Source organism: Peromyscus eremicus, unplaced genomic scaffold (assembly GCF_949786415.1).
Source record: "Peromyscus eremicus unplaced genomic scaffold, PerEre_H2_v1 PerEre#2#unplaced_621, whole genome shotgun sequence".
Classification (NCBI taxonomy): Eukaryota; Metazoa; Chordata; class Mammalia; order Rodentia; family Cricetidae; genus Peromyscus; species Peromyscus eremicus.
The window spans coordinates 119,771-191,859 of NW_026734857.1; the positions used below are offsets into that span (position 1 = coordinate 119,771).

At 44.8% G+C, this 72,089-nt stretch overlaps 2 long non-coding RNA genes and 1 pseudogene across 2 annotated transcripts; all 3 read right to left on the minus strand.

Moving 5' to 3' along the window:
- Nucleotides 1-27,167: 27,167 nt before the first annotated feature.
- Nucleotides 27,168-36,716, minus strand: LOC131901901 (NOP protein chaperone 1-like; annotated as a pseudogene).
- Nucleotides 36,717-36,965: 249 nt separating this feature from the next.
- Nucleotides 36,966-42,714, minus strand: LOC131901903 (uncharacterized). Its single transcript, XR_009376935.1, has 2 exons — nucleotides 42,377-42,714; nucleotides 36,966-37,101 (listed from the first exon to the last, which is right to left on the minus strand). It is a non-coding gene; the product is annotated as an uncharacterized LOC131901903 (long non-coding RNA).
- Nucleotides 42,715-63,170: 20,456 nt separating this feature from the next.
- LOC131901902 (uncharacterized) lies at nucleotides 63,171-67,200 on the minus strand. The gene is made up of 3 exons (XR_009376934.1): nucleotides 66,797-67,200; nucleotides 64,673-64,814; nucleotides 63,171-63,879 (listed from the first exon to the last, which is right to left on the minus strand). It is a non-coding gene; the product is annotated as an uncharacterized LOC131901902 (long non-coding RNA).
- Nucleotides 67,201-72,089: the final 4,889 nt, after the last annotated feature.

A 72,089-nucleotide genomic window follows, 5' to 3' on the forward strand; every position in this document is an offset into this window, starting at 1 on the left:
AGCTCCATAAGCCCACCTGTGCATGTCCTCGAGAATCCTTAAAGAGCCGGACACAGACCCACGCCCCATTCTGTTCTCTTCTGTCCCCACTATCTCTCTTTCCCTCTCTTCTCTCTGCACATGCATCTTCCCCAGGCCTGGTTCTCCTGCCCTCCTAATAAAGCTCCGAGACTGGGTTTTGTCATGACTCATGACTTTTCCGCACAATAACCAGCACCTGGAACCAGCACTGCTTATCATATTTAAAACCATCATTTGGGCCAGAGCTCTCATCCGGACTGGAGGTGAGTGTCTGGGGTCATACCCAGGGAGGCCTGCCCCTAGGTCACATTCTGGGCATCAGCCGATCCTGAAAAAGACCCACCCAACTCAGCCCCAGTTGCCAGCCAGTGCAGGAAAGTTCCCCTTCTCCAAGACCCCCGAGCAGACCCTACACTCTATAGCCCTGCCCCCACACCCATCTGCCTGAGACCTCTGCCACTTCCTGAGACTTAGAGACCAGCCTCCAGCTCCCATCTGGCTCAAAGAGGTCCCATCCGGCCCAGAGAGCTCTCATTTCGGCCCAGAGAGCTCCCATCTGGCCCAGAGAGCTGCCACCCAGCCCAGAAAAACAGAGAGCTCTCATTGGACAAAGGGCCGTCATTCGACCAAGAGTAAACTAAGGAGACAGGGAATCTACCAGCCATGATTAGACCAAGAGTGGCTTTCTGAGAAGTAGAATCCACGACCTCTCATTGGACCAAGAGAGGATTCCTGAAACGACAAATCTGTCAGCTCTGACTGGACCAAGAGCCCTGATAAGACCAAGAATGAATCCACAAGGAGATGGGCAGACATCAAGGCAGAAGTACATACAACAACATAAAGAGCAATACAGCATCACCAGAACCTAGCCCTCCTCCAACAGCAAGACCTGAACATCACAAAGTGGAAGAAGCAGAAGAAAGCAACCTTAAGAATAACATCATGAAGATGCTAGAGGCCTTTAAAGAAAAAATCAAAAATGAAATTGAGGAAAAGCTAAACAAAAAAGTGGAGGAAATCAACAAAGGAAATGAAAAGTCAAACAAAAAATGGGAAGAACTTTATAAAAAACTAGAGGAAAAGACAAATAAAGCAGAAGAAAACAATAAATCCCTTAAAGAAAACCATGAGAAAGCAATGAAACAGGTGAGGGAATCAGTTCAAGACCAGAAAAGGGAAATAGAAACAATGAAGAAGACACAAACGGAGGGAATGCTGAAAATAGAAAATCTGAGTAAATAAACAGGAAACACAGATGCAAGCATAACCAACAGAATACAAGAGATGGAAGAGAGGATCTTGGTGTAGAGGATACAATAGAGGAAACAGATTCATCATTCGAAGAAAATACCAATGCCAAAAAAATTGTAACACAAAATGTCCAAAAAATCTGGGACACCATGAAAAGACCAATCCTACAAATAATAGGGATAGAGGAAAGAGAAGAATACCAACTAAAAGGCACAGAATATATATTCAAGATCAGAGGAGAACACTTTCCCAAATTAAAGAAGGAAATGCCTATGAAGATACAAGAAGCCTATAGAACACCAAACAGACTAGACCCTCAAAAAAAGGCCCCTCGCTACATAATAATTAAACAAGTAAACGTACAGAATATAGAAAGAATATTAAGAGCAGCAAAGAAAAAAAGCCAAGTGACTTATAAAGGCAAATCCTTCAGAATAACACCCAATTTCTCAATAGAGACTTTGAAAGCCAGAAGGACCTGGACAGATATAATGCAGACACTAAGAGACCATGGATGTCAGCCTAGACTAATATACCCAGCAAAACTTTCAATCATCATAGATGGAGTAAAAAAGACATTCCAAGACAAAGGCAGATTTAAACAATACTTATCCACAAACCCAGCCCTACAGAAAACACTAGAAGGAAAATTCCAACCTAAGGAAGTCAGATACACCCACGAAAACACAGGCAATAAATAATGCCACAGCAGTAAACCCCAAAGGAGAGAAGTACACACACATTACCACCAATAATTAACAGGAACAAACAATCATTGGTCATTAATATCCCTTAATATCAATGGACTTAATTTACCTATAAAAAGACACAGGCTAACAGAATGGATATGAAAGCAGGACCCATCTTTCTGCTGCATACAAGAAACACACCTCAAATTCAAAGATAGACACTACCTAAGAATAAAAGGCTGGGAAAAGTCTTTCCAATCAAATGGTCTTAAGAAGCAAGCGGGTGTAGCCATCCTAATATCCAGCAAAATAGACTTCAAACTCAAATCAATCAAAAGAGATCAAGAAGGGCCTTACATACTCATCACAGGAAAGATCCACCAAGAAGAATTTTCAATTCTGAACATGTATGCCCCAAACACAAGGGCACCCACATATGTAAAACAAACATTACTAAAACTTAAATCACATATAAAACCCCACACATTAAAATTGGGAGACTTCAACACCCCACCCTCACCACTGGACAGATCTGCCAAATCAAAACTTAACAGAGAAATAAAGGAATTAACTAATGTTATGACTCTAATGGACTTAATCAATATATACAGAACATTCCATTCTAACAAACAAAATATACCTTCTCCTCAGCACACCATGGAACCTTCTCTAAAATCAACCATATACTCGGCCACAAAGTAAATGTCAACAGATACAAAAAAATTGGAATAACCTCCTGAGTTCTATCAGACCAACATGGCTTAAAGTTAGATTTCAACAACAACAAAAACTACAGAAAGCCTACAGTCTCATGGAAACTGAATAATGCTCAACTGAATCACCAATAGGTCAAGGAAGAAATAAAGAAATTAAAGACTTTGTACAGATCAATGAAAATTAATATACCACATACCCCTTATCCAAATGAACCAAAAGACAGAGAGAGAGAGAGAGAGAGCATCCAAATTAACAAAAGCAGAAATGAAAAGGGAGACATAACAACTAACACTGAAGAAATCCAGAAAATCATCAGGTCATACTTCAAAAACCTCTACTCCACAAAACTGGAAAATCTAAAAGAAATGGATAATTTTCTGGATAGGTACCACATACCTAAGTTAAATCAAGACCAGATAAACTATTTAAATAGTCCAATAACCCCTAACGAAATAGAAACACAGTCATTAAAAGTCTCCCAACCAAAAAAAGCCCAGGACCAGATGGTTTCAGTGCAGAATTCTACCAGATCTTCAAAGAAGAGTTAATACCAATACTCTCTAAATTGTTCCACACAATAGAAACAGAAGGAACATTACCAAACTCCTTCTATGAGGCTACAATTACCCTGATTCCTAAACCAAACAAGGATACAACAAAGAAAGAGAACTACAGACCGATCTCCCTCATGAACATTGATGCAAAAATACTCAATAAAATACTGGCAAACAGACTCCAAGAACACATCAAAACAATTATCCACCATGATCAAGTAGGATTCATTCCAGGGATGCAAGGATGGTTCAACATACTAAAGTCTGTCAATGTGATACACCATATAAACAAACTCAAAGAAAAAAACCACATGATCATCTCACTAGATGCTGAAAAGGCATTTGACAAAATTCAACACCCCTTCATGATAAAGGTCTTGGAGCGATCAGGAATACAGGGAACATACCTAAACATAATTAAGGCAATTTACAGCAAGCCAACAGCCAACATCAAATTAAATGGAGAGAAACTCAAAGCAATTCCATTAAAATCAGGAACGAGGCAAGGCTGTCTGCTCTCCCCATACTTATTCAATATAGTACTTGAAGTTCTAGCCAGAGCAATAAGACAACATAAGGAGATTAAGGGGATACAAATTGGAAAGGAAGAAGTCAAGCTTTCCCTATTTGCAGATGACATGATAGTATACTTGAGCAACCCCAAAGATTCCACCAAGGAACTGATACAGCTTATAAACACCTTCAGCAACATAGCAGGATACAAGATCAACTCAAAAAAAATCAGTAGCCCTCCTATATACAATGGACAAAAAAGCGGAGAAGGAAATCAGAGATACATCACTCTTTACTATAGCCACAAATGACATAAAATACCTTGGGGTAACACTAACCAAGCAAGTGAAGGACCTATATGACAAGAACTTTAAGTCCCTGAAAAAAGAAATTGAAGAAGATGTCAGAAAATGGAAAGATCTCCCATGCTCATGGATAGGCAGAACTAACAGAGTAAAAATGGCAATCTTACCAAAAGCAATCTACAGATTTGATGCAATCCCCATCAAAATACCAACACAATTCTTCACAGACCTGGAAAGAATAATACTCAACTTCATATGGAAAAACAAAAAACCCAGGATAGCCAAAAGAATCCTGTACAATAACACAACCTCTGGAGGCATCACGATTCCTGACTTCAAGCTGTACTATAGAGCTACAGTAATAAAAACAGCTTGATACTGGCATAAAAACCGACATGTGGACCAATGGAATCGAATTGAAGACCCTGACATTAATCCACACACCTATGAACAAATAATTTTTGACAAAGAAGCCAAAAGTGCACAATGGAAAAAAGAAAGCATCTTCAACAAATGGTGCTGGCAAAACTGGATATCAACATGTAGAAGGCTGCAAATAGATCCATATCTATCACCGTGCACAAAACTTAAGTTCAAGTGGATCAAGGACCTCAACATAAATCCAGCTACTCTGAACCTGCTACAAGAGAAAGTAGGAAGTAGTCTTGAACGCATTGGCATAGGAGACCACTTTCTAAATAGAACACCAGTAGCACAGACACTGAGAGAAACAATCAATCAATGGGACCTCTTGAAACTGAGAAGCTTTTGTAGGGCAAAGGATACGGTCAACAAAGCAAAGCAACAGCCTACAGAATGGGAAATATCTTCACCAACCCCACATCTGACAGAGGGCTGATATCCAGAATATATAAGGAACTCAAGAAATTAGACATCAAAATGCCCAACAGTCCAATTAAGAAATGGGCTATAGAACTAAACAGAGAATTCTCAACAGAGGAAACTCAAATGGCTGAAAGACATTTAAGGAATTGCTCAACATCCCTAATCATTAGGGAAATGCAAATCAAAACAACTCTGAGATACCACCTTACGCCTGTCAGAATGGCTAAGATCAAAAACACTGAAGACACCTTATGCTGGAGAGGATGTGGAGCTAGGGGAACTCTCCTCCACTGCTGGTGGGAATGCAAGCTTGTACAACCACTTTGGAAATCAATATGACGCTTTCTTAGAAAATTGGGAATCCATCTCCCCCAAGATCCAGCTATACCACTCTTGGGCATATACCCAAGGAATGCTCAACCACACCACAAGAGCACTTGTTCAGCTATGTTCATATCAGCATTGTCTGTAATAGCCAGAACATGGAAACAACCTAGATGCCCCTCAACTGAAGAATGAATAAACAAAATGTGGTACATATACACAAGGGAATACTACTCAGCAGAGAAAAACAATGACATCATGAGGTTTGAAGACAAATGGATGGATCTAGAAAAAATCATCCTAAGTGAGGTATCCCAGACTCAGAAGGACAAACATGGTATGTACTCACTCATAGCAGGATACAAGATGTGGAACAAGGATGACTGGACTGCTACTCACATCACCAGGGAGGCTACCTGGAAAACAGGACCCCAAGAAAGACACAGGGATCGCCCAATGACAGAGAAATGGAATGAGATCTACATGGACAGCCTGGACATGAGTGGGGGTAGTGAAGGGCGAGGGTTGAGGGAAAGAGAGCTTGGGTGAGCGGGAGATCCCAGCTGGATCAACAACAGAGAGGGAGACCAAGGAATAGGAGACCATGGTAAATGAAGACCACATGAGAATAGGAAGAAACAAAGTGCTAGAGAGGCCCACAGAAATCCACAAAGATACCCCCACAACAGACTGCTAGCAATGGTCAAGAGACAGTCCAAACTGACCTACTCTGGTGATGGGATGGCCAAACACCCTAATTGTCGTGCTAGAAACCTCATCCAACTACTGAGGGATCTGGATGCAGAGATCCATGACTAGGCCCCAGGTGGATCTCTGGGAGTCCAATTAGCGAGAATGAGGAGGGTTTATATGAGCGAGAATTGTTGAGACCAAGGTTGGATAAAGCACAGATACAAATAGCCAAACGAATGAAAACACATGAAATATGAACCAATGGCTGAGGGGTCACCAACTGGATCAGGCCCTCTGAGTGGGTGAGACAGTTGATTGGCTTGATCTGTTTGGGAGGCACCCAGGCAGTAGCACCGGGTCCTGTGCTCATTGCATGAGTCAGCTGTTTGAAACCTGGGGCCTATGCAGGGTCCCTTGGCTCGGCCTGGGAGGAGGGGACTGTACCTACCTGGACTGAGTCCACCAGGTTGATCTCAGTCTGTGGGGAAGGCTTTGCCCTGGAGGAGATTGGAATGGGGGAAGGTGAGGAGGGCAGGAGGGGGGAGAACAAGGGAATCTGTGGCTGATATGTAGAACTGATTGTATTGCAAAATAAAAATTTAAAAATAAAATCAGTAGTCCTCCGATATACAATTGACAAACAGGCTGAGAAGGAAATCAGAGACCCTTTATAATAGCCATAAATGATATAAAATATCTTGGGGTAAATCTAAGCAAGTGAAAAACCTATATAACAAGAACTTTAAGACCCTGAAAAAAGAAATTGAAGAAGATGTCAGAAAATGGAAAGATCTCCCATGCTCATGGATAGGCAGGACTAACATAGTAAAAATGGCAATCTTACCAAAAGCAATCTACAGATTCAATGCAATCCCCATCAACACAATTCTTCACGGACTTGGAAAGAACAATACTCAACTTCATATGAAAAAACAAAAAACCCAGGATAGCCAAAAGAATCCTATACAACAACACAACCTCTGGAGGCATCACGATACCTGACCTCAAGCTCTACTATAGAGCTACAGTAATGAAAAGAGCTTGGTACTGGCATAAAAACTGACATGTGGACCAATGGAATTGAATTGACGACCCTGACATTAATCAGCACACCTATGAACATGTAACGTTTAACAAAGAAGCCAAAACTGTACAATGGAGAAAAGAAAGCATCTTCAACAAATGGTGCTGGCATAACTAGATATCAATGTGTAGAAGGCTATAAATAGATCCACATCTTTCACCATGCACAAAACTTAAGTCCAAGTGGATCAAAGACTTCAACACAAATCCAGTTACTCTGAACCTGATAGAAGAGAAAGTAGAAAGTAGTCTTGAATGCATTGGCATAGGAGATCACATCCTAAATATAACACCAGTAGCACAGACACTGAGAGAAACAATTAACCAATGGGACCTCTTGAAACTAAGAAGCTTACGTAGAGCAAAGGATATGGTCAACAAGGCAAAGCGACAGCCTACAGAATGGGAAAAGGTCTTCAACAACCCCACATCTGACAGAGGGCTGATATCCAGAATATATAATGAACTCAAGAAATTAGACATCAAAATGCCTAACAGTCCAATTAAGAAATGGGCTATAGAACTAAACAGAGAATTCTCAACAGAGGAAACTCAAATGGCTGAAAGACATTTACGGAATTGCTCAACATCCCTAATCATCAAGGAAATGCAAATCAAAAACGACTGAGATACCACCTTACGCCTGTCAGAATGGATAAGATCAAAAACACTGAAAACAGCTTATGCTAGAGAGGATGTGGAACAAAAAGTACTCTCCTCCACTGTTGGTGGGAATGCAAGCTTATACAGCCACTTTGGAAATCAATATGGAGCTTTCTCACATAATTGGGAATCAATCTCCCCCAAGATCCAGCTATACCACTCTTGGGTATATACCCAAGGAATGCTCAATCATACCACAAGGGTACATGCTCAGCTATGTTCATAGCAGCATTATTTGTAATAGCCAGAACCTGGAAACAACCTAGATGCCCTGCAACTGAAGAATGGATAAATAAAATGTGGTACATATACACAATGGAATACTACTCAGCAGAGAAAAACAATGACATCATGAGGTTTGCAGGCAAATTGATGGATCTAGGAAAAATCACCCTGAGTGAAGTAACCCAGACTCAGAAAGACAAACATGGTATGTACTCACTCATAGGAGGATACTACATGTAAAACAAAGATGACTAGACTGCTACTCACAACTCCAGGGAGGCTACCTAAAAAACAGGACCCTAAGAAAGACACATGGATTGCCTAATTACAGAGAAATGGATGAGATCTACATGAGCAACCTGGACGTGAGTGGGGGTAATGAAGGGCAAGGTTTGAGGGAAAGAGAGCTTAGGGGAACGGGAGATTGCAGCTGGATCAAGAACAGAGAGGGAGAGGAAAAAATAAGAGCCGGGCGGTAGTGGCGCACTCCTTTAATCCCAGTACTCGGGAGGCAGAGGCAGGCGGATCTTTGTGAGTTCAAGGCCAGCCTGGTCTACAGATCGAGCTCCAGGAAAGGCGCAAAGCTACACAGAGAAACCCTGTCTTGAAAAATTTAAAAAAAAAAAAGAGACCATGATAAATGAAAACCCCATCCAAATAGGAAGAAGCAAAGTGCTAGAGAGGTCCCCAGAAATCCACAAAGATACCTCCACAATAGACTACTGGCAATGGTCGAGAGAAAGCCCGAACTGACCTACTCTGGTGATAGGATGGCCAAACACCCTAATTGTCATGCTAGAAATCTCATCCAATGACTGAGGGAACCGGATGCAGAGATCCACGGCCAGGCACCTGGTGGAGCTCCAGGAGTCCAATTGGCAAGAAAGAGGAGTGTTTGTATGAGTGAGAATTGTTGAGACCAAGATTGGAAAAAGCACAGAGACAAATAGCCAAACAAATGGAAACACATGAACTATGAACCAATAGCTGAGGAACCCCCAACTGGATCAAGCCCTCTGCATAAGTGAGACAGTTGATTAGCTTGAACTGTTTGGGAGGCATCCAGGCAGTGGGACCGGGACCTGTCCTCAGTGCATGAGCTGGCTGTTTGAAAGCTGGGGCTTATGCAGGGCCACTTAGACTGGACCTGCCTGAACTGAATCTACCAGGTTGAACTCAATCCCCAGGGGAGTCTTTGGCCTGGAGATGGGAATGGGGGGTGGGCTGGGGTCAATGGGGGGCAGGAGACAGGAGTACAAGGGAATCTGTGGCTGATATGTAAAATTAAATTATAAAAAAAACCATGAAGTACAAACAATATAAAAATGATAAATCACAGTTGACTTTCTACAACCTCGGTGTTCCCTGAGAAAACTGAGCTCATCAATCTTCCTCCCAACTAATCTTTTCAACATTTATGATTTCCTAAAGTAAATTAGAAACTGGGAATTTAAAAAAGCATGGAATGTTGCATGCTCCACCTGCACATGCACAGTTCAGGAGCTAGGCAAGGGGTCTTACATCATCAATGCACACTGGTGATTGTGTGCTACGTGTGTGGCATGGTCACGCAATCTGTGCATGTGTGGCATAGCTCCATAAGCCCACTTGTGCATGTCCATGAGAACCCTTAAAGAGCCAGACACAGACGCTCAACAACCCCCCCCCCCCCCGCCCCCGTTCTGTTCTCTTCTGTTCCCTCTATCTCTTTTTCCCTCTCTCTGCTCTCTGTACATGTCTCCCCCCAGGGCCTGGTTCTTCTGCCTCCCCTCCTCCTAATAAAGCTCTGAAACTGGGTTTTTGTCGTGACTTGTGACTTTTCCACATGGTAACCAGCACTGCTTATCATTTTTAAAACCATCATTGAACCTAAGCTGTCAATCCTAAAGGAATTAGTTTCAGAACAGCTAAAAATAGGATACATAGAACCATCCAAAAGTAAACATAATACCCTCATGCATTATTGCCAAGAAATCAGGACACCTACAGCCCCCTGCAGGATCTTTGTTAATGGTCTAATGGGGTATACACAGCCAGGCCTCCCCCACACTAGTGCAATTCCTCCATCTTATTACATACCAGTGTTAAATATTAAGAGTTGCTTTTTTCAATTTTCTCTGGTGCCACAGAATTATTACCATTTTGCCTTTACTGTGTGGGAACCTCATATGCATAACCCAGCTAAGAGGTATCAATGGACTGTTTTGCCCCAAGGAATAAAGAAGAGCCCCACTATTTGCCTCTTGAGGTGAGAAATGTTAGTTTAGCATGCTGGGAGCTGGCTAAATATATTAAGGCCAACTAAGTTTCTATATTATTCATTACAGCTAACATTTTCAAGTTAAACCAAAGAAGGGCAGAGGTTATGGCCTTTGACTCTTCATTTTTTAAAAGGTTTGGCATAATATGAAAGGCTATTTGATCCCTCCTGTATGCTCACACATGCCTTAATTGGCAGGGTAGTATTGTTAATCCTTATTCCCTTAAACATCTCCTGCAATGTATGCGACAGCAGCAGGCAGCAACTCTTCAGGTGATACTAGCTCTTAGGCATCCTTCTCACTGTCCTCCCCAGGAGATTAGGAGATTATGCACACCTGGTTATCTGAAATTCAAAAGGCTATCGCCTAGTCCCTGGACCCTGGCAGCTTTCCAGGAATGATGCTCTTCGAGGGCTGGTAGTCAATGACGGGTAGGAGCTTGTTTGACAGGCCAACCTAAGATAGGTACGGTCTGATTCCAAGTCCTCCTGAGGCAGGGTCAACAAGGCTTGAGCAAAGCACTCTGGCTCCCACTGAGCACCCACATAATAAATAGAAAAGGATGGACATGTAGGAAGATAAGGCCTATAAAAGCCAAGAGATGAACCAACCTGGAGTTTTCCTGAGGGCCTAGCAACAGGCACTGTCAGAGGTCCTGATTGTGCCCAGCCAATGAGGTACGACCACAAATGTCATTGGATCTCAACGCAGCAGGGGTTCTTAGAGGGGAGTATATAAGGCTCTCTCCATTTCTGAATAAATGAGTCGGCTGTTGCCTTTTACCTGACTCCCATGTCTGTGCCATTGACTCCATGCCTTCTTATACTCTTCCCCCAAGGGACCCACTAGGACCCAGCAACAATAAACCTCTCCACTTCATCTCTCTCCAACTCCCTTTGTCTGCCAGTAACTATGATTTCCCAATTAACACTTTACAGGCAGGCCAAATTTACAATGATTTCATCTCCACCCATGGGCCTTAACAGGGGTCATGTCTGCTGGGCAGCCTTCCTTCTAGTAATGGTGGACATCTCGTAAGCCTCATCCCTGGTACTATTTGGCCTCCCTACTAGGCCAGAAGACTCACCAGCTACCAGAATCACAGGCCACTAAGGCCAGAAGACCAGAAAGAAAACAGAAACCAAGGGAAAAAACATTCACCAACAAAGACAAACTCAGAAATTGGCACCTAAACCTATAATTACCCAAAACCCAGATGCCTAGACACCAGTGTAAGAATACAATCAACAACAGCCAGGGTAATATATCACCAGAGTTTAACTATCCTACTATAGCAAAGCCTGAATAGTCCAACACAGCTGAAGAACAAGAAAATGACCTTAAAACCAATTTTATGAAGATGATAGAGGTCCTTAAAGAGGAAATGAATACATCCCTTTAAGGAAATCCACAAGCTGCCAGCCCAGTGAGCAGAAGGGGGAAAATGGGAATGGGGTAGTAATGAGGTCATGAGCCCCACTAGCCTGGCAAGGTGATGCGAGGGCACTCAGTCTCCACCCAGGTCAACCAACTCAGCTATCATCCAGGTCCAAATGAAGTGTTTTGAGTCAGTCCACCCCAATATCCACTCCATGAATGAGATGTTGGAGCACATGAAGGAAGTTGGTCTTGCAGAACCAGAGCTATAAGATCACCATGACTCTGAGCAACAGCAGAATAACTGAGAAGGAGTCTTGGTGATGATCCAGTACTGATGTTGTATTAGAAACCAAGAGGCTTTCAACCAGACCATCAATTCATTGCAGGGAGTATCTGCATGTAAAGCCGTTTAGGTAAAAAATATACCACGTGACAAACTGTAGGGTCCGATGACACTATGGCTAATGAATATGTGGAGGAACGGATCAGTGCATTCACAGTAGAGAGGTGTGGACCAGAGACATGACAACAGCAACAGTTGTGAGAAGGCAGCAGTCAATGGAGATACAGGTCATTGCCCAGGAGGGTCAGAAGTGGTATGCAGCAGCCAGGAGCTAATGCAGACTCAGCCCCCAAACAAGCTGCCAGCCACATAATCACCTTGGCTCTGACCAGTGACAGGATGTCCAAGAAGAATGGATCATTTCGTGGTTAGGATCTCCTCAAAAGACCACCATGGTCTGTACTTTCCCAGGAATCCATATTGATATCAGTGGTTCATACTGCTACCCCAGGCCACGATGAAGCCTGAGGGACAAGTGGATATCCATGATCCATGCTGCTGCCCAGGGCTATACTTGGATTGTGGTCTTGCTGCAGCTAGGGGCTGTATTGACATCAAAGGCCTGTGCTACCACCAAAGGCCATTCAAAGGCCATTCAGTTATCCATAGTTTGTGCCACTGCCCAAGGCCATGTTGATCTCGAGTGCTGTGCTGCTGTCAAGGGCCATGTCTGGACACATGGTCCTGATGTGGCTAGAGACCATTTTGTTGCACATGGACCATGTTACCACCTAAGGCAACGAGGATGTCCAGGGTCTGTGCTGCCTGGAACCTTGTTGATGTATGAGATCCGTCTGTGGTCTGTGCTGCCATCTGAGGCTAGGTTGGTATCCATGGGACAAGCTGCCACCAGAGTCCATGTTGGTGTCCACATCCTGTTTTGCCCTGGAGGTGATGTTGATGACCTTGGTCTGTGCTGCTACTGAGGGTGTACATGATGGTGGGCATAGCCTGTGCTTCAGCAGAGGGCCATGTTGATGTGTGTGATCAGTGCTGCTGACAGAAACCAGGCAGTAGTCCTTGGCATGTGCTGATGCTGAAGACCATGTGGATATCCGTGGTGCATGCTATTGCCAGAAAACATGTAGAGGCCCAGGATCCAAGCGTTCCTGCTGACTGTGAGAGGCAAAGAAGCTACTTTTGCAATGGTACTGATGACTACACACACATAGTTGAAAAGAACAAAGAAGGTTTCTGTGACGACCCCTATCCCCACCTGACAAACCGGGGCCCGCCCCCCCCCCGCCCCCCCTCCCCTGCCCCAAAAAAAGGAACAGCCTAAAAAGAAAGCCATCCAAGGTAACTTCTTAAAAACTGTGGTAAGGATGAAGTGTAGCTTTCCACAACAGATGGCTTCTGGCAGGGTGCAGTTGGAAGACTCAGTTTCTTTAGGGGGCTGGAGACTAGGAGTTTGACCATGCTCCAGTGAGTATATGGACAACACAAACTGCATAAACTGAACTTGGTATTTTCCTTTCTTTTTCTCCTTTTTTTTGAGGGGAAGAGGTATCAGGGGTAGAGGGCAGACATGAGTGGACTGGAAAGTGTGGTTTAGGTGCATGAAGTGAAATTCCCAAATAATCAGCAGACATGTGTTTTAAAAATTGTGTTTTGAACTTCAAATTAATGAAATTGAAGAGACTGTAAAGAGAAAGAAAAAAGAAAGAAAAAAAGAAATCCAGGAAAACACAAAGTTGTATGAAATCAGTAATTCCTTCAAGGAAAACACAATTGTAGGAAATGAAAAAAATCCCTCAAAGCCAAGACAAAACAAACAGGTGAAGGAAATGAATAAAACTGTTCAAGACCTGAAAATGGAAACACAAGCAATAAAGAAAACACAAACTGAGAGAATCCTGGAGATGGAAAAATCTAGGCAGGCAAACAGAACTACAGATGCAAGCATCACCAAGAGAATACATGAGATGGAGAGAAAAATCTCAGGCGCAGGAGATACAACTGAAGAAACTGATACACTGGACAAAGAAAACATTAAATCTAAAAAATTCCTGACACAAAACATCCAGGAAATCTGGGACACTATGAAAAAACAAAACCTAAGAATAATAGGAATAGAAGGAGGAAAGACTCTCAGCTCAAAAGCACAGAAAATATTTTAACAAAATCAGAAAAGACTTTCCTAACCTAAAGGACATGCCTATAAAGGTACAAGCAGCTTCCAGAACACCAAATAGATTGGACCAGAAAAGAAAATTCCCTTGCCACATAATCAAAACAATAAACATGCCACAGATGGAAACCACTCACAGGCCACCCTTGGCTGGCTGAAGACATTCATAGGTACCATTGTGATGAGCAAATGTGTGGTGGATAAATGGAAAAGAGAAGTGGAATGGTTCATGTGCTGTGGAACAGAAGAAGTGAAGGCAGTGAGGAAGGAGCAGACTAATATGGGTGGCCTACCATCATGGTTGATATCCTTGGCTGTGGTTACTACCAAATACCTAGGGTCTGGCCAGCCACCTAAGGCCATGTTTGTATCCAAGAACCATGTTGCATCTGTTCCATGCGGATCTGGGTGGCCACTTGGGGTCATGATGACTTCTGGGCCTCAGGCTGAGGTTGAGGGCCTTGTCTGGGTCCATGGTCCTACTGCAACCAGGGCCTGTTAATGTCCATGGCCCATATTGCCACCAAAGGCCACGCAGATGCCAGGTCTGGGCCGCCACCTGTGGCCACGGTGCTTTCTGAGGGCCCCGTCACTGGTGGGGTCATGTCAATTTGAGTAGCCTGCACTTCCACCCAGAGCCATGATGATGTCCAGGCCTAAGCCATGTTTGGGACTGTGGCCCTGCAGCACACAGGGTCTGTGTTGATGTCCATGGCTTCCTTTTGTCACTGAAGTCTATGCAGATTCTGGGGTAAGGTCAGCCACCTGAGTTCAAGATAGTATCTGAAGACCATGCTGCCTCTGGGGCCATAATGATCTGGGTGGCCCGTACTGCCACATGGGGCCATAGTGACATCCTGAGTACAGCTGCAGCTGAGGGCCACGTCTGGGTCCATGGCCTTACTACAGCCAAGGACTGCATTGATGTCCTCGGCTCCTGTTACCATGGACTATATTACTACAAAAGGCCACGCAGATGCCAAGTCTGGGCTGCCACCTGGGGCCACGTTGTCATCCAGGGACCATGTTGCCACTAGGGTCATGTTGATGTCAGTGGCCTGTACTGCCATCTGGAGCCTTGGCAACATACAAGCCCGGCTGCTGCCAGCTCTGGGTCCATGGTCCTACTATAGCCAAGTCTGTGTTGGAACTCCGTGGCCTCTATTGCTACCAAAGGTCAAACAGATGCCCAGGGTCTAGGCCACAACCTATAGGTTGTTGGTATCTGAGGGCCATGCTGCTGCTGGATCCATGCTGATCTGAGTGGCCTGTGCTGCCATGTAGGGTCATGGTATCGTCTATGCCCAAGCTGTTGCTGGGGGCCATGTTGTCTGTGTCCACACAGCAGCCAAGGAGTTGATATCCATGGCACCTTTTGCTGGGGAGGGCCATGCAGATGCCCAGGATCTAGTCAGTCACCTGAGACCATGTTGGTATCTGATAGCCATGCTGTTACTGGGACCATACTAATCTGGGTAACCTGCGCTGCCACAGGGGCCATGGTAACATCTGGGTCCAAGCTACTGCAGAGGGCCATGTCTGAGTCTATGGTCCTGGTGCAGTTGGTATCTAGTGAGAAGAAAAAAAGCCAGTTGGGCTGGCAGGGCCAACAAAGCCTTGGCAGTTCGCATAAGCATACGCAATAACAACTTCCCTTAAGCCAACCTGGAGTCTCCTGCTGTGCTCGGTGACCTATGAACTTCCGATTGATGAGGCCAATGAGAAGCCAACACAGCCAAGGAAATGGCTGATAGCCAATGGAGTGCCAGGAGGGAGTATTTAGGCTTGCCCCACACCAGCAATAAAGGAGTCTGCCGATTGCTTCTCACCTGACTCCTGGTGTCTGCGTCACTGAATCCACGCCTTCTCTCCCTCTCCCCAAAAAGATGTTCAGCCCATAACAACTGGCGCACAAATGTGGGGCTGGTACCCATGCAGGCATTGGTATTGACCCCATGTTGGTCAGAGTCAATTTTTTGGTTGTTGCAATCTTTATGGGTCCCGATTTTTGCCCTTTGCCGTCGGTACTGCATCAGAAGTTCCTAGGTCTGGTGCATACCCTGTCATTCTTCCTCTGGATGTCCCCTTCCCTCCATGGTGCAGTTCGGCATCCCATGCTCGGTGATTGTTGGGTGAGTTGGCCCCTCAGTGTTTTGTGTTTTCGGTCCCTTCGGAGGTGAGCCTTGGAACCCTTCTCCCTTTCCCTTTCTTTGTTTGTTTGTCCAGTTAGGGAGGCATGTCGTTTTCCTTTCAGTTTGCCCAGTGGCTCCATGGGTAAGCGCTGACCCCACAGAAGGTGGAACCCAGGAATGGCTCCCAAACACTGATCTCTGTCCAGAGCCATGTGTGGGCTTATGGCTATAGCCTAACAAACCACAAAAATCTCACACTAAGCATAAAACATTTGGGTCCAACACATTTTCTGCTATTGTCCTCTACTGTCTGCTGTTTTCCCTCTCTTAGAAGTTGGGCAATCTCATCTCCCTGCCTCCTGAGGAAGGAAGCCCCTCCATCTTTGGATGATGAGGAAACAAACCAGTCATACCCAACAGCCCCACCCAAACCGCCTTGTGTTTCTCCATCCGCCCCTGCTCCCCTTCCGGCTTCTACCCCTCCACCACAATGTCCTTGACAGGAAATATGCCCACCCACTTGACCTATTCAGCTCCTCCCTCCACCCAACCCCTCACACATCTGATCTCAACCCTCCTGAACTGATAGAAGATACACTGAACCTGATAGAAGAGAAAGTAGGGAAAAGCCTTGAACTCACTAGGCCCAGAAGACACTTTCCTGAACAGAACACTGAGCACAGACACTGAGATCAAAAATTAATAATGGGACTTCATCAAAACTGAAAAGCTTCTGGAAGGCAAAGGACACCATCAATAGGACAAAAAGCAGACTACAGAATGGGAAAAGATCTTCACCATCCCCAATCTGACAGAGGGATTATTTCCAATACATATAGAGAACTCAAGAAACTAGACATCAAAGAACCAAATAATCCAATTAAAAAATGGGTACAGATCTAAACAGAGAATTCTTTTTTTTTTTTTTTTATTTTGCAATACAATTCAGTTCTACATATCAGCCACAGATTCCCTTGTTCTCCCCCCTCCCGCCCCCCTCACCTTCCCCCCAGCCCGCCCCCCATTCCAATCTCCTCCAGGGCAAAGCTTTCCCCACAGACTGAGATCAACCTGGTGGACTCAGTCCAGGTAGGTCCAGTCCCCTCCTCCCATGCTGAGCCAAGGGACCCTGCATAGGCCCCAGTAAACAGAGAATTCTTAACAGAGGAATCTCAAATAGCCGAGAAACACTTAAAAAAAAATGTTCAACATCCTTAGCCACCAGAGAAATCCAAATCAAAACAACTCTGAGATTCCATCTTACACCTGTCAGAATGGCCAAGATTAAAAACACAAATGACTGGTTGGAGAGATGGCTCAGAAGTTAAGAGCAATGGCTGCTCACAACCATCTGTAATAAGATCTGGTGCCCTCTTCCGGCATGCAAGCATACATGCAGGCAGAACATTGTATCCATAATAAATAAATCTTAATAAATAAATCTTAAAAAAAAAGAAACCCACAAATGACAGCTTATGCGGGAGAGGATGTGGAGCAAGGAAAACATTCCTCCACTGCTGGTGGGAATGAAAGCTTGTACAGCCACTTTGGAAATCAATGTGTTGGATTTTCAGAAAATTGGGACTCAATCTACCTCAAGACCCAGCTATACCACTATTGGACATATACCCAAAGGATGCTCCATCTTACCACAAGGACACTTGCTCAACTATGTTCATTGTGACTATAGCCAGAACCTGAAAACAACCTAGATGTCTCTCAAAGAATGGGTAAAGAAAATGTGGTATATTTACACAATGGAGTATTTACTCAGCAGTAAAAAACAATGACATCAAAGAAACTTACAGGCAAATGGATGGAACTATAAAAAAAAAATCATCCTGAGGTAATCTAGACCCAGAAAGACAAACGTGGTATGTACTCACAAGGGGACATTAGCTGTAAAATAAAGGACAATCATGCTACAATCCAGAGACCCAGAGAGGCTAAGTAACAAGGAGGGCTCAAGGGAGGAAGCATGGATCTCCATGGGAAGGGGAAATAGATTTTGTGGGTGGACTGGGGGTGAGTGGGGATGAGAACAGGAGGGGTCAGGGAATGGGAGGGATGGAGAGAGAATAGTGGGAGACAGCTATAATTGGGGTTCACTGGGGGTTGGGGAGTATGGGTGGGGGTTTTTGTCCCACCAGCCAGCTCCCAAATAACCACACAGAGACTTATTAATTATAAATGCTCGCCAATAGCTTAGGCTTGTTGCTAACTAGCTCTTACAACTTAATTAACCCATATTTCTTATCTATGCTCTGCCATGTGGTGGTAACTTCTTTCTCACAGCATATTCATTTTGCTTCTCTCCACATCCTTTTTGTACACTGTGAAAACACATTACTCTCACTGTTAATAAAGAGCTGACTGGCCAATAGCTAAGCAGGAAAAGATGAGGCTAGAGAGTCAAACTAAAAGGACACAGGGAAGGTGTGGGAGTCCACAGAAGTTTCCTAGTGAAACCTGAGCTTGCTTTACCCAGCAAAAAGACTGACCCTGTCTCAACCAACCAAAAAAAAAAAAAAAAAAAAAAAAAAAAAAAAAAAAAAAAAAGGATGACTGTACCACAGGCCTGGGTACCAGGGATTTGGAAGGGTCTACATTTGACTGTATCTAGCAAGAGGGAAGTCTTTTGCCTCACCCCTTGGCATTGGCCCTTTTGAATAAGGTTCTGGGCTGGTGAGATATTGATCCAGGCTCTCCCAAAGCTAGCCTGCATTTCTGTCTTTTGCCTCTTCTCGGCTAGGCCTATCTACAAGTTCCTTATACCTCTCTCCTCCTCATAGGAACCCTGGAAAAGGTAGGAGCTGGCCTCCCATAGTAAGGACAGAGTCACCAGGAGACTTGGAGAAAAGACTTTTATGCATCAATCAGGTCTAGTACAGGAAAATGCTAGACCACTGCTACAAAGAAAAAAGAAAAGAAAATCCTTCTGAAAGAATACTTAACACTACTTGAAAGTTATGGATCACCCAACTGATGGGCCCAATAGTTATCATCTTGCTCGGTTTCATATTTTGTTTCCGACTTTTCAGATTCACCAACTTCCTAATCAAGACTCTACCAACTTTCACTGGCCAGAGGTTTGCATAATTCTCATGGCAGAAATGGGTAACAACCACTGTCTGACATAGATACAACCTCTATTGGTCACCTCCACCCCTCTACTCCCAAATCATAGATCTTTGCCCTCAACTGGCAAGAAAGTCCTTCCAGAAATAACCTTATCCCCAACCCCTATGAAGACCCACCTATAAAATTCCCTGCCCTGAACCTTCTCTAGCCCAGTTCATATCCCTTCAGAATTAGGATATGCTGGGCTAAACTTAGTTTGACTTGCAGATGTTCTACTCCTCCAACCCTGGTCAAGGAACCTTCTGCTGGCTGGGAGCCTACTGGACCACCACCACCACCCTCCCAACCCACTCCCCAAGCCCTGCTGCCTGTTTTGATAAAAACCATAACCGGCCCAGAGTCAACACTGCAACTCCCCTACTGAGCACACTACTACCACTACAAGGCAAGGCTGAGGCCCTTGCTGTTCCAATAAACAGTCTCAGCCTGTTGGGATGGAGTCTGTATTTTCCCTGCCTTACTTCCCTTGAACAAGAGGCAGGCATGTACCAACCCCACCACCAGCACCCCATATAGGATATGTATTACTCCACAAGAAAATACTCTGAAGGTGGAAGCGTTCTTGGACTCACTCTGCACACCACCTCACAGTCCCGACTGTGAAGGCAGCCATGTGTATTTGGGCAACTGGGAACCTGTAAACTTACTCCTAGATTGTAAATATCAGCATATAAGCTACCTGGAAATATGAAATTAAAGAAATCCATCAAGGAGCTAGAAATAGTAGAGATTATTCACCCAGACCAGAGCCCTTTCTACAGCTCAGTACCACCTGGGAAGCCACACACACAGTTCCCAGAGAATGACAAATTATAGCGTTAACTATGGGAGTTCCCAATCCACGCAACTGTGCCCTACACTGCTCTTTGATTGAACAACTGACAGAAGTCACAGAGTCTCTCCCTGTTGTGTGAAACTGTACTAATACGTTTTTCAGTATTGCCTTGGCTCCAGAACCTCAAGACTGATTTGCATTCACTTGGAATGTCAGATGTGGCGGACCTTCAGAGAACTCCCTAGAGTAACTTAATAGCCCTACTGCTATTGGCCCAGGACCTTGTTTTATTAGCCTGCCAATTCTCTGAAGAGAGGTTTCACTACAAAAATGACATAACGCTAACCTCTGTTTTACAGAATTAGAAAAAAGCATCTCAACAGGCAGGTGCTAGAATGAGGCTAGATCAACCCACACAAAGTACAAGGGCTAGGCACAGCTTTAAAGTCTTGGGAGTATTATGGTCCAATGAGACTGATATGACACCTGACAATGTAACTGAAAAAGTCCTACAGCAGTGATCACTCACGCTGGGGTGGGCGTTAGTGATTTGGGGAGGAAAGGAAGAGATGAAGTCCTGAGTGGGTGTTGTTGACATGGGCACAGCACATCAAGGACCCCAATGCTTCAGACCCATGGCAAAGCCTTCCTGGGTGGGGCTCAGAGGAATGGCGAAGCTTTGCTTGGTCCAAGTACCAGTGTTCATTCACCAAAGATTGACCACTGTATGTAAAAACTATTAGCCTGAGCTTCCTTCTCCAGGATGTTTACAGTCTGACACTGCTCCCCTAGGAATCCTACACTAAGATTAGCTAGGCCTGCTTCCTTCAGATGTATACAATGAACCCACCTCCTCAATTCAGATGCATAAAATAGTTTTCTAGTTGCTGCTAGTTTTGGCCTGTTCCCATCAGATCCCAGGTTTTCTGTATGTATGTCTGGGATTATCATTTCTTCATTTCCTGTGTGTCCCCGTCCCCCACAACCTTAGGTCAATTTCAGTCATTTCTGCTATTCATCCGCATTCCTGTAAGTCACCTCAATAAAGCTCATTGGGTCAAAGTCAGACTTTACTGGTACTTTCACGTCCGCCTTCTGTTAGTTCCCTATCTGGGGAGAGGAGATGTTTGTTCCCGTCTTCCCAGGTAGTGTCACACACCATAACTGGTACCCTAATGTGGTTGTACAGACCAAAAAGGAGTTGTAGAGGAGTAATCCTGTTGTCCTGGCCATGGACATCAGTATGGAATCAGGAGCCTAAACAGCCTGAGTGTAGAATTATCTGGGGGGGGGGAGAGGTGGATTACAGATGTGATAGAAAATAAAAGAAATGACAGATTATATCACACAGTTACAATGACAAAAACAGCCTGGTTCTGGGACAACCAATCAAACAGAATTAAGACCTGGAAACAGACCAACAAAGTTATAGCCACTTAACTTATAACAAAAGTGCCTAAAACACACAATTCAAAAAGCTTATTTGTCAGGCGGTGCTGGCGCACTCCTTCAGTCCCAGCACTCAGGAGGCAGAGCCAGGCTGATCTCTGTGAGTTCGAGGATAGCCTGGTCTACAGAGTGAGATCCAAGACAGGCACCAAAACTACACAGAGAAACCCTGTCTCAAAAAAACAAAACAAAACAAACAAAAAAAGGCTTATTCAACAAATGGTGCTACCATACCTTTCATCCTATACAAAAATCAACCAGGGCTAGGCAAGGTGGTGCATGCCTTTATTCCCAGCACTTAGAAGACAAAGGCAGGCGTGTGCCTGTGAGATGAAGGCCAACCAGGTCTATAATCAATTCTAGATAAGCCTACATAGTGAAAGACCCTGTCTCCAAAAATAATGTTTGAGAAATCCACTCAAAGTAGACCAAAGACCTTAATTTAAAACCTGAAGTTGCTCTAGGAAAACATGGGGAATGCGCTTTAAGATGTTAGTGTATACAAGAACTGTCTGAACATAATTCCAACAGCACAGAAACCAGCTCGAAGAAAACTGCAAGGGCTACATGAAATTCAAGTTTCTTTGCAGCAAAAAACACAGAATGCGAGAAAAAAATCTTTACCACCTATACTCAGACAGAAGGCTAATATCTAAGATTTACAAAGAACAGAAAAAAATTAAATACCAAAAGAAGCAAAATTTCCAATCAACTAATAAGCTAATGAAATGAACAGGTAGTTCACCAAGGCAGAAACATATGGACTGCAAGTATTTAAAAAACAAAAAAACGTTCAGGAGGGCGGTGGTGGTGCACATCTTTAATCCAGTACTTGGGAGGCAGAGTCAGGTTGATTTCTGTGAGTTCGAGCCCAGCCTGTTCTACAGAGTGAGTTCCAGGACAGCCCAGGGCTACACAGAGAAGACCTGTCTAAATAAAAAAAAAAAAGGAAAGAAACTGTTTGACTATCCCTAGCCATCAGGAAAATGTAAATTGAAACTACCTCAGTCAAAACGGCTATCAGGAAATCTGACAAATGGTAGACAGGGTATGAGGGAAGAGAAATCCTATTCACTGCTGATGAGAGTGCAAATGAGTTTAGCCATTATGGAAATCATGGAGAGGTTTCAAAAAATTAAAACTAGATCTACCACAGGATCCAGCTATACCATTCCTGTACCCAAAGGGCTCCATTTACTAGCAGAAAGACAACTGCACATCCATGTTTCCTGCTGCTATATTCATAGGAGCAAGGAGATGCAGCCAGTCTAGACCTACCAAGAAACAAAACAAAAATGTGATACATATACACACACACCAGAGTATCACTTAGTTGTGAAGAAAAATGAAATGAAATTTGCAAGAAAAATGTTGTGAAAAGTGAAACGAAATTTGCAAGAAAAATGAGCCTATCTAAAAAGTATATTAAGTGACTCAAACTCAGACAAAAACTCCTCTATGTTTCCTCATATAGAGATCCCACCCTATAATGTATAACAAAAGCAAACAGGTATAAAGTCTTAAAAATCTAGGAAGGAAATCTGGAGAGTAGTAACTTGATAAGGACAGATGGGACAAAAGGATAAACAGGACACAGAAAAGGAAAGGAGTCTGAGCAGTAGGCCACCTGAGGAGATGGAGGGCATATTTATTCAAGTATGTCGATAATGGCGTTCACTTTTTAAAAAGCTGAACGGAGCAGCCTTGTGGTTTTGTAGACAGACACAGTAACTAGTAACTGACATGGTACGGTCATTGAGAAAATCCTGCAGTGGCCTGTGGCAATGGATAGATTCTGGGGTACTGGTGTACCTTCACACCTCACCCTCTTTCAGTTGCTCAGCGCGGCATAACTTGATGGGGAAGCATGAAATCAGAACACAAGGGAGCTTGAGGTTTTAGATAGGGTCTTAATGTGCAACCCAGGTCAAGGCCAGCCTTAAATTCTCAATTCTCCTGCCTCAGCCTGAGTGCTAGGACTGTAAGAATGTGCCACCAAATGCTTTTAATGGTTTTGTAAAATATCGAGTTTATTCATTTTTTGACAATTTCATACATGTAAACAATCCATCTTGATGATCTGTACCCAACACCCTTTCCATCTCCCCCAACATGACCCTCTTCCCTCAGAAGTTTTGAGTAAAGATTCTTGTGGGACAGCTTAAGCAACTGTGTGCCTACTGTCCTGAGGCCTACCCCACCTGAAGAGACAATTTCAATGGGTTTCATATCCCTGTCATGGAGAGGGGTATAAGCCAATATCCACAACACTGGAGCAACCGCTTGACAAAGAGGGAAACCCTGGAGCAGGTGGAAGCAGGTGGGATGCGGCAGTCTGTCTGCTTCACTGCCGGTGAAACCGGCACATCTGAAAAAGGTTGGAAAGCTTTGCTCCAAGTCTCTAACAAGGCGCCAAAAAATCACACTACAGAAATGGCACAAATACTTAAATGGCAGTTCATGTTTCAATAAAGACACATGTACATAAATGGTGCTTCCAGCAACCATAAAGTTGTTAAATAAAAACGCCAATGTGAGGGTGGTCTACCTTCCCAGGAGTTGTTGGCCAGAAAGACAGACCCCAGAGGTCCCCACACTATACTATTGTCACTATCCCCCACTGCTGAAGATGCCACATGCTCGGACTTCAGGAGACTGGAACACCAACCTGGGATTAAACCAGGATACACTACCCCATCCTCAGTCGTTAGCTGCCAGTGTCAGGGGCACTATTCAGGCCACAAGGAGGAGCCTATTCCTGCAGCCTGGCTTTGCTAGGGATCCCAAGTGCTCCATTATCTGCTTGTTACACAGGTAACAGCAAATTCAGTGTTGGTGCAATCAGCACAGGTAGAGTCAACATTTTCCCAGTTGTCTGTCCAGCCCACTCCATGTTAGAACTCTCCATCGGGTCAGAAACCCCAGGGATCAAATAAATCACACATTCAAACAATGGCAAGACCACCACCACTGCTTTGCTAAACACAGATGTACCCCATCAACTACTGTGGTGGTTTAAACGAGAATGGTCCTTACACATTTGAATGTTGGGTCCTAGTGGTGGAACTGTTTAGGAAGGATTATGAGGTGTGGTCTTGTTGGGAAAAGGGGTGTCACTAGGGGTGGGCTTTGAGGTTTCAAAAGCCCATCCAGGCCCAGTCTCATTCTCTGCCTCCTGTTTGTAGAGCAGACGTAAGCTGCTGCTACAGAGCTCTGCCTGCTTATCTGTATGCCTGCCCAGAGGCCTGCCTACACTGCCCGCCATGATGATCAGACTCACCCTCTGACACTATAAGGAAGCACACAACTAAATTCTCTATTTTACAAGTTGTTGTGGTCATGGTGTCTCTTCACAAAAATAGGAAAGTAAACTAAAACAATTATCCTCTGAACTATTTATGTGTATTGGAGTCATACTGCAGCTGCCTCTTCTTGCATTGGGCGGCAACCACTGTAGCCCATGATGATGATACTCTGACTACTGCACACATGGTGAACTCTCTCTCTAGTCAGGTAGGTATGCCGTGAAACATTTTGCTCCCTCCATCAGTCAAAGTGAAGAAAATTCACAAATCTCCCCACTATCAACAGAGCCCCTCCCATATGAATAAAAGCCCAATATGACAATCCTGTTCTAAACGTGAGCTTCTGGTAGAATGGGAACCCATAACCTGGCCTAATGTGCTACCTTCTGGGCATCATGAAATTGGACCTAATCCCGACATGGGCATTTATGATTATGACCCACTGTGCCTAGAAAGACAGAATGAGAGACACACTACTATTAGTAGGTACATGGACAGAGCGGTGCAAGAGTACTACAGGTAAAGCAAACCACATTTACAGGGCTTTCTACTCCTGTACAAGGGGATACATCTACAGCCACTCCTCCAAGTCCCTCTGAGCTGTCAGCCAACTCCTATCTATAACCTAGCTGTTATCCCAAAGCAGCCACTAACCACCCATCGAGTGTTCGTTATGCAAACCTAAGAACACCCAAGAACCTTCCCCAACCATCTCATCTTCATTCACGATGTAGGCTGTCCCTCAGGATGTTCCCATTTGCCACCTTTCCTCTTTGAGCTATGACCTAACTGAGTATGCTCAGGAGGGAGTGCATCAGTCTCCAACATGCCTTCCCTTTATTATTACATGAAGGCTTCCCAAATAAAGTGCCCACTGTTTCTTTGTTGGGGAGCATGTCCAGTGTGAGAACAATATATAACCTTTGTTCTCCTGTACATGGTAATAAAAATGCTTTACTCTTTTATGCCTCAGCTGTGGTCTTGCAGCTTGGCACTCACCAAGATGTGAAGCCACTGTCTTTGTCACAGGAATACCAACTTTCTGTATTTAGTCATTAGGCAGGAGCTCTATTGTCAGCAATCTAAGCAAAGCCCTGGCTAAGTTTATTTTCAAGTTCCAAACCACACCTACACAGATGCTTCTTAAACCAAGAAACCTGGATATTGGAAAAACAGGCTACAGACTGGCTCTGGGTATATGCACAGCTGTGCTAGGGATCTGTGTGTGGACACTGGATACCAGAAAACCCAGTTAAGATGTGATACTTGCACAGATGTGCAAGATGTTTTTGACCACTGGCTTAGGTCACTACCATGGGGGTATGTGCCCTTCTGACTGCCTGTATCACTTAAAGAGTATGCATCCATGGCTGTAGTCTTTCCTCTTGTTTTGGCATAGCAGCCCAATGGCTCAGTTCTCAGGGGGGAAGATGAGCATAATACCTCTTTCTAAGACTCAGGACTATGGAAAGAAGGTGCAGACAGAGCTGGAAAGTGGGAAACTGGGTCCAGGCCTCATAACCTGTCTTTAGAGACCCTGGCTCAGAGGAGGCAAGGATGTAAGCATCAACACATGGAATGTCAAACCACCAGGAAGTGAGAGAGCTGTTACCATGTCCTCCAGGTAATGGGCATGCTCCTATACTCAAGTAGCCTCCTGGAGGGATGGTTCGTTCTCCCACCTCTGGCACTTGCTAGCTCTGACAAAACACAATCAGGACTGGTGAGTCAGAACAGCTACCCACGTCACCCACCACTCTGTAAGCTTAGTTAGTCATTCTTTGGGCTGTCGGTACCATCACAATTTGAAGACAATGTTTACATGAATTCATATACATATAGCAGCACACAGAGACTTGTAAACACTAAACCTCTTTACAGCAAGAGCTCAGTATGCCTTTACAGGATCTGAATGCTGTCCATTTACAAATCTTTAAAAGGCAATTTTGGTTTCCTTTAATAAAATCTAGCCACCATCGCCGGGCAGTGGTGGCTCACGCCTTTAATCCCAGCACTCGGGAGGCAGAGCCAGGCAGATCTCTGGAGTTTGAGGCCAGCCTGGGCTACCAAGTGAGTTCCAAGACAGGCACCAAAGCTACACAGAGAAACCCTGTCTCGAAAAACAAAAACAAAAACAAAACAAACAAAATCTAGCCACCATCATACCTTAAATGGCAGGGGCCATTATCCTGGGCTGGTCTCTAATCCCAGTTCCTATATAACAAACTACAATCTGCCTTGGTACAGAAACAAATCAAAACCAAAACCCTCAATTTGGAAGCGGGAATGTTCTAACTAGTAGCCAGATTTTAGTGTAGATGGGCTTCACTGAGTCACAGGCCACACTGTTCAGGCCATGTCAACTTAGGCAAATGCCTCATGTAACCAACCAATCAAAAGTTATTTCTTCCCTATTTCCCTTCTCAGTACTCAAGGGCGCTGCCCTCTCTGTAGTCAAGATCGGAACACTTCCTATTTAGAACACACCCAGACTTGCAAATTTTTCTTTTTGACACTGAAAGAGCATCACAGGGACCCTGGACCCATCACCCCAGAACCACCTTCCCCCAGTCGCAGGTAGGGAGGACCTGCCTCTTTTCACTGGCCTATCTCACTGCTTCTTTTTTTTACTTGCCGGACTGTCTAAAACTTCAATCTTGCCTCTGCCACCTTCTGCATTCGGAAGCTTTATGGTGTCTATGGTGACTTCAGAGGGGATGCAGTCTTCATCTTCAGACTCTGAGCTGTCCTCAGAGCCGTCCTGTGAGCTCTCTTCTGAGCTGTCCTCTTCTTTTGAATCTGACCGGTTCATCTCAAATAAGGCCACATCCTGTAAGAAGTGTCAGGTTGAGAAATCTACTTCAGGGCAGTTCTGTAACATGTTGTAGTAAAGCAACAGCTAGTGCCGGGCGGTGGTGGCGCACACCCTAATCCCAGCACTCAGGAGGCAGAGGCAGGCCGATCTCTGTGAGTTCGAGGCCAGCCTGGTCTACAGAGCGAGATCCAGGCCAGGCACCAAAACTGCACAGAGAAACCCTGTCTCAAGAAACCAGAAAAGATAAAGGAGTACAGCTGGCCCCAGGGAAGGCTCGGTGGGTCGAGGTGCTTGTCCACAGGACCCCAGTTCAGTTCCCAGCACCCATGACCAACCAAGTGGCTCCTAACACCTCAACTCCAGCTTCAGGAAATCTAACGTTCTTCTGGTTCTGCTGGCCCCCACGGGCACCCACCCACATAGGTGCCGGACACACTGACGTGCACACAAAAAATAGTAATTCTTAAATAAAAGCAGCAGAGGAAGCTATCAATATCCATTATAAATTCTAGAGCGCAGATTGGGCTGTGTGCTTAATTATAAATGGCACGTCCATGTTCTCAGGTGCCAGAATACATCGTAAGAGAAGTTTGAAAGATTGATTTTACTTATGCCTTTAAAAATGCTTTCCCTGGGCAGGAGAGATGACTCAGCAGTTAAGTTTACTGGCTGCTCTTTCAGAGGACCTGGGTTCAATTCCTAGCAACCACACAGTGGCTCAAATCTGCCTGTAACTCCAGAGGATATGACACCCTCACACAGACATACATGCAGGTGAAACAACAACACACATGAAAGTAAAAAACAAAAGGAGGCTCCTCTTGCCTAGTACACAGCCAACAGCATTCTCTCAAAAATGGACTACAGCAGTGGTTCTCAACCTTCCTAATGCTATGACCCTTTAACACAGTTCTTCATGCTGTAGTGACCCCCAGACAGGAAACTATTTTCACTGCTACTTCATAAATGGAATTTTGCTGTTACAATCATAATGTAGTATCTGTGTTTTCCAATAGGCAGGTCGAGACCCACAGGTTGAGAACCACTGGCCTGGAGTCAGGCACGACACTGGACACTTCAGACTTAAGTGACACATCTACAATCCCAACCTGTAACCCCAGCAGTGGGGATAAGCAGGACTGACAATGAGGCCAACCTGGGCCACAGGTAAGGGCTGCCCCCCAACCCACTCCCTCAAAAACACTCCACAATTCTTGCCTTAATGGGATTTACATTTCTGAGCAAGGGCCAGCAAATTATAACCAGCAGGCTAAATCCTGCCTGCTACCTAATTTTGTTCAGCTCTTCAACTAAGAATGGTTTCTATACTTTCAAAGTGACAAAAAGAGGGAAAAAGTATTGAATAGAAAATGAAATTGTAGCATGCCACGAGCTTCTGCCACCAGACGGAGCCTCACGCACAACTTCCCACCATGAAAAAAATGGTCCCCTTGAACTCTGAGCCAAATATATAGCCCTTCCCTTAAAAAAGGGTTAGTGGCCGTCACTGTACAAAGCCCTGCTTCTTTGTTAACGTCAACAGCTGTGCTCAGCACTGAACAGCAAGTAACACAGTAATGTGACTGTGCAAGTAACAGGGTAACATGACTGTGCAACTCCCAAGTACATTCCACCATCTTGCCTGTGTGAAGGTGTTCACAAACTTTAAAATAACATTTTATTTTAGAACAAAATTACGAAGTATCACTCTTTCCCGTTTTGGTGACAAGCACACTAACTCCATCCCATGAAACAGAAATAGGGCACAGTTACCATCTGTATGATGTTTCCGGATGTCCCATCAATATTCTCAATATTGAAGCAATCAGCTGGAGCAGCCGCCATTTCCTTTCATAGCTTTTCATTTGCCTGGGCCATCTGTGGGAGGAAGGCCTGAACCTGGTCTAACACTGTGGAGCACAAACACAGCATGCAGACGTGTTAGTAAATCCCAGACTCCACAACTCCCAGTCGAACACTTCAGAGCAGAGCAACAATAAATCCACCCACTTTTTTAATAATTTATTTTTATTTTATTTGCACTGGTGTTTTGCCTCCAGATACGTCTATGTGAGGGTGTCAGATCTTGGAGTTACAGACAGCTGTGAGCTGCCATGTGGGTGCTGGGAAATGAACCTCGGTCCTCTGGAAGAGCAGTCAGTGCTCTTAACCACTGAGCCATCTCTCCAGACCAATCCATCAACTCTTAACATCCGTTTGCTTCTCAACTGCCTTAGGTGGTGGTGGTGGGGGGGTAAGGGGAGATTGCTGGGGATTGAACCAGGGCCTTACTTTTGCTAGGCCAGGGGCTCTGCCAATCAGTTATACTCTCAGTCTCTATTTGAAACTCCCAAAGCAAAAAGATCACACAATTCAGCAATTATTACTCAAATGTTTTGTGTTTCTCTTCCATCCTGAAAAGCATAAAATTCTACAAGGCTGGCATTCAACAAGGTGACTGGGAAAAAAAAGGCAGAATGACCTAATGGTCTTTACAGTAAGGCTGTCAAGGTTACTAATGGGGTCCCACTTCTACTTTTTACTATTTCAGTTACCTGGAAGGTGTGTCACCTGCCCAACATCTACCCACCTTCACCTGCAAGTGTCAACACCAGCCATCTTCTTTTTGGAAACAGGCTTGCTATGTAGCCCAGGCTAATTCACAACTGGCTTCCAACTTCCCATCATCCTGCACAGACCGTGCCCTGCCCTTCCTTTTGAGCTTGGGTCATTACTGTCTCTCTTATCCTGAACAAGCCTATGTATTCTGTAGTCATGCCCACCAGAATCTGCCTTGTGGCTTAAGCTAACAGGGTGTTCTAGCCAAGCCAGGAAGTGGTCAACTTGGGAGCGAAAGAGAAAAAAACCAAGTAAGTGATGAATGTGGGTCTGGAACGTCTCATAAAGCAGCCAACTCTCCACAGCTGTGGAATAGCCATCTTTAGATCACTCCAACACCAAGAAAGCAGAGCTGAGAGACAGGCCGCAGGTGAGGACTGCAGGCATCTGGATCCAGATGAACTTGCAGTTTCTGACTGGGTTCTGTCATCCCAAAAATGAGCCAAGTTTTCCTGGTTTTCTCTTTAGGCAATCTGAGCTTTCACTCAATTTGCAATTCAGAATTCTATTTAATGCATCCAATTTCACCACCATCCTGGCTAGTTTAGTCAACTCCACGCCAGCTAGTCATCTGAGAGGAGGGACCCTCAACTGAGAAAATGCCTCTGCAAGACCCGGCTGCAGGACATTTTCTCAGTGAGTGATCAGTGGGGGAGGGCCCAGCCCATGTGGATGGTGCCATCCTGGGTTCTGTAAGAAAGCAGGATGAGCAAGCCAGTAAACAACACCCCTCCATGGCCTCTGTATCAGCTCCTGCCTCCAGGTTCCTGCCCTGACTTCCCTCAGCAATGAACAGTAATACGGAAGTGTAAGCCAAATAAACCTTTCCTCCCCAAGTTGCTGTGGTCATGGTGTTCTACCACAGCAACAGAAACCCTAACTAGAACAGAAACTGGTACCACAATAGTGAGGTATTGCTGTGACAGACCACACCATGCGTTTTTAGGATTGTGGAAAAACTTTGGAACTCTGGGCTGTTAAAACCATTAAGTATTCAAAGTTTGGCGACCTGTTCTGTGGGAGTCTGGAAGAACGCTGAGAGAGCAATGCAGATGATGGAGGACTGGCTTGAAAAGTTTCAGAGGTCAATTTAAAAGTCCTTTAACAGAGTCTCTGCCCCCAACACCATAGGGGTTATAGCGTGGCCACATGAAGTGGGTTCTAAGGGTTTGAATTCTGTTCGTGTTTTCTTAACAAGCACTCTTAGCCTGAGCAGTCTCCTAGAGTAAATAACTGCCAGGTGTGGTGGCACACACCAGTGTAGGCAGAAACACGAGTATCTGTGTGTTAGAGGCTAGCATGATCTATACAGAATGTCCTAGACCAGCCAGGGATAAGCACGGGGAGACTGTCCAGGAGCAGAGAAAAAAAGAGTAACTAAAGCTAGGCGTGGCAGCAGTAACTGTAATCCTAGAATTGGGAGAGGTGGGAAAATCTGGAGGCAGGATCACTCTCAGATACACAGTGAAGTTTGAGACCAACCTAGACTATGTGAGACCCTGCCTCTAAAACAAACAGATAAATACATAAATAGCTAGGCCTTTTAGTGAAAGCACATACATCACAGCTACTTGGTACAAGGCAAGATCTCAACTTCGTGGCCTGCCTGGGCTACAGGGGGAGTTTGGGGCCAGCCTAAGCAACTTAAGAGAGACCCTGTCTCAAAACAGAAAAATTCTCCTGGACAATGGCTGCACACGCCTTTAATCCCAACACTTGGGAGGCAGAGGCAGGCAGGTCTCTGTGAGTTTGAGACCAGCCTGGTCTACAGAAGTTCCAGATCAGCCAAAGCTACACAGAGAAACTTAGTCTTGAAAAACAAAAGAAATACAGAAATGGCTGGGAATACAGCTCAGCACGAGAGTGCGTGCATAGCCTGGCGAAAGTTCTAAGTTCAAGTTGTAACACCACCACCAAAAAACAAGGCACATTACTGCATCGAGCACTGGGAAGGCAGAGACAGAAAGATCTTGACTGGACTTCTGAAAATAAAGGGGAAGGGCCTTTACACAGACACTGATGACTTTATGAAGGCTATTTCGACAGTCTCAACGAGGAGCACATTTATCAGCGTGCAATTCAGCAATATTATCGTGTGATTAATGAAGGGGGCTGGCTCTGTTAGTTTGTATTGTTAACAAGATTTACCATATAAAGCTGTGAGGGGTACAACTGATGCTTGCAATCCCACAACTCAAGAGGCTGAGGCAGCAGGGTCACAATGAGTTCAAGGCCAGCCTGAGCTACATAGTGAGTTCTAGTTTAGCCTTTAGAAGACATGAACTAACATGTGTTCACCCTAGACAGGGCTCTAACAACAGACTAAAGCAAAGATTCCCCCCAAAAAGCAACGTAGTGAGCCAGTGAGTTTACTGGGCTTACTCAGAGCAACAAGAGTGACAACTCATAAAAGCTGCCTCCCTGCAGCTCCCTGCAGGAGTCACAAGCAGCTAGGCTTCACTAACTATTACTGTGGATGTAATCCTTAGGGAAGGGGTCTTGGGATTCCTGCAAATTTACTTCCAGAAGCTTGTTTACTGTCTATATCCTTTTTTTTTTCTTTTGTTTTTTTCAAGACAGGGTTTCTTTGAGTAGCCCTTGTTGGCCTGGAACTCTATCTGTAGTCCAGGCTGCCCTCAAACTCAAGAGATCTGCCTGCCTCTATTCCCTAAGTGCTGAGGTTAAAGGCGTGCACCACCATTGCCCAGTTTCCTTTGTTATCTTAAAAGTCTCTTTACACTATTTAAGGAAATGTTTTAATTTAGGAGGGAATGCTTCAATTCTGAGGCCACTTCTATGCTACATAGACTTGTACAACAGTTAACCAATAGTGGTGTTCTCCATAAACAAACTTAATATTCCAAAACATGAACAATAAATGCTTTTTTCAAACACGTGAAGTCTTGATAACTGCCCAAGCTGATCTCCAACATGTTGCAATTCTCCAGCCTCAGCCTTCCAACTGCAGATGTGGGACATCTCACTCAGCCAGCAACATTATTTTCGGTTTAAAGAAAAAAAAATGTATTCTGAAAAAAGTGCAGGCAGGGGATCAAGACGAAAAATCCTATTTCTTCAGACAATGACTTACACAATATTAGACTTGCTGTATTTGACTCTACAGTTTGATATAAGCCATGAAGACAGACTATTCCATCAAATAAAGGACTAATTAGCCGAAATTGGAGGAGCGCCCCCTAGAGTGGAAAGGTAGTACTTACAAGGGCTCCTCTGCATCCTAACTGTTTGAAGAGCAGAAGTCTTCTTGGAATGAGGCTTAGAGCTGATGAGCAATTGGTCCCAGATACCTGAAAACACACACACAATTTACATCATAAGTACACTGCAACTCAGTGCTGGGATGACCCTCAGCCCTGCAGAACAGTGAGAGGGGGACATCAGCAACAGCTCCTGTGACTGTCTTCAGTCTGGACCATTCGATACCTTGAGGGAGAAGGAGCAAACACTCTTCTACAACATTTTGATTCTTCATGTACAACCATCTCCCCTCCTCTGTTCAGTCCGTCTCACTCATCTCCATCACTCATCTGTAACAAATGTACATCTGATTCCACCTTCTAGATTAATAATAGTAAGCCGGGGCGGTGGTGGCTCACGCCTTTAATCCCAGCACTCAGGGAGGCAGAGCCAGGCGGATCTCTGCAAGTCCGAAGCCAGCCTGGACTACAGAGTGAGTTCCAGGAAAGGTGCAAAGCTACACAGAGAAACCCTGGGGGGGGGATATAATAAATAATAGTAGTAATACTAATAAGCTGGCACTGTGGAGCAGATCTTTAATTCTGGCACTCAGAAGACAGGCAGGTGGGTCTCTGAGCTCCAGGCCAGCCAGGGCCACATAGTAAATAAAATGTCTCACAGCAGCTGCTCTTGCAGAACACCAGGGTTTGATTCCCAGCACCCACATGGTGGCTCATATTCGTCTGTAACTCCTGTTCCAAAGGATCAGACACTGTGGGACTTCTTCAGGCACCAGGCATTAAATAAATAAAAAGTTTAAATAATGAAGTTAACAGAACATGGACCTGCAATGATAGTCTCACAGAGTTTAAAGTCAGAAATGGCAAGAGGTGATGACACGTGCCTTTAATAGGCAGAGGCAGGCGATTTCTGAGCTCAACAACAGCCTGGTTTACAGAACAAGTTCCAGAACAGCTAGGACTACACGGAAAAATCCTGTCTCAAAAAAAAAGTCAGAAATTGGGCCAACAAAGAGGACTCAACGGACTCAGGGGCTTGCCTCCCAAACCTGAAGACCTTAGTTCCACCCACTAACCACATGGACTGAGAGAACAGCTTCCCCTCTACATACCTGTGATCACAAAATAGAACCAAAAAGTTACAAGCTATGCAGAACTGGGCAAACTGAACCACACTGAGCACGTTTCTTCTTTTACAGAACATACTTGTCTGCGAGAAAGCGTCAATCTAAACAAAAACACCCCTGGAGAATTTTGTGCTTGCTCGCACCTGTCCCGCTTACCCAGAGAGCTTTGGAACAGGACACTGACAACTCAAGCCTTTGCCCACTCTTCTTTTCACACACAGAAAATCTCTTCACTTTCTAAATCAAAAAGCCTGTCACTCCCAATGCAGAGATGACCCAAGAGCCTCCGAACTCTCCTGAAAGCCTAGCGGTTTGATTAGTGTCAAGTTCGGAGGAAAGCCAGAGCTTGGAGTCAATATCCAGCTTTGCTGCTTTCCTGCCAGTGTCCAGTTATCTGTGTAACACCATGCCAGTTTCATCATAGAACGGGGTCATCAGGATACCTCCGCAGGCGTCGGGGATGCGGTGAGGCCTGAGTTTGTAAATTCCTGACACTGCCACTACACAAGCTTTAGCAATCGGTATTGGAACTCCTTCAGATACACTGGATTCTTAAATCATGTCCACGATACTCAGTAAGCAGGCCCAAGAACTTTTATGCATTCTATTCATTGAAATTCTATGGGCAGTCTCACCTGTTTGAATCAAAATGTGGAAACAGAGGACCAGAGAAAGCAACTTTCACAAAAGCCCCACTGAGTAAGGATTTCAACCTACAAATTTTCTTTTTGTTTTCGAGACAGGGTGTCACTGTATTATATAACTCTGGCTGTCCTGGCCTCGAACTCCCACGCTTTTCTCTTCTGTATCACACTATCTGAAATGCTGAGTGGATTGCCCGCACACAAGTCTCCTTCCACCAAGGTGACACTAAGGAAGTGAGTGCCTAAGGCAAAAATTATTAAAAATCGTATTCATCTGTTACCTACCATCCCGGGCGGGCCAGTCCCGGTCCTCCCTGTAGAGTTCCCTAAGAACTGCCCCGCCTCAGGCAGGCACAGTCATATCCTCGACCCCCGCGTCCAAGCTTCGCGGTATTCCCCACCACCACCAATGTGCTCGACCCTGCAGCATCCCCGGTCCCCCACAGCTTCCCGGGCTCCTCAGCTTCCCGCCCCGCCCCCCCACCGAAGCCACCTGAGCTCTGCAGCGTCCCCGGTACCCCAGCCAGGTTCCGCCCCCCCCCCCCGCAGCGTCCCAGGCTCTGCGAGCCCCCGGTCCCCCCGAAGAGTCCTTGGCTCTGCTAGCTCCCAGTTCCCCCCCCCGCAACGTCACCGGTGCCCCCCACAGCGTCCTGGGCTCAGCCAGTCCCTGGTCCCCCCCGCAGCGTCCTGGGCTCTGCTAGTCCCCGGTCCCCCCCGCAGCTTCCTAGGCCCGGCTAGTCCCCGGTCCACCCGCAGCGTCCTGGGCTCTGCTAGTCCCCTGTCTCCCCGCAGCGTCCTGGGCTCTGCCAGTCACCGGTCCCCCCGCAGCGTCCTGGGCTTGCTAGTCCCCGGTCCCCCCGCAGCGTCCCCGGTCCCCCCCGCAGCGTCCTGGGCTCTGCCAGTCCCCGGTCTCCCTGCAGCGTCCTGGGCTCTGCTAGTCCCCGGTCTCCCTGCAGTGTCCTGGGCTCTGCTAGTCCCCGGTCCCCCCCCTCAGCATCCCGGGCTCTGCTAGCCCCCGGCTCCCCCGCAGCGTCCTGGGCTCTGCCAGTCCCCGGTCCCCCCACAGCGTCCTGGGCTCTGCCAGTCCCTGGTCCCCCCGCAGCATCCTGGGCTCTGCCAGTCCCCGGTCCCCCCGCAGCGTCCTGGGCCCGGCTAGTCCCTGGTCCCCCCGCAGCGTCCTGGGCTCTGCCCGTCCCCGGTCCCCCCGCAGCGTCCTGGGCTCTGCTAGTCCCCGGTTCCCCCGCAGCGTCCCGGCCCCGCCAGCCCAGCCCTGTCTCAGCCGCCGCTCACCTCTCGAACCCTCGCTCCCCGCGGTCAGCAGCTCCCTGGACACCGTGACCTGCGAGCAGTCTCCAGAAGACGACGAAGCTGTGGGGCCGGACACGCGTTCGCCGTGGAGCTCCATGCTTGCAAGACAGCACGAGAGACGTGAACCTGGATGGACGGAGGCGCGGGGGCGGGGGGCGGGGCCAAGGCGGCAATTGGCGGAAACTCGGGGGTGGGCGGCGACAATGGGGGGGACAGGGCGGAAGCTCGTGCAGGAGGCGGGGCTGGAGCCTCGGGCAGGCGGAGCCGGAAGCGGGGGTGGGGGGAGCACACAGCGTGGGCGGAGCGCTGCGGAAGCACACATGGGGGCCTGTTCCTCCCCCGCCGGGGATCTCCCTTGTTATTGTTATTGTTGGAAAAGCGTCAACAGGGCTTGGTTTGGTAAAACAAATTCAAGCCGATGAACGCAGTGTGAGGCCTTTGTTATTTTATTTTTGTTGTTGTCTGCGGAGATTTCTGTGGTCTTGAGTTGTGGCAATCCTGCTTCAGTCCCTCAAATGGCCAGGATTATAGGTGGGAGCCACCATACCCAGCTGCTCTATGCTGTTCTTAAGAAAAAAAAAATTATTTTATCATACTGGCCCAGGTGGGCGTCAAACTAACCATTTTCCTGCTTCAGTGTGTACTTATATCTACCGGCACCCACCACCATGCTTGATTTAAATTATTTGTTAAATGAAGCTTCACAGAGTTACTCAGATTGGGCTGGTAGTCAAGGTTGGGCAGCCTCCTAAATAGTTTGCTTCACAGACCTGGACTACCAGACCCTGTTAAATTTACTATTGAATTGTAAACACAAAATTCAGCATTATGAGTACTGTTTACATTGCTATGCAACAAGCCTTCCAAACATTTTTCATCTAAAATCCTAAAAGATTGTCCCAGGTGGTAGTTAAATGGTAAAGTGTGTAAGGGGGGGGGGACCTGAGTTTGGTCTCCAGCACCAAAACAAACAATTTTTTTTTTTTTTTTGGTTTTTCGTGACAGAGTTTCTCTGTGTAGCTTTGCGCCTTTCCTGGAACTCGCTTTGGAGACCAGGCTGGCCTCGAACTCACAGAAATCCGCCTAGCTCTGCCTCCCGAGTGCTGGGATTAAAGGCGTGCGCCACCACTGCCTGGCCAGACAATTTTTTAAAAAGCTGAAACTAGACCCATTGAACAGCAAACCTGATTCCTCCTTTTTTCCTGACCCTGGTACCCAGGTTCTGCCTTCTCTTTCCATATAAACAGAATCATAAACCACTTGTTTTTGTGACTTTTATTTCACTGAAAATAAAACCTTCAAGGTTTACTGGAAAGGATTCTTTCTATTTTGATGTTGAATAATATGTCATTGAATTATGTACCACATATTCTTTGTGGGGAAAGGGATTTGTTTGGGAGGACAGGATATATATATATATATATATATATATATATATATATATATATATCTCCCAGACTATAATGTTGAACTCCAGGTTATCCTCAAACAATCCCAAAGTGTTGAGATTACAGACAGACGGGCTTTGTACCAGGGCTAGTTCAACAGCACATTTTTTTTTTAATCTTAGATATTTGAGTTCCACCTCGTGCCTGCTGTGAACAAGGAGCTGCAGTGAATATGTAAAAGTTACTTCAATCGTAATGGCACACTCCTTTAATTCCAGCACTCAGAAGGCTGAGAGGCAGGTGAGTCTTTGTGAGTTCAAGGCCAGCCTGGTCCACATAGCAAGAGCTAAACCAACTGGAGCGGCAGGGTAAATCTGTGTCTCAAAAAACTGTGTGTTGGGGACGGGGGTTGGGCGCATGGCATGGGTGTAGAAGCCAGGACAACTTGAGAGAATCAGTTCTTTCCTTCCACTTTGTTGATCCTACAAATCAAAAAACTATAGACACCTTTACCTGCTGAGCTATCAACCAGCCCAAATAACACAATTAAAGTATGATCAAAGGGCTTGAATATGCTGAGCAGTGGTGGCACACACCTTTAATCTCAGCACTCAGGAGGCACAGCCAGGTGGGTCTCTATGAGTTCAAGGCCAGCCTGGTCTACAGAGCAAGACCCAGGACGAGCACCAAAACTACATGGAGAAACCCTGTCTCGGGAGGAATAAAAAGGCTTGAATATATATTTCTTTTCTTCTCAAAAGTGGGAAAATTTTCGTTGTTCATTTCTTGCATCCTATTTTGGATGACATCTTTAGCCTGAAATTATTTGTCATAGTCCTTCCTCACGACAAAACTGCAACCAATCACTTGAACATTTGTCTTGGGCCACATCTGAGCTCCCACACACCATACACAGACACACACAAGTACAGGAATGCCCCCAAACTGGCTGAGGGACTAGAGACATGCCCTTGTCTCCTCTTTAAAGAGTTAATCCACTGGGGTAGGTGAGGACTTGGCTAGCAGACCACCACTAGGAAGACTGGTTCATCTTAAGGTATTTTGCTTTTCCTGTCCAGAATTCCCACCCCCTAACATGTCTCCACTAGCTGAGCTGCCTTGTGGTGCCCTCAAGCCAGCCTGCCTTTCTGAGGCCTATTTCTTTTTTTTTTTCTTTTTTTTTTTTCAGATGCTGACCAGAGGATTTGCAAAGCTCCCCTCCAGGGCATGTGGCTCCGTGCCACTGTGTGACTGACCTCCGTGAGGCCTTATCTCAGGCAACATGGGGTTTGTTCCTTCTCTTCTCCATTTTCCTTCTCCTTTCAAGCTTGGGAGTTCACCTGGAGTTTTCCTTTTAAACCTAATAAATTGTCCCCCAGCTTCTGTTGGTGTCCATTCTTAAATGATTTTACCAACAAAACTAAGAACCCTGAGGAAGGTCCCCGATTTCTCAGATATTCTGTAACAGCTCTGCTGGGATTCCCAAGGTTTCAGGAACATTCCTTTCCTGTCCTTTAATTCTTTAATTGGCAGAAAAGACTGTTCCTGTGACTCTGGACTGATCAAGACAACACAGCAGACGTGAGCTGGAGCGGGGCACATACAAGAGTTGAGCTGTGGGAGAGGACCGGCTGAAGGAGAGGACCAGCTGACACGCTTGTTTTCCCGGTTGGCAAACTGTGTACAGCTTGTACTGTTTCCTTTCCTCATCCTACAGCTGCAATCTCTTTTGATCTATTTCCTGTTGAGAATGTTTTGCAAGTTTACACATGATGATTACAAGCAGGTATAGGCCCTCCCAGTTACAGGCCCTATCCAGGTCAGAGAGGTCTCCATTATCAGAAAATAAATACCTTCACGTGGTCATCATATCTGCTACTCCCTTTGAAATGGCCCAAACAGAACACTACACAGTGGATATGAACTTCAGATTTATTTAGCCAAGAACTTGGAAGGGATAAGGCCAGAGATGGCTTATGGAGACCTGCTGTGGGCAGTTACATCTTTGTACCTCTTTGCTTGCAGGAATTCAGCAGAGTACAGAGCACCTGCTAAGTCTCTATTCTTCCATTCTTCTTCTTCTTGTTTTGCTATAATTACTTTTATAGATAAATTGTAAAAGCAATGATTGTATACCTACTATGCAGATTCCAAATGGGTGCATTTTCCCTCTTTTTTCTTTTTGATGGGGGTGCACTAGGAATTCAACCCAGGAATTTTTTTTGAGACAGTGTCTCATTGTGTTGCCCTGGCTAGCCTTGAACTCACTATGTAGTGTTGAGTATATTTTATCACACTGAGAACCCCAACATTGTATTATTTACTAGAAAAACCTGTTTCTAGTTTTGGTGTGGCTCAGCTCTAGAATACACCTTTAATCCAAGAGCTTTCTGCTTGAATATTGTAAACAGGCTTAAATAAAGTCAACCCATAGGTCAAGAGGCAGAGCAAGCAACCAGTTTGCAGGAAAAAAAAAACCATAGAGAATAAGAGAGAGTCGGGAGGACACATAGACCCACAGGAAGTAGAAGGGAAGGACATTCAGTTTGAAGTGTTTTGTTAGAGATGGCGTAGGAGAAAGGCCTTTTTTTCTGGGACATCAGCAGAGGAGGGTCATCTGGGTACCCACTCTGCCTCTGAGCTAGCAGATATTCACTCCAGTGTCTGGTTCCCAAGTCTTTTTGGTAAAATCGAACAATTGAGATTTAGTTAAACCACAGTGTAGACCAAGCTGGCCTTGAACTCACAGATATATACTAGCCTCTGCCTCCTGAATATTGGGCTTTAAAGGCCTGCTCCACCACACTTGGATTTTTTTTAAGATTTTATCTTTATGTGTATTAATGTTTTGCCTGCATGTAAGTGCACTCCATGTGTGCATGATGTCCTGGAGGCCAAAAGAGGGAGCCATATCTCCTGGAACTGGGGTTTACTTACAGTTGTGAGCTGTCATGTGGATACTGGGAATTGAACCTGGGTCCTCTGCAAGAATAGCTAGTGCTCTTACCTAGTGAGTTATCTTTCCAGTCCCATCTCTTTCTCTTCTTTGTTTGTTTGTTTTGTTTTGTTTTGTTTGTTTGTTTGTTTTTCTGGAAACAGGGATTCCCTCTGTAGCTCTGGCTGTCCTAGAACTTACTCTGTAGACCAGGTTGGTCTTGAACACAGAGATTCCCCTGCCTCTGCCTCCCAAGTGTGTGCCACCATTGTCCAGCTTCTTTATTGCTTTTTAAAATAAAACTTTTAGTTTAAAGATAGAGATTCCAGGCTAGCCTTAATTCATTATCTAGCCTAGGCAAGCCTTGTAATCCTCATGAATCAGTCTCCTGAGTTGCTGGGACATGGGCCTGTGTCACCAGGTCTGGCTTTTTTTTCCCCTTTTCCTGAGATAGGGTTTCTCTATATAGCCTTGGCTGTCCTGCTGTCCTGGAACTCAGTCTGTAGACCAGGCTGGCCTCAAACTCACAGAGATCTGCCTGCCTCTGCCTCCTGAGTGCTGGGATTGAAGGTGTGTGCCACCACCACCCAGCTCTGGCTTCTTTATTAGGATTTTTTGTAAGGTTTTATTTTTAATTACATGTATATGTGGGTGTACTATGTGGATGTGTGCACATCACTGTAGTGTCCCCAGAGGCAAGAAGAGAGTGTTGAGTCCCCTAGAGCTGGAGTTACAGGTGGTTGTGGGCGTTACACCATGTGGGTGCCAGGAAATGAACTCAGGTGCTCTGGAAAAGCAATATGCCTTGTGTCTTTAACTGCTGAGCCCCCTCTTCAGTCCCCATATTTCACATATTTTTGAAGATAAGCCAGAGGAGCTGGGCCTGGTGGCACAGGTTTGCAATGCCAGCTACCGAGAAGCAGGGTGATTACAGAAAGTCTGTGTCCTAGCAAAAACTCAACCAAGGCAGCTTAAAGCATGTAGTATGCAGTTAAATGCTTTTTTTAAAAACTAAATATCTTCATTTATATTATATGAATGTTTTGTCTGCAAGTATGTCTGTTTGTCATGTGTCCCTCAGAACAGGGCATCAGATTCTCTGGAACTGGAGTTAAGCAGCCGTGAGCCACTGTGTGAGTACTGGGAGTTGAACCTGTGTCCTCTGCGAGAGCAGCCAGTACTCTTAACCACTAAGCCGTCTCTCCAGCATCCTATGATTAAACTCGAAATTAAATAAATAACATCCAGCACAGTGGTGTAAGCCTGTAATCCAGAACACTTGAGGACTGAAGCTGAAGGATTTCAAGTTTGAGGCCAGCTGGAGCTACCTAGCTCTTTTTTTTAAAAATTAATGAATTATTCCACTAGGAGTAGAACCAGAATCCAAACCAAAATGTAAGTAAAAGCACCATCAACAGAAGAACTTCCAGATGAGTTCATTCATTCGTTTCAAGTGGATAATTATGGAAAATTCACTTAGGGTTGGCAACGTCAAGCAAATATGAGGTAATAACATACCTGACGGACTCTGAGAGGTGGAAAGCTTCATGAGTTGGTGGTTTGCATGCTGTTTAAGTATTATTCAATGGCTGCTGTGGAAACAAAGAGGCTCGATCTGTCTGGTGAGTGTAGATCAGGGCATCTTCCTAGTTAAAAAGAACAAGAAGCTTAAAGCCTGGAGGCAAGAACTCAGTGGTCAAGGTTGATAGAAACCTAATGAGTGCACAGGGCAGAGCACCTTCTAAAGACACTGGGGGCAGGGACATCTCAGACCATGATCCATGTGCTCATGGGAGAAAAGCCCAGTTAAGGGTCCATCACCAAGAGACTCAGCTGTCAAACAGAAACACCTCTGGTCATTCCGGATGTCCCGCCCCCACAGCAGTAGTTCTTTTTGCTTTTCCCTTGGTGTGTGTGCATCCATTTGTGTCTGTGTGTGAATGCAAGCATGGGTACGTCCCGACACATGGTAGATGTCAAAAGACAACCTTGGTGTTGGGTCTCACCTTCCAGCTTATTTGAGAAAAGGTCACTTGTTCACCTCTGCGGATGGATGAAGGACTAGCTGCACTGGGAGCTTCTGGGAGTTCACCTTTCTCATCTCTCATCTCGCAGCTTTGTGTGGGTTCTGGGGGAGTTGAACTCATGTTCTCAGGCTTGATAGCAACTGCTTTACCCCCACGCCATCTCTCTAGCCCCTTTCCTTCCTTTCTCAACCCCATTCCAAAAAATTTTCCCCTTGACTATTGATCCTTCCCATTTCAATCTATTATTATGTCCCCTTACATCATGTCCTGTATTGACTCCATAAACACCTCCAAACTTCAGAAGATGCTTCTGCTCTGTAAACTATGGCCCCTCAAATGTCCCCTGGCTTCATAGATTCAGGTGTTGTATCCTGTGTTAAACTGTCTGTCTTCTCTGATATCAAGGCATTGGTAAACTCGGAGTGTTTATCATTGCTTTTTGGGGGTACTGGGAAAAAAGCCCCCAAAAGCAAGTGTTCTGTTAGTGCTCTACACCTCAATTCCAAACTCTGGGGGTTATCTGTTTCATGGATGTGGAGTCTGAGAGTAAAGCCTCAACTTATCGTTCATGAAGTATGACTCAAAACAGCACCTCTACTGCAAGACTACTACTGTTGGACATGGCTGTCCCATGGCTCTCATGAACCCCCATATCCATCTACATGATAGAGATCCATTCTTCCAGTTGATCCTTTTGTCTCCTTTCCCACATTTCCATGAGCAAATCTTGCCTTTTACCTCTACTTCCAAACAGGCATGTCCAGAGCCCAGCACCTTCTTACTGTTTCCAGTTTGACGCCCAGGGCTGGGCTGGGCCACCATACCCCTCACCTGGATTTATGAGGAACTGTCTTAGGGGTGGTCTGTCCTTGTTCTCCCCACAATCCCACTGAAACCAAACTTACAGTGGGCTGATACTCAGATCCTTTCAGGGGTTCTTTCTCTTCATTCTAGACACAGGATTGCACCCGTTTCTGTTTCTACCCCCAGCCCACCCCCATGCCATTTGTATGCCAGGCAATGATTGTACCCTCTCAGGTACATCCCAGCCTATTGATGTCTCCTGAATACAACACATTCATTTCTGTCTCAGGACATCTGTGTTTGCCGTGTTTCCCCTACATATCATAACTGCTTTCCTATTTCTTTCTGCTCAAGCTATGAAATTTTCTCTGATTTTATTATAATTGAGGAGGATGTTTACTCCAAATAAAACAAAGCCTCTCCTTCTATGGCCTCCCCATCCCCACTCTGAAACTCTTCTTTTGGGGGTAGAAAGGTGACAAGGTCTCTCTCTGTAGTCCTGGAACTCACTCTATAGTCCAGGCTGGTCTTGAACTTACAGAGATCTACTTGCCTCTGCCTCCTAAGTGCTGGGATTAAAGATGTCTGCCACCACACCTGGCCCAAAACTTTTAACTCTGCTTTCTTAGTAATTCTCACCATATGGCTAGATATACTTAAATTTTTTTTTTGAGACAGGGTTTCTCTGTGTAGCTTTGGCCTTTCCTGGATCTCGCACTGTAGACCAGGCTGGCCCGAACTCACAAAGATCCACCTACCTCTGCCTCCCAATTGCTGGGATTAAAGGCATGCACCACCACCGCCCGGCAAAATTTTCATTATATATATTGTGTGTGGATGTGTGCAGATGTGTGTGGATGTGTGTGTATGTGTGTGGATGTGTGTGCATGTGTGTGCATGTGTGTGGATGTGTGTGCATGTGTGTGGATGTGTGTGCATGTGTGTGCATGTGTGTGGATGTGTGTGCATGTGTGTGCATGTGCCACAGAACATATGTGGAGTCAGAGGACGACTTGCAGGATGTTTGTTCTCTCTTTCTACCAAGTGTGTCCTGGGGACTGAACTCAGGTTGTTGGGCTGGGTGACAAGTACCTTTACTGGCCATCCCACAGGTAAATATTTTGTAATGTTTGAACACGAATCCTGTGAGATAGACACTCATTTATTTTTCCATGAATGAAACCAGAGCTGTAGTCCCACAGCAGAGGATGGGGATTCACATTTAATTAAGTATTTAATAAGTATTTGTAGATGGATGAATGATGACATGTCTGTAGCTAGAGTTTTCTTGCCTGGCCCATGGTCAAGGCAAATCTCTCTCACCTGCCAGTCCCACAGCCTCAGACCCAATCAAGTAAACACAAAGACTTATATTGGTTACAAACTGTATGGCCGTGGCAGGCTTCTTACTAACTGTTCTTACAGCTTAAATTAATCCATTTCCTTTAATCTATACTTTGCCACATGGCTCGTGGCTTACCGGCATCTTCACAAGCTGTTTCTCATCCTGGTGGCTGGCAGTGTCTCTCTGACCCAGCCTTCCACTTCCCAGCTTTATTCTCCTCCTTGTCTCGCCTACACTTCCTGCCTAGCCAATGGCCAATCAGTGTTTTATTTATCGACTAATTAGCAACACATTTGCCATATAGAACATCCCACAGCACATGTGTTTGGCACACAGGAGTCTTGTAAAACCTACTTGTGTGAATACTGTTAGGTCCCAAACCTGGACAAATGGCTGAGGTGCCCATTAGCATATCAAAGCAGATGCTAGCCACCAGCTTCTCCCAGCATCCCTTAGTCCCTACCTGTTACAGGGTATGGCTGGCATACTCTCCCTACCCTAAACTGCCTTTCCCCCAGCTGCCCTTCACTATATAATCCAGCCATTTGGGTTACTTGGCCCTTTTGTCTACCTTTTACCCTCTTGGCTCAGGCCACCATTGAGGTCAGCAGCTCCTTTCCCCTGTCTTCAAGAGGCCTAGCTCAGTCTAGCCATGTCCACTCTGGACTCTCCCAGATGTCCCTGCCTCTGACTATGCTGTCCCACATATCTATAATAAACTTCTCCTCCAACATACCTAGGAGCAGCCATGTCCTTCCTTTTTTATTTCTTCTTCTTCTTCTTCTTCTTCTCCTCCTCCTTCTTTTTCCTCTTTTTCTCATTCATCTGGTGCTGAAACCTGGGGGAATGTCATAAATGAGTTCCCTTCCAGGGAGCTCAGCCATTCTGAACCAAGCTGCGGATCTGACTCTCCTAGGGTATATATGGATCAATTGTTTCTGCTGGCTTCTGCCACCCATAAGATTGGATTCCAAATTCTAGAGCCTGATTCTTCAGCTACTGCTTCCTTCTGCTGTGGGATGTCTTTCTGCGTACTGTAAATATGTGTTACTCTCATTGGTTGATAAATAAAGCTGTTTGGCCAATGGCAAGGCAGAATAAGTTTAGGCGGTACATTCAAACTGAAGACAGAGATGAAGAAGGGTGGAGTTATGGCAGACACTTCGAGCCACCTAAAAAGCAAGATGTGAAAGAACTGGTAAGCCATGGGCCATGTGGCGATACATAGATTAATAGAAATGGGTTAATTTAAATGTAAGAGCTAGCTAGTAATAAGCCTGAGCCACTGGCCAAGCATTTATAAGTAATATAAGCCTCTGAGTGATTACTTAAAAGTGGCTGTGGGACTGAATGGGACAGACAAAAGCCTCTGATTACATCCTTCCACCTTTTTTCTAACCATTTGCCTTTAGTCTACTCCTTGTAAGTGTCTCTCCGGACTCTGGCCTGCTGTGCCCTCCACATGGGCACCTCTACACTCTGTACATGTTTCTCCTCTGGCCTGCTGCACCCATGTGTACATCTCCCTTTTCTCCTGCTCTCTCCCCTCTCCTCTTCTGGATAAGTGTCACCCCTACCTGAATTTGTTTACTGTTACTACAGTGTCAGGAAGCTCCTCTTGCCCACACTGGGCTCCAATAACAAAGACAAGGCCTTTCCTCTATGATTTGGAACATTCTTCAATCTGACGAGTTTCCCATTCTGCTTGGAGATGCCCCATGGAAATTCTTGTCTCAATGACACTTTATCCACTTCATCTCTTCCCTAGGAAGCTGCAGTCCAGCTTTCAGAAGCCTGGGACCCTTTTCCTTCCTTCCTCCCACTCTACCTGATCTTTCTCTCTTGTGAGCCTTCCTGGGTCTATACATTGTGAGTTTCCTTATCTCTTCCTTCTAGAAACTGCAGCCCTAAACTTCTGTTCTCAGCTCCCTCCTAAAGTTTCCTCCAACCCCTGGGAGCTGCCTGCTCTGTCTGTTCCGTAATCCCTCCTGGCACCCACCCAAAACCCCTACTCCCCCCCCCCGCCCCAGCTTCTGCTCTCAGCACCCTGTTGGAGCTTATAGAAATTCCCTCCACTTACTTCCTCCACGCAGGTTTTATTACTACAGCTTGGCCTCTGTATAGGTCAATGGCCAAAAACTGGCACACTTGATTTCTGAATTCTCACAAATCGTAACAACTGCCACTGCACAAACAAATGATCCCAAATTTTTATATCTAAACTTGCTCTGCTCTACGTTTCCAAGTCTCTTATCTCTAAGGTTCTACTTCCTACTCTGTTTGTTTGTTTGTTTGTTTGTTTGAGACAGGGTTTCTCTGCTGTCCTGTCACCCACTATGTAGACCAGATTAGCCTCACAGAGATTGCCTGCCTCTGCCTCCTGAGTGCTGGAACTAAAGGCAAGCACAACCACAACCCAACATCAAAAGATCTCTTAAGACTATGCTGTAAACTCTATCTTAGGATTTGTAAGTTCTTTGGGGTCTGATTTAAAAATCTATAAAATCTGTCACAAAATTTGGATTTAAACTTATAACAAAAGGCTTATAATTAAAAAATCTGGCTGGGCGGTGGTGGTGCATGCCTGTAATCCCAGCACTCGGGAGGCAGAGGCAGGTGAATCTCTGTGAGTTCGAGGCTAGCCTGGACTACAGAGCTAGTCCAGGACAGGCTCTAAAGCTACAGAGAAACTCTGTCTCGAAAAACCAAAAAATAAATAAATAAATAAAATAAAAATCTATACATGAGTATATATGTGATTCAACTCTTGTTTAGAATATCCTGTGTATGTAACTTAGATTCTACTCTTGTTTAGGAAAATGCATGTTTTTAAATAGCAACCATGTGGTTCTCCTGCATCTTGGCTGATGACCTCATCAATATGGAAGCAACCATGTGACTGTCAGCCATCTTTACTAAGGTTAAAGAGTGAGGGGATCCCTGCAGGTGTCAGACAGGGAAGTGAACTGCTCAAAGAGATAAGAATGAAAACCCTGTGCAGATTGACTTCATCAACTTGGATCAGATTTCAGGAAGCCTAACACCAGATGGTTTATTGTAGGTATATTTAAACATAATATAATTTGGAAAAGGGTCTCCAGCTAACAAAATTCCCATAATTCCAATTCCAGGTGTACAATAAAGCTTAAGATGTGACTACACAGAAACTCTTTTTACAAAGTACATACGACATGAGGGTGGGTTTCTTAGTTAAAAGACCTAGAATCTAGTGTGGTCTCTGAGGATAGCATAGAGGTCATCCAGCCATAAAGAGTGTTTGACATCTCCCCTAAGGATGGATAATGGTCTAGGGAGGGAAGAGTCATAGGGAATAATCATTCTGGGGAATTTGGGTGGGGGCTGTCCCTTCAGATAGTAAAAAGATCACCAGGTCATTAACAACCTCCACTCTCAGCTTTCCGGATGGAATGGAGGTATTTGATTTTATCTCCTCCATTGAGGAGACACTCCTGCATGATTAACATTCTTGGTTCTCTTAGTGCTTCTCTATGAGTACAAGGCCTTTCTGCCCTCTACAAAAAAAAGTGCATGCCATGTGACGTCACCATCTTAAGATGGCAACATGGTATAAAGTAACAATTACAAAACTTCCCAGTTTTACTGAGCCCTCTGCTTATCATTGTCTCTCCCTTCAGACTAAGGAAAGAACAGACCTCTAAAATATTTTAGACCAGTATGGATTTTTGTATGATGATAAAATTTTAAAGCTATAAAGATCTACTCAGAATAACAAAAATTGGCTTAGAGATTTACACCTAACTACTTACATCTTTGCTAACTGTTCAACAACAGACTTCTACAATAGTTATATAAGTAACAGCATACGTTCGATAAATAAGATATATTTGGTAAATAAGATTTATACATTCCTAGGGTCTACTCAGGTTCACAGTAATGTTTGCCTAGCTTCTTTGTCTTTGTTCACTCTGTTAAGCTTTAGCTATTTGGATAAACTAAGTCATGTAGGAAACTATGATATTCTATAATAGTATACTGTAAAAGTCCCCAGTCTCTCTATGGGCTGTATTTATGGTTTAAATCTTCAACTCAAAATTTTAAGGCTCAAACTTACAGAGATAAGTCTGTAAATCTGTAATCTTATGAAAGCTACAAACTTACAAACTATTATGTAATTCATTTAGTAGCAAGCTTTATTTAGTTTTCTGTATGTGTTTTCAAGGTTAAGCCTAAACTCAGGTATACTTAATAGATAGTGGTCCTCAAACTCTTCAGAGTGCTGCAGAATATGTTTTAAAATGTTAAAGAAAAAGCTTCCTATTATAGAGACACTTTCAGGGTGATTGTCCTACTCAGCCTGGTCAAAGGTCAGTCCCCCACATTCCTCCTCTACAGGAAAATCTCTCAGACCTGGGTCTGACCGTGGAAGGCCTGCTGCTGTGTGGTGGCTGAAGATTAAATGCTGTCCCATATCGGGGCTGAAGACCCAACACCACTGCCTAGCCATGGAGACAACAGGAGCCTAGAGCAACCTCCATAATGGGGAAGTTTCTGTCAATTTTTAATTGATACATTTTAATTATACCTCCTGCTATAATTTATTCTTCTCAGGTCTCTGATGATATTGACTGACTGTACTAGCAGCAGCAAGCAACCAGCCCCTCCCTCAAGGCTACACCTCCCTCAGGTGTAGTTATTACTAGAGTTATTACTAGGTCTCCAGCAGAGAAGGACAGTTTACCTTGCTAACAGACTCCTGAAAAGAAATAAACCCACAAAACAGGTTTCAAAGTAACTTTTTACTATTCCTTTATTTAAAGGAACTTGCTTTGCAATGACCGCTCTCAGTAACCAACTGCCTGTGTCTCATGGTAAATGGTTGGATGGGAAAAAAAGCTTAAAGTTCATACGAGTTGTAAGAAAGTGATTTAGCCGGGCGGTGGTGGCGCACGCCTTTAATCCCAGCACTCGGGAGGCAGAGCCAGGTGGATCTCTGTGAGTTCAAGGCCAGCCTGGGCTACAAAGTGAGTTCCAGGAAAGGCGCAAAACTACACAGAGAAACCCTGCCTCGAAAAACCGGAAAAAAAAAAAAAAGAAAGTGATTTAGCCTGCAGTGGTAGTGCATGCCTTTAATCCCAGCACTCAGGAGGCAGTGGCAGGTGGATCTCTGAATTCCAGGTAAGAAATGCAAAAAAATAAAAACACGTTTCAGATTTCTTTCCCTCTCTATGCTATTGTTATATTAAGACTTAAACGTTTTAGAGATTTAACATTAATCAATGAAGCTCTGATGAGTTGTTGTCTAACTCTGATAAGCACTGGCTACTATTATCACAGTCACAAGCCCAAGATTTTAAATTTCCTTTGGTTGTCTTAGAAGTATATAGACTTAAAAGTGCTTCTCATTGTGCTAAAAACATCTCTGTCTAATCTATATATTCAGCCATCTGGAACGAGTGTTAATACTTTTTTTTTTTTGGTTTTTCGAGACAGGGTTTCTCTGTGTAGCTTTGCGCCTTTCCTGGGATTCACTTGGTAGCCCAGGCTGGCCTTGAACTCACAGAGATCTGCCTGGCTCTGCCTCCCAAGTGCTCGGATTAAAGGCGTGCACCACCACTGCCCAGCTGAGTGTTAATACTTTTAACCCAGAATCATTTTGGGGTCCCTGAGTTTCTCCTATAACTCAAAGGCATGATGAGTCTACTGCCTTTTCTACAATGTGGATTTTAGTACAGATTACAAACAGTGGTAATGTTAACATATCTAAAACTTTTATCTCTTTTTAAACTTCAAAAAGTTCGTGTGTTAATCCCACCAATGAAGAATAAGCCCACTACCACAGTTGAAAGCCAAATTTGAAGCAAGCTTTAATTAAATACTGGGCAGGTAGATAAGCTCTGGGCAAGTCCATACCCAGGTACCCAGAAAATGGCCCAGAATCAAGTAGGGCAAGGGCTTAAGAAGGAAAATCCGTAATTCATTGCACTTTCCATTAGGTCCAATCAGGGGCAAGTGTACATCCTGATGTATTTCTTTCCTATGTACTTCTCACCACATGTGATCAAGCTCATCCGGTGCAGATGGGTCAAACAAACTTGTTTAGGGGAGTGAAAACATGTGGCTTGTTATCTCCCATAAACAACAGCTGCCAGCATTTCAGGAACTATCTAACCTTGGGCAAGGGGCTTGCAAATCAGAGACATTTTCGTTCCATGGATCTCTAAGGCATAGTAATTAAAACTTAAAATGTAACTTTGGCTCTCAAATAAGCTTCAGGGAGTCAATGTGGATCCATCCCTCACAGTCAAACGGACTCTAGGTAAGTACTCTTGTCAATCAACAGACTCACCTACTGCCTATTCTTGAGGGTAGGATCTTTCCCTGGTCTTGGAACTCCCCTCTCCCAACTGCCAGGACCATAGGTCCAAAAGTTTCAAATGTACATGCAAGATAAAATATTTCCCCTAAACTCCTTAACTTTACCATCTCTCCGTGGTCTACCTGTCCCAGTAGATTTCAAATCAACTGCCCACTGCTCCAGCAACTTGTCAGCCCCAGGTGTTCCCTTGGAATCTACCTCTCAGGTGGCTCCAAAGCATCTAGCTCCAGGCAGTCCAGCTTCTTAAACTGCTCAAACACTGCCTGCACTTACCTAGCCCCAGATAGTCCTGTAGAGCCTAGACAGTAAGCAAAACAACCTTTATTCCTCTCCCTCTCTCTCTTTCCATCCTTAGCCAAAACCCCGCCCCTTACCCTAAACTTCTCCAGCCCAGGGACTGTAAGTATAATCAAGCCATTTTGGTTACCTGGCCCTTTGGTCTGTACTATACTCTCTTGGCTAGTCTCTTGACCCAGGCCACCCCTCTTCTTGGTCAGAGGTTCCTCTCCTCTCTCCCTTCTCTGCACATGGACCAGCTCAGTTTGGTGATGTTCACTCTGGACTCTCCTACATGTCCCTGCCTCTGGCTATGCTCATCATATCTAGGAGCAGTCATGTCTTTCCTTTTTTATTTCTTCCTCTTTTTTTTTTCATTCAAATACCCAGGAATAGTAGTGATAATGGGGGCAGAAAGCTTGGGTCCTTTGCTGCATGGGCTGTGTGACATTTGAGTGATAGCACTCCCTAATGCTTTTGCTTTGGGGGTATTGTATACAGACTGTGGGATCACTCTCAGGTAGTTCACACTGGTTCTTTGTGTGTGTGCACATGTGTGCATGCGGAGGTCAGAGTACAGCCTCAGGTGACATATCTTGGGAACCTTCCACTTTTTGTATGAGTCAGAGTCTCACATTGGCTTGGGACTTTGCCAAGTAGGCTAAACCACCTGCCTATTGAGCTTTCAGTAATCTACCTATCTCTACCTCCCTCTCACTGGAATTAGAAGTGCATGCTACAGATGTCCAGCTTTCTTTTAAAGAAGGGGGAAAAAAAACAAAGATTTCCTTAATGTGATTCTATGTGTCTGAACATTTTGTGAGCATGTATGTATGTGTACCATTGTGTGCACAGTGCTCAAGGAGGCTGCAACAGGGCATTAGATCCCCTGGAACTGGAGTTACAGTTGTGAGCTGCCATGTGGATGCTGGGAATCAAATCAGGACCTCTCCAAGAGGACCAAGTGCTCTTAACTACTGGGCCACCCCTCCAACTCCATGCCCAGCTTTTTACTTGGGTTCTGGGTATCCTGGCTCAGGTCCTGACATTTGTGAGGGAATCATTGGGCCAAGTGAGCTGTCCGTTTCCCTTGCTGCACACTGTAGTTCTAGACTGAGTGGGTATCAGAGCTATTCATAGACATCTCAGGGGGAAGCTCAAGAATCTGTCTTTGAATAAGCATTTACTCCTCAGCTCCCTTCTCAATTACAATGGCATCTTAATAGGGTGAACAAAATGGCTTCTTCCCAGTATCTGATCCCATGAGTCTCAGCGCTCCCTCAATTCTGCTCAGGCCTTCTCTAAAGTTTAGAAGTCATGACTTCACAGGTAAGTGCCAGTACCTGCCCTCTTAAAGGTTACTTTTACTCTGTCTCAGGCTGCATCTCTGTTCTGGGAGTTGAGCTCAGCAGATCACTCTCTAGTGTTTTGAAGATTTTTCAGTTCCAGGCTCATCATTCAAACACATATTCAACATTTTGACTTTAGTGACATTTAAACTCAGTCTACCCAAAGCAACTCAAATTGTCCCCTTCTGATTTCCTAGTGAACAAAAGTTCTCTGGAGAAGCTATCTCCACAGTAACATTCCTGCAGAAGGCTTGGCCTTGCTTGGCTAGAACCTTCTGATTCTGAAGACAAGCAACATTGTAAGTCAATTGAGATGTCTTAGGCCTTGTAATATCAATGATCTTAACTCCGTATCTCACCTAACATTCTTATTACTAAACTTTTCAGAGGCCAGCCATGGCGGTACTCATCTGTGATCCCAGTATCTGGGAGGCAGGAGGATTGCCATAAGTTTAAGGTCAGCCTAGTATATTGATACATAGAGAAACCCTATCTCAAAAAGACAAAACAAGGGCCTTAGGAGATGGCTCAGTAGGTAAGCGTGTTTGCTGTGGAAGCAAAAGGACCCATGTTCAAATCTTCAGTACCCATATGAAAGCCGGCCAGCTATGCCAGCATGTCCCTATGGTGGTCCAAGACTCTGAATCAACCCAAGCGACACAAGAGGTTACCAAAAAAGCAAGATTTAATGCAAGACAGCATAAAAGAAAGAGGGAAGAAAGAGGCCAATCAATCAGGATCACAAAACAACCTTGGAGCTGAACTGTGACCGAAGTGAGTTGAAGCAAGTATTTAAGCATAAAAATCATAGACATTTGTTGACAAGTTACAGTTCCAATTTTCACCAGTCGGAGTTCAAAGATTGGGGGCTTTCCTTAAGTGTTTCATCGTTGTCCATGGACATCCAGAACAAGCTTGTCAGTCCAACCAATCAGATTCATTTGTTCCTTCTGTTGTTAGGAACAGCCATGGTGTTTCTAGAGAACTAAAGATGCATAACAACTATTTCTATGGTTTCCGGAAGAGGTTGGTCAGCAATTGGAGAGTTTCCAGCTCCCCTGAGGCTTGGGAACCTGAACTTTATTTCACCCTACAGGTAAGATGGAGTCTGAAGTCAAAATGCCAGCACTTAGGATGGGTGCATTTGGTCTGTATCCAACATCCCAACACTTGGGCAGCAGAGAGGGCAGACTGATCTCAACAGCCTCCTGATTAGGTGTGCTAGTTCACTTTCTATTGCTGTGGGGGAAAAGTAGACAAAAACAGCTTGGGGAACTGTAGCTAGAGTTTTCCTGCCTGGCCCACGGTCAGGGCAAATCTCTCTCACCCGCCAGTCCCACAGCCGCTCAAACCCGACCAAGTAAACACAGAGAATTATATTGGTTACAAACTGTATGGCCGTGGCAGGCTTCTTGCTAACTGTTCTTACAGCTTAAATTAATCCATTTCCATAAATCTATACTTTGCCACATGGCTCGTGGCTTACCGGGATCTTCACATGCGGCTTGTCATGGTGACAGCTGGCAGTGTCTCTCCCTCAGCCTTCCACTTCCCAGAATTCTTCTCCTTGTCCTGCCTATACTTCCTGCCTAGCCAATGGCCAATCAGTGATTTATTTACTGACCAATCAGCAACACATTTGACATACAGACCATCCCACAGCAGGGAACTCAAGCAGGTCTGGTACCTAGGGACTGGACCTGAAGCAGAGGCCGTGGAAAAACCCTGCTTACTCAATTGTTCCCCAAGGTTTGCTCAGCTCGCTTTCTTACACAACCCAGGACCACATGCTTAGGGGTGGCACCTCACACAGTGGGCATGGCCCTCCAGCATCAATCAGTAATCAGGAAAATGCCCCCACAGCTCTGTCTAGAGGTAAATCTGGTGGAGACATCATAATTGAGGTCCTCTCTTCTCAGATGACCCTAGCCTGTGTCAAGCTGACATAATACCCAAAAACTAACAAGCATGCCAGATTAGCTGAAACAGCAAGCTTCAGGTTTGCTCAGAGAGCCTGCCTCAGAAAACAGGCTGTAAAGTCACACACACACACACACACACACACACACACACACACACACACACACACGGGCGCGCGCACCCATGCACATACACAATGCATAACTATAAGAAAAGTTAAATCATGACATTCATAGGAAGATGAATGCAACTTGAAATCATTATGTTAACAAAACAAAACAGGACAAACCCTGCATGCTTTATCTCAAATGATATCTGTATGCCATTATGTATGTGTACATAGACGTGTCTGCGTGTTTATACAAACTTCTCAGAATCTAGCTTAGCCGACTTCTAGCCTCCAGGACAGCTTGAGAATGCTCTGAGGTGACATCTGAAAGGGATTAGCTTGCTGTGCTGGAGCCCACCTCTCTGATGCTCCATATTTATTGGTAAATGTATTGTTTTGTGAATTTCTGTTCCCTGCTGACAACAGAAATTTATGCAACCCCTTCCAGGATGGAAGGTGTCACTTAAGGTAATGGCTCTGTGTTCTCTAGGCCACAGTGACTTGTATTTGGCTCTTGGTTGTCTGTCCAACTTTTCATTCATTGGGCTCAGAATGCCATTTCTTCCAAGAGAGCTCTTTTAGCCAACAGAAGACAGGCCCCTTGGTCTGGCACCCACCACCTCCATCATCGCTGCTGAACCTCAGCTCTGAGATACTCGCTTCACCTTCAAAGTCACCAACAGTTCGGCAAAAGGAGTTAGGAATGTGATTCCTGCTCCCTGCATGAGCCAGGACCTATCCAGGAGGGGCTGCTTCTTTAGCAGAGTTCAGTGAGTTAGTTTCAGGATGAAAACTGAATTTCCATTTGAGTTCCAAGTTGAAGCTCAAAGAATTTTAAAAATCCACACCAGACTGTGGTATACAGAATGAAGCGTATGAGCAGAAAGCTGCCTTCCACAGCCAACTGATTGAGATGGGCAGTACTTGGAACCTCTAGCTTTCTCAGGAAAAATGGCAGAGGTTGACTTCCAATGGGTGTTTTTGTATGGTTGGTTTTGGTTTTTCGAGACAGAGTTTCATTGTGTAGCCCTGGCTGTCCTGGAAGTCACTCTGTAGACCGGGCTGGCCTGAAACTCACAGAGATCTGCCTGCCTCTGCCTCCCACATGCTGGGATTAAGGAGTGCACCACTGCTGCTCCCTATGTGTGTTTTTGAGTGGAAATTTTAAAGAGACTCCATGAGCCAGGGAGACACACTTACCTGTTAGACTTTCTGATCATTTTTGGAGCAGGTCATTACCTTCTAGTAAGATGTAGTTGTGGGTGGTTTGAATAAAAATGGCCCCTACAGGCCCATAGGGAGGTGTGGCCTTGTTGAAATAGGTGTGGCCTTGCTGGAGGAAGTGTGTCAGCTGGGGCAGGCTTTGAGGTCTCAGATGCTCAAGTCATGCCCATTGCGATCCGGATGTAGAAATATTACCTCTTTCTCCAGCACCATGTCTGCCTGCCTGCATGCTTCCCACCATGACAATAATGGACGAAACCTCTGAACTGTAAGCCAGCCCCATTTAAATGTTTTCCTTCCTAAGAGTTGCTGTGGTCATGGTGTCTCTTCACAGCAGCAGAATCCTAAGATAGTAGTTAAATCAAAACAGAGACATCTGGAAATGCCACGGAATCACTGACTTCACCATGTCCCAGGACAAAACTACAGCCATTTAGTTTAAGGGTTTTAATTGGCCTTATCTTCATTACCTTCTTTTTTTTTTTCTGAGACAGGGTTTCTCTGTGTAGCTTTGCGCCTTTCCTGGAACTCACTTGGTAGCCCAGGCTGGACTCGAACTCACAGAGATCCACCTGGCTCTGCCTCCTGAGTGCTGGGATTAAAGGCATGCGCCACCACCGCCTGGCGGCGGCTTTATCTTCAGATTGTAAAACTAGGCCATACATACTTCATTTCTCAAAATACAGTGAGCATTCCAGTGAGGTAGGTGGAGGTTTCTTTCACAGACACAAAGGGGCTGAAGAAAGTGGAAAGAAGCATGTGATGGGCCGGGCGGTAGTGGCACACACCTTTAACGCCAGCACTCGGGAGGCAGAGCCAGGCGGATCTCTGTGAGTTCGAGGCCAGCCTGGTCTACAGAGCGAGCTCGATCCAAGACAGGCACCAAAGCTACACAGAGAAACCCTGTCTCAAAAAAAAAAAAAAAAAAGAAAAAAAAAGAAGCAGCAGCAGCACCACAGGAGCAGACTGGTCATTTGAAAGTTCCTCCCCTTGTGATATATGGAGAAACAACATCAGATTGCCTTTGTGCGTGTAAGGATTAAGGCAGAGGCCGCTTCATTACCATGCCAACTCAAACAGCTGTTTCTGAGAAAGTGGAACAAACAGTTCCAGTTAGTGGTAAGTGAATCCTTTTTGGGGTTTAGCAAAGAACTCCAAATGACTTCCTGCAATTTCTATTCAGCAGCCATATTTTTCATAGTAATGCTTTCATTCCTAAAGGTATTTTAAAATCTTTTAAAGATTTTAAATTTTATTTTAAATGAGTATATATGTGTGTGTAGAGACTGGGTATGTGCTCCTGAGTGCAGACTCCTGTGGAAGCCAGAAGAGGGCTTTGGGTCCAGTGGAACTGGACTTTCAGATGTGTGCTGGGGGAGGGTTGTGGAGGTGGGTGCTGGGAACTGAATTTGTGTCCTCCCTCTACAAGAACAGAACCTATTTTTAACTGCTAATCATCTTTCCATCCTCCCTCCCCCGACACCCCCACTTTAAAATCCTTTAGAAAATGTTCTAGGGCTGGGCACAGGGGTACATACTGTAATTCCAGAACAGGAGGGGTAAGAGTTTGAGGCCAGGTTGGAGAATGGTGGTCTCTGTCTTTAATCCCAGCATTGAGAGGCAGAGGCAGGCAGGACACTGTGAGTTCAAGGGCAGCGTGGTCGACAAATCAAGTGCCCAGCCAGCCAGACCTACACAGTGAGATTGTCTCAAAAAACAACAACAACAACAACAAAAAGAGTTTAAGGCCAGTCTGGGCTGCACAGACTCTGTCTTCTAGGGTTCAACAACAGCAAAAACCCACAAGAGAATGACTATTTTTTTTGTTGTTGTTTTAACACAAGGTTTCACTATGCAACCTTGGCTTTCCTGGAACCTGCTCAATAGAGAAGGCTGGTCTCAAGGAGAACCACCTGCCTCTGGGATTAAAGGCGGGTGTCACCATACCCAGCCTGAAAGAGTGTGTGTGTGTGTGTGTGTGTGTGTATGTGTGTGTGTGTGCGCGCGCGCGCGCGCGCGCACATGCGACTGCAGATGACCATTAATCATTCAGCAGCTCCCTTAAGGGTCAAAGTTAAATTCAAGGTTTGACTGTGACACACAAGAAGAAAAACAAGGATAAACAGGGCAGTGTCTACCTCAAAAGCCGCTAAATCAACGCTGTCCCAGTCCGGTGAAAGCTTTGGTTTGAGGCCATAGAGTAGCCTCAGGTTAAAACCGAGCAGCTTTCCCCTGGAGTCGGTGCCCTAGGGCTCACACCTTTGTGGGGTGGGGTGAGGTGGCGGGAGCCCCACCAGCTGAGTCGCACATAATAGGTGCCTAACAAACAGTCATCGAAGCAGCTCCCGGTTTTCCTTGGCAGATTCTGGCTCAAGCCTACCTCGACTACCAAACTCGAGCGTGGGCAAACTGAAAGGTTCGGCTGGGCAGCGCCCGCCCGCCTGTGCACTTGGCTCTGACCCTGCCAGGTGCTAGGAGGGCGTGACGCGCTGCCTGCACGTCTCCTCCCCGTCCTTTGGCCTCCGAGAAGCGCGCAACGACTCCCACGTCCTCGGCTGAATTCCGGTCCGTAAGGAACACGAAGCCGGACCCCGGCGAGGCCCGGGGCCGACGGAGCGGTGAGCCGAGGATGCACGGGCTGGGTGGCGGCCCGGAGGATGCGCAGGGCAGCCTGAGCTAACGCTGCCAGCGGGAGCCCGAGCCGGCAGGCGGGCGAGCCGCTTGCTGGGGCGCGGCCGCGGATCCAGGTAGCCGCCGGGCGGCCACATCAGCGGCGTTCGGCGGCTCCGTCGTGGCTAGGTGTGTCGGAGGGCGCTGGAGTCGCGGCCGGCGGGATCTGAGACCGCCCCGACTCTGCCCAGCCCTGCCCGCCGCTGCCCTCGGGCTCTGCGTCCCACTTGCTCGGGAGGCCACGGTAACCAGGAGCGCACACTGAGGGATGGAGGAAGGTGAGCTCGGATGCAGATGCTGGGAGGCGGGCGGCGCTCACCCCCGGAGCCCGCTTCGGGGCTCAGCAGCCTCGCCACCCTGTTCTTGGCTATATATGAGTGTAAAATATGTCTCAATTTAAGAAGCCTCAGTGTCCATTTATGGCGAGAGCTGGCATGTTCGGATGTGTTACATATTATATTCTTAGGTATGTTACACCTATGCCCTCTTTTTGTAAATGGACGTTTGATCCACTGATACATCAGGTGGTGAACATGCTACTTATCCCTCCAAAATGTGGCTTTTCATACATTCATCTAGTTTTGCAACTGTCACCACTATCCAGCTCTTTTTCTCCGTAATCTCTAAAAGAAACCCCGTACCTGTTAGTTGCTACCCATTCCCTCACTATGCCAACCCATTGACAACCACTAATCTTTCTGTTCCTATGCATTTGCCCTTAGTGGACACTAATGAAATCTAACAGTATTTGGGGGTTCCCCGCCTCCTCCATTTAAAGACAAGATTTTGGCTCTTCCCTTAGGGCAGCAGTTCTGCTGTATAGTTCAGGCTAATCTGAATTCGTGGTCCCCTTGCCTCAACTTCCCAAGTGGTGAGATCAAGGCTTTTGCCACACTCACCTAATATGTGTGTGTGTGTGTGTGTGTCTGTCTGTCTGTCTGTCTGTCTGTCTGTTTTTTTTTCTGGCTTTCTTTACATAGCCTAATGTTTTCAAAGCTCATTCATGTTGCAACAAGTGTGTGTCTGTCTGTTCTGTACTTTTTTAAAGCTGAATGTCTATCTGGATGTGGTCACTATCACATCCATTCACTAGTTAATGAAGTTGTGTTGTTTTTCACCTTTTAGCCATTGGATATAATTAATGCTGCTACAACATTTGTGGATGTGTGCTTTCAGTGCCCCTGAACACAAACCTAAGCAGGGAATTGCTCAGTGCTTAACTTTTTTGAGAAACTTTTAGGCTTTAATCAAAGTTGTTGCTGAATTTTATCCTCCCACCAAACAGTGCATGAGGGTTGCGGTTTCCTTAAATCACCAATGCTTGTCAGTTTTCACTGTTTTTTAGCCACCCTAGTGGGTGTGACTTGGTATCTCTTTGTGATTTTAATTTGGATTTCAGACCAGGGATTAAAGCAGTCTTTCCCATGCTTATTGGCCAAGTGTGTGTCTGTTCTGGAGGGACGGCTAATGAGATCCTTTGCCCCTGTTTTTGCTCTTTTTTGTTGTTTTTGTTGTGGTTGCGTATAGGAAAAAATTTTAGATTTTGGATCGATGCAGGTCATACTTGGGTAAAAATTGACTAAGTGCCGTTTGAGTCTTTCAGAACACCCTTTACCTGGTAATTCTTGGGCATTGTTGTCCTTTCTTATTTTTAGATTTTTTGCTTTCTTGAGAAAAGCCACAGGAGGTCAGGAACTGGGTCCTGATGAGACTTACGTTACTGTTTTCCTATATCCTGTGTTAGCTTGAAAAGTCCAACTTATCATTAACTACAAGTAATTTATGGTGAATGTTGAACAAATTACTCGAACAAAATTTCATGTGCGTCTGTCTCAGTAAAGTGAAAGGTCTTTCTCCCCACTTCAGTTTGTGTAGTTTGATTGCAGTTCTGATATGTGTGGACGCAAGATATATTGTTTGCTTTTTGAAGTAAAATCTCTCACGCTAGCCCTGGCTGGCCTGGAATTCACTGTGCAGATCAGGCTGGCCTTGAACTTGCCGCAGTCCTCCTGCCTCTGCTTCCCAAGTGCCGGGATTGCAGGTGCGCACCGGCACACTCAGTGACATCATTTTGCTGGCGCTGAGGTTAAAAGCCACCTGGAAATGAATGAATGCTGCTGTGCTTTCTGTATGGTTGACTGCGGAGTGTGTACAAATCCAGCCTCAGTCTTTCTTTCAAAAATTACTAGAAGGGATGACATTTCTCTGAACTCGAGTTCAAGATCAAGTTCTTGACCTCATTGTTGCTAAAGAAAAAATAGTTAATGAAACTTGCTGAATGGTGAAGAATAACTGTATTCAAGACCATTGTAGCAATATAAGGGCCGTGACAATGGGCTTGGCACTGGGGAGACAGATTGGGTTTAACCCTGAGTGAGCTGTGGTTAGCAGGAATTTATAGGTGAAGAGCAGGGGCAGGGGCCGTGGATAGAGATGTATAAGAGGAAGCATTCCCAGTGAGGGGGAGTCTGAGTAAGTCATCTTAGGATGATGATTCCTGCTGAAGACAAGCCTGGGCTCTGGGACACTTTGGTGAAGGATGAGGACCTACCTCCATCACATACCTGGGGAGGACATTCTAATTAAACTGGCTCGGCAAGGCTCTTTGCTAAAGATGAAATTTGTAAGATGTATGGAAGACTCAGGAAACTGAATAGTTTGGTCATGCAAGCAATCTGTTATTGTTGAAACATATGCTATACAATTTCAGGCGCTTCCTAGAAAAGGAGGTTAAAGATTTCTCAGGAGACATAATGGAGAGCAAGGGGTGAAAAGGATGGGAGAGACGGCCTAATCCTGCTCTTCATCTGTAACTTACAAAGCAAGTAATCTTTAACTGTGCTTATGCCTCACAGCCTTTATTAGAAATCAGCTGACAACATCACTATGTAACCTCAGTGTGCTTTTGCTTTGATTTACCTGTGAGCTTAACACTGAAAGTGTAAATATCGATCTGTTATTGATTGTCCCCCGCATGCCCAATAGATGCTTCCCCTCCACTCCCTGCAGTCTTAATACCACTTGTTGAGAACAGTTCCTTGTAAACTGGGCATGGTGGTACATGCCTGTGATTTCAGCACTGGATCTCTTGTGAGTTTATGGTGAGCCAGGGCTGCCTCCTGAAACCCTGTTACAAACAAAGAAAATGACCCCCCAGCAAAAGTGTCTACAAGTAGATGGCCGTGCAAACTGACATGTTTGGGGGAATCGATCCCTGGTTGTTTTTTGTTTTTGAGGCAGGGTCTCTCTTATGTAGCTCTCACTGTCCTGGAACTCCCTATGTAGACCAGGGCTCCTAGAACTCACTTTGTTGACCAGGCTGGTCTTGAACTCCCAGAGAGAGATTCACCTGCCTTTGTCTTCCTAGTGCTGGGATTAAATGTACCACCTCAATTCCTCAATCCCTGGGAAATGATGGTCTGAGTGGGCTTGCCTGATTTATGTAGTGGACTTCTAGGGACCCCCTCAGCTCTGTGAAATTACTGTAGTTAAGTTTATTTACCTTTAAAATGCATAGAAATGAACATTGATAATCTCTGTGGACATGTATAATGTATGTATATGTGTATATAGATATACATATGGGAGTGGCTAGAACTGTCTAACTCTATTTTGATTTTTAAATTTTTTGTTTGTTTGTTTGTTTGTTTTGCTTTTTAGAGACAGGGTTTCTCTGTGTAACAGTTCTAGCTGTCCTGGAACTGGCTTTGTAGACTAGGCTGGCCTCAAACTCATTGATAACCATCTGCCTCTGCTTCCCAAGTGCTGGGTGGGATTAAAGGTGTGCGCCACCACTGCCCCACGATTTTTAAATTATTTTTATGCATGTATGTTTGCATCACATGCATGCCTGCCGCCTGTAGCAATGGAAACCCTAGTGGTTGTGAGCTGCCATGAGGGTCCTCGGGAAGAGTCGTTAACCACTGAGCCATCTCTCCAGCCCCATCTATTTTAATTTTAATGTGGGTGGATTTAGTCATATTCCTTACTTCATGATCAGCTACTAAGGACATAGGAACTTTGTGTTAAGGAAGAACAGGACAGATAAGTATTGAAGACTGTTTTAGCCAGGCTTGGGAAGCAGAGGCAGGAGGATTGCTCTGAATTTGAGGTCAGCCTGGCCTATATAGTGAGTTCAAGGATAGCCAGGGCTGTGTAGAGAGACCCTGTCTCAAAAATGAAACAAAAAATAACTAAGAAAATTAAAATTACAGAAAGCACATTCTAGAGTTTTGGACAAAACTTGATATATTTCAGAAAGTGTGGTTCAGATGATGAAGAGGAAAGCAGGAACAAGAAGTAATTGGAAGGTAAGGCTATAGTAAGGACAGAGATTTTGCTCCAAAAAGATATCTGAGTAGGAAAAGTGGGAAAACCTTCTTTACTTAATTTAGTTCTCACTCTTTTTTCCCAAGTTCTGGTCGTTATTTGCCACTCTTTTTAATATGTATTCTCAAGGACTTACTTTTGACTGAACTCAGAGTTAGAAGTGGAAGCTCCCAGTGAGGATAGCCTACATCTCTTAGCAATCTGTTCCTGGTGTTTATCTTAATTCATATTCCCCCCTCCTCTGTCTCTCTCTGTCTCTCTGTCTCTCTGTCTCTCTCTCTTTTTCTTTTTCCAATACAGGGTTTCTCTTTGTTGCCCTGGCTGTCCTGGAACTCCCTATGTAGACCAGGCTGGCCTCGAACTCAGAGAGATCCACCTGCCTCTGCCTCCCAAGTGCTGGGATTAAAGGCGTGCACCACCACTGCCTGGCTGTCCTTCATTATCTTGGCCATCATGAGTTTAGCATATCCTGCAGCCTCCTTGTTTTTCTTAGTGTGCTGTTTCTTCAGAGCAATGTCAGCGTTTGTGGTGCAGGATACCAGAAGTAACAGGACTCTGAATCTTCGGTGCTTTGGTCCTGGGCTTCTTCCCTTCTTTGTTTAAGGGCTCCCTGACAACATATTGGCAGGCATCATCTTCAGAGAGGCTGAAAAGCTTTCGGACCTTGCTGGCTCTTTCGAGCCCCAACTACCAAGGTGAGGACCAGGAGTATTCCTCCCCTCTTCTTGCAGTAACCAAGTTGAGAACACTCAGGTTGCATCCACAACACATCCTCGAACACACTGGTGCTTCCTCTTGGCAGTTCTCTTTGGTCTATAACAAGAGTGTCCCTCACTGAACAGCGGGCACACTCTACCATGGGCCAAGACACCTTGCTCCATGGGAAAACCTCGTTTGTCGTTCCTGCCACTGATTTGGACCACGTAACCCTAACACTCTTCACTCAGCGCATCAGCAGCTACCTCTGTGGCCTTGTGCTTCTCTCATAAGATGTACAACATTTGCATTTCCTTTACCTCAGTGGGTTTCTAACAGCCCGTGGCTGGAAAGGAGACAGGCATCTTTATCTAGACATGACTGACTGCTTAGGAGATGCCACAAAAAAAGAGACTTCTTTTTGAGACAGCGTCTCACCATAACCCTTGCTGGCCTGGAACTTACTATGTAAACTGTGCTGAACTCAAACTCATAGGAATCCACTTGCCTCTGCCTCCTAGTGCCAGGACTGAAGGTATGTTTTGCTGCACCAGACCCAGTCCTTTGTCTTTCTCCATGATGGCCTCTCCTAAGGCCCAGCAGTAAGTCTAGGGTTACTGTTATTCATGTCGGGAGTTTTTCAACATACTAATTACCTCCCCCTCCAGAGCCTAGTAAAATTAAGATCAGGCCTGGGGGTACAATACCGTGACAGCATGTTTGCCCAGCTTGCAGGAACAGCTCTTCAGCAGCAGCAGAAGTTGAGATCAAGCAGAGTACGGTGGGGATGCCTGTAGTTCCAGCTGCTCTGGAGGCTGAGGCATAAGGTTGCCGAGTTTACCATCACATCTAAAGAGAACAATAGAGATTATACTTAAAATACTGATAGAATATTCTAAGATTCACTTCTGGTAAAGCCAGACTGAAGAACTAAGCTTAAACCCACACTTGGTTTCTTTTCCTTTTTTGTTTTTTTATTTTTGGTGTATGTGTGCACGTGGTGTGAGCATATGCCTGTGCGGTTGTACGACAGGTGTCTTGCTCAGTTAGTCTTTGCCTGATATCCTTTAAGTGAGGGTCCCTCATTGAACCTAGGCATCTGCTGACAGGTAGCAAGCCCCAGCAATCATCCTGTCACCATCCTGGGGTGACAGGTACAGGTGTGGCCACATCTGGCTTTTTGTCATGGGTGCCGGGGATTCAAACTCAGGTCCTTGTGCTTGTATAACAAATGAGTCCTCTTGCTCAGTGAGCTATTTCCCCGGCTCTGAGTCAAATGTACTCACTCAGATGAAGTTGTAGTGCCTGAAAAACTCCAGGAAGGAAAACCCTGGGCTTTCCTGAGCTTAACTGATAGGCGTTGGGTGGAAAGGAGGTACAGGCAGGCTCATCAGACCTCTGTGAGTTTGAGGCCAGCAAGCTCTATATAGCAAGTTCTAGGCCAGACAGGGCTACGCTGAGACTCTGTCTCAGAAAGTAAATAAAACAGAAAACAAGAATATGTTGTATAGCTGGGCAGTGGTGGCGCACACCTTTAATCCCAGCACTCGGGAGCCAGAGGCAGGTGGCCTCTGTTCGAGGCCAGCCTGGTCTGCAAAGAGAGTTCTAGGACAGCTAAGACTGTTACAGAAACTTTGTCTCGAAAAAACAAAAACAAAAAAATGTTGTACATAGATACTGCTAGACCCTAAGGGTTAGGGTCTGTTATTGGGATTTAGTTAGCTGTCTTAAGGAATTTGGGTTTATCTTAGAGGAAATAAGATGCCATTGAGTCTAGTCAAGACCTGGTTGATGAGATTACTATCTTCTGAAGATCTCTTTAGGTTCTTTGTCTTTCTCAACTCACTCATGAACTTCAGATTTCTGGCTAGTGATACAGGTATTTCCAGAATCTCATTCCAATCCAAAGACTCTTCCCATTGTTTTTGTCAGTAAGACCTCCCATTTCATAAAGTTCCTTGTTTGCCTTCCTTTCTTGGCTCCAAGATGGAAAGGTCTGAGAGCAGATCCTGCTTCGGCCTTTTCACATCGCGTCTGTTAACCAGCATATTACCTAGTGCATAGTAGGGACTAAACACCTTTGTAACCAGCATAATACCTAGTGCGTAGTAGGGACTAAGTTCATGTTCACTGAATTAGTTAGAACTAATAGATTAATTTCATTTATTACCCTAGTATTTGAAATATACATTGTGCTCCTAGCGTGGTGGCTCATTTCTGTGATTCTAGCATGTGGAGAAATTGAGGCAGGAGGCTTGTCATGAGTTTGTGGGCAGCCTCAGAGAGAGACCTTATCGAAAAAGAAAACAAAACATAACAAAGGGGACAGGGTCTCTCAGCAGGTGCAGGCTCTTGCCACCAAGCCTGACAACCTGGGTGTGACCCCAGAACCCCTAGAGTGGCGCGAGAGAACCAACCCCTTGAAAGGAGTTCCCTGACTCATGACGTGATACACACACATTCACAGACTACATATATGTACACATATGCACACACACACAAATAAATGTCAAACTAACTACAACAATGGCACTGAAGTGTGGTGTCACACACTGTAGTTCTGGCACAGAACTCCGGGTTGGCCTTGTCTTCACAGGAAGTTCCAGGCTAGCCTGGACTACATACTAAGATGCTGTCTCAAAGAAACAAACATCTCAAAGAAACAGCAACAAAAGACAGAAGGGGAATATTTCCCAGGAGCAGGAACGGCTTTGAGGTTTCTAGTTATACTGCCTTTAACAAAATGGTTTTATTAGAATTTTTTCTCAGTTGAAATACTAGGGTGAAACTAAATTCACTTCATTAAAAGATAACCCAAAGTTTTCTCTTACCATAAAACAGTGGTAGGGAGGATGGGAAGGTGCTGGGGATGGCGAGCTCTCCAGCAGGCCCAGGCTTTGGAAGCAGGAAGATCAGGATTTCAAGGTCATGTCAACTACATAGTGGTTCCAGGCCAACCTGATACACCCCAAACCCTGTCTCAAAACAGCAGCCGCAACGGTGAACAATAGTTAAGGCAGTAAGTCTTGTTTTTCCTGAGAAGTCTAGAAGAACGGTTCAGGTTGCCCACAGGAACAGGCGCTCTTGAGTACTAACAAAGGCAGCTTTGTACAGATGCTGGGGACAAAGGGATAAGATGGTTAAAGTGTATCAATCACCAGTCCGGGGGAGAAGTTTTGCTCTTGGAAGTGGTAAAATTAGGACATCCATACGCCAGAAGAACTTAGGGGAAGAATTTGGATGATGTCAGTCATTTCTAGAGAACGTTTCCGCTGTCACCTTACTGTGACTTCACAGAATTCAACCGAGAAACCGAGCTGTAAAGGTAAGAGTCCTTTGGTGTATGGTTCTGATAACTCGGAAGAAGTTTTCAAAGTTTCGTGAGAAGTAGAGAGACCAGTTCAAACTCGTTATCTGTAGATTTTTGAGGTATTGAAACTTGGCTAGTTTTGTAGTAAGTTTATAGAGATATATTTTAGACTGGACCGTCAGAATCGAACTTTGTTAATATGCAAATGGCCTTATAATACTCACTGAACTAAACTGAAGCTGTTAACGTGTAGATTTGTAAAATGTACTTCTCTGCGCATGTGCACGCGTGTGCGTGTTTGTGTGTGTGTGTGTGTGTGTGTGTGTGTGTGTGCGCGCGCGTGCACGTGCCATGTGCGGGGTGTGTCCCACGGGCACAGGCGGAGGACTGAGGACACCTTGCAGGAGTGGGTTCTCACCTTACACCATGTGGGTCTTGGCAATCGAATTCAGGTCTTCAGGCCTGGTGGCAAGCGCCTTTATCCACTGAGCCATGGCACTGGCGCTGTGTAATTATACCTGAGGAACTCAGACGTTGGAAAGTATTATGCACAAACTTGCTCATTTCATTGCAGTGTAATTTAGTCAAGAGAGTCAGCTCTAGGGAAATGATTCATTAAAATGTGCCAGCCCTTTGAAGGGATTTCACCGGCTCCCTGGCTCTTCCCCCAGGGGTAAATGCTTTGAGCACTTAGATGCCTCTGTGCTTTCCTCCTGGCTAGGAATTCCAGGTCTTCTCTGGATGACCAGCTGATGTCTGGTCACTTGAGTGTGTGACTTTGACCTCGCTGTTCTCTGTGTGTGGCTTTCTGTCTGTCAGCCATTATATCCCCCATCTGTTTGTCTTTCTGTGTATGGCTTCCTGTCTGTCCACCATTGTATCCTCCTTCTCCTGTTTCTCCTCCCCACACCCCAATTTCTTTGAATCCTACTTGTCCTTTAAAGCTTTCAGTCTGGTGGGCACATTTGTCAAGTCCTGGGGAGTACATGAAATTTTGTATCAAGAGCTCATAGACAGGCACAGAACTGAGTAATTGGGTGCAGGGGGTAGGTGCTTCGTCTGTTTCACGTGACATGTAGAAACAAAACTGCTGTGGCATGCATATCTGAGGTGTCAGAAAACGTGTGTTCACTTACTTAGTAGAGCCAAGTGAGTTCACCTGTGAACCAGAGTGGACTCTTTGTACCCTTGGCCTATCTATGTGCTGGCTACAGGAACATCTGGAACACCACAGTAGCTTCCATGTGTCCTAATTCGAGCAGAATTAGGACAGCCTGGAGCATTATTAGGTGACGACCAAATTTACAATGTAATTGTCACTGCTCATGCATTCGTTATAATTTTCTTCATAGTTATACCAATAATAATTGGAGGTTTTGGTAACTGATTAGTCCCTTTAATAATTGGAGCCCCAGATATAGCATTCCCACGTATAAACAATATAAGTTTTTGATTATTACCACCATCATTCCTTCTACTACTAGCATCATCCATAGTAGAAGCAGGAGCTGGTACAGGTTGAACTGTATACCCCCCTTTAGCTGGTAATTTAGCACATGCTGGAGCATCAGTAGACCTTACAATTTTTTCTTTACATTTAGCCGGGGTCTCCTCAATTTTAGGAGCTATTAATTTTATTACAACTATTATCAATATAAAACCACCAGCTATAACACAATATCAAACACCACTATTTGTATGATCTGTCCTTATTACAGCTGTTCTATTACTACTTTCTCTTCCAGTTCTAGCTGCAGGAATTACAATATTACTAACTGACCGAAATTTAAATACAACATTCTTTGATCCTGCTGGAGGAGGAGACCCAATTCTATACCAACACCTATTCTGATTTTTTGGTCACCCTGAAGTTTATATTCTTATCTTACCAGGATTTGGAATTATTTCCCACATTGTAACTTACTACTCAGGTAAAAAAGAACCATTTGGCTATATAGGAATAGTATGAGCAATAATGTCAATTGGATTTTTAGGATTTATCGTATGAGCCCACCATATATTTACAGTAGGGTTAGATGTAGACACACAAGCCTACTTTACATCCGCCACTATAATTATTGCCATCCGAACAGGAGTAAAAGTATTTAGTTGACTAGCTACACTTCACGGAGGGAATATTAAATGATCACCAGCAATACTATGAGCTCTAGGCTTTATTTTCTTATTTACAGTAGGAGGATTAACAGGAATTGTATTATCAAACTCTTCTCTAGACATTGTTCTCCACGACACATACTATGTGGTAGCCCATTTTCATTACGTATTATCCATAGGAGCTGTATTTGCTATTATAACAGGATTTGTCCATTGATTCCCACTATTTACAGGTTATACTATTAATGATACATGAGCCAAAGCCCACTTTGCCATTTTATTTGTAGGAGTAAATTTAACTTTCTTTCCACAACATTTCCTAGGATTATCAGGCATGCCACGACGATACTCTGACAACCCAGATGCTTATACCACATGAAACACAGTATCTTCAATAGGATCATTTATTTCACTCACTGCTGTACTAGTGATAATTTTTATAATCTGAGAAGCTTTTGCTTCAAAACGAGAAGTCCTATCAGTAGAGTATTCATCAACAAATCTAGAATGATTACATGGCTGCCCACCACCATACCACACATTCGAAGAACCTACCTACGTAAAAGTAAAATAAGAAAGGAAGGATTCGAACCCCCTAAAACTGGTTTCAAGCCAATCCCATAACCTCTATGTCTTTCTCAATGAGATATTAGTAAAATAATTACATAACTTTGTCAAAGTTAAATTATAGAATAACATCTATATATCTTATATGGCTTATCCATTCCAACTAGGTTTACAAGATGCTACATCACCTATTTTAGAAGAATTAACAAACTTTCACGACCATACTTTAATAATTGTATTCTTAATTAGCTCCTTAGTATTATACATTATTACACTAATACTTACCACAAAATTAACTCACACAAGCACAATAGATGCACAAGAGGTAGAAACAATCTGAACTATCCTTCCAGCCATTATTTTAATTCTAATTGCACTTCCATCCCTTCGAATTCTTTATATAATAGATGAATTTAACAATCCTGTTCTAACAGTAAAAACTATAGGCCATCAATGATACTGAAGCTATGAATACACAGATTATGAAGACCTATGTTTCGATTCGTATATAATTCCAACAAACGACTTGAAACCAGGTGAACTTCGATTATTAGAAGTAGATAACCGAGTTGTCTTACCAATAGAACTACCAATTCGTATACTAATTTTATCAGAAGACGTACTTCACTCATGAGCCGTCCCATCTTTAGGATTAAAAATAGATGCGATCCCAGGACGCCTTAATCAAGCCACAATCTCATCCAATCGACCAGGACTATTCTACGGTCAATGTTCTGAAATTTGCGGTTCAAACCATAGCTTTATACCTATCGTCCTTGAAATAGTACCACTAAAACATTTTGAGAACTGATCTGCATCAATAATCTAATTTCACTATGAAGCTTAAAGCGTTAACCTTTTAAGTTAAAGTCAGAAAATAATATTTTCCATAGTGAAATGCCACAACTAGATACATCCACATGTTTTATTACTATTCTATCATCCACAATTACCTTATTTGTACTTATACAATTAAAAATTTCAATAATTAACTTTCCACTAAATCCTTCAATTAAAACCAGAAAATTAACAAAAACAGACAACCCATGAGAATCAAAATGAACGAAAATCTATTCGCCTCTTTTATTACCCCCACAATAATAGGACTTCCAATCGTCATATTTATCATTATATTACCATCAATCCTACTCTCTTCCTCTAAACGTCTAGTTACAAATCGCTACTTCTCATTTCTACATTGACTAACAAAACTCATTACAAAACAAATGATACTCATTCACACCCCAAAAGGACGTACATGATCACTAATATTAGTATCACTTATAATATTTATTGGATCAACAAACCTTCTAGGACTCCTACCACATACATTCACTCCTACAACACAACTATCAATAAATCTCGGAATAGCCATCCCTCTATGAGCAGGGGCCGTAACATTAGGATTCCGACACAAACTAAAATCCTCACTAGCCCATTTTTTACCTCAAGGAACTCCAATCTCTTTAATCCTCATGCTTATTATTATCGAAACAATCAGCCTATTTATCCAACCCATAGCTCTAGCAGTTCGACTCACAGCTAATATTACAGCTGGACACCTTCTTATTCATCTAATTGGTGGAGCAACATTAGTTCTTACAAGCATTAGCCCACCCACTGCATCCATTACCTTCATTATCCTGGCCCTCCTAACTATCTTAGAATTTGCAGTAGCCCTAATTCAAGCCTACGTTTTTACATTATTAGTTAGCCTATACTTACATGATAATACATAATGACCCACCAAACCCATGCCTACCACATAGTAAATCCAAGTCCATGACCACTAACAGGAGCATTCTCCGCCCTTCTAGTCACATCAGGCCAGCTTCCCATCCAATCATCCTCTTCTACTACAGAAGTTCACTGCTGAGAAGAGGAAGGTCATTGGGGATGGGGCAAACTCAGGCCATATGTTCACAGTTCAAATACTGGTCTATCATTTCTGAGACTCAGTTTATCATCAAGATTCTCTTATCATGAGGCTTGTATTGTGCCATCTGCAATAACTGGGGCTTAGGGAACAGAGCTGTTTGAAATTTGCCCTCCAGCCTGTCCCTTCACCAATATTAAACACAACTTGAAGTGGGATTGACCAGAAAGCAGAAAGCCATGAGGCTTTCCCTACC